This window comes from Panthera onca, chromosome C2 (assembly GCF_046562875.1).
Source record: "Panthera onca isolate mPanOnc1 chromosome C2, mPanOnc1 haplotype 2, whole genome shotgun sequence".
Taxonomy (NCBI): Eukaryota; Metazoa; Chordata; class Mammalia; order Carnivora; family Felidae; genus Panthera; species Panthera onca.
The window spans coordinates 103728307-103789254 of NC_138347.1; the positions used below are offsets into that span (position 1 = coordinate 103728307).

The 60948-nt window shown below is 39.9% G+C and overlaps 1 protein-coding gene across 1 annotated transcript; it reads left to right on the forward strand.

The window, feature by feature from the left end:
- Positions 1-29615: 29615 nt before the first annotated feature.
- On the forward strand, positions 29616-59301 carry SPTSSB (serine palmitoyltransferase small subunit B). Its single transcript, XM_060639129.3, has 3 exons — positions 29616-30550; positions 40751-40846; positions 57689-59301. Exon 3 carries the CDS (start codon positions 57722-57724, stop codon positions 57950-57952), a length of 231 nt encoding a protein of 76 aa, XP_060495112.1. The 5' UTR covers positions 29616-30550; positions 40751-40846; positions 57689-57721; the 3' UTR covers positions 57953-59301.
- Positions 59302-60948: the final 1647 nt, after the last annotated feature.

Here is a 60948-nt window from a genome sequence, read left to right on the forward strand (position 1 = left end):
TTCTGAAAGCTGACTCTCTTGCAAAGTGCAAAAGAAAGTTCTCAAGAAGCAGTGGAAGAAAGCAAAGTGGAAGAGGGAAAGTAAGAGAAGGCAAAGGGAAAGGTTCTACTTGTAGTCAAAGAAAATTCCATGACAGTGGTGTTGGGATAGAAAAGAGCTGTGTTTGGACACCAGAAATAAAGGCATGGAGTATGATAAATATGAATGCTATTTTGGGAAGAGTTAATACAACGTATGAAATCAGAGGTGTCCTAGACCTAGGTTCTGTTAACCCAAGAGTTTACAGACCTTTTCACAAGGCTCTTGGGTTTATGGTTACAGGAAGTCCTAGTGTCATGTACAGCCTCCTTTGCTTAGGCTACACACACACACACACACACACACACACACATACACACACACAAATGGCCAACTTCCCTCAAACACTGGGGCATCTGAATTTAATGCATACCAAACTTTTCAGGACAGTTTTTGCATGTAGATAGGGCTTAGCTGCCTACAATCCCTGCTAAGCCAGTCTTTCCCAAAAAAAGGCATACTTGTCCTCAATCTGGGAAAGCTGGTCATCGACTTGGTTCATGGCTCCCAGATCCCCATTTAGTGACCTGTGTGCTAGTTTCCATTGGGGTTTCCAACCACCTGAGCCCTCTCCCTGACATTAGTGTGAACCCTTTCTCGGTACGTTTTTTTCTCATCACAGGCTGAAAGTCGATTTCACCACACCAGAAAATGTCAGGATTGCCCACAGTGATCCAACCCTTCCAGGAAGTTTAAAAAGATAAAATGTGCCTTCAGCACCAGCTCCCCAATCTCACCCACCACTTTCAGTTCTTCACTCACTCTTTCATGTACCTTCACCTGTGCCCCAGCACCAGGGACAACCCCTCTGCACCCTAGTCCTGCTGTAGGACCCCACGGAGAAGCTGAAATTGGCATCTCTGATGGACATCATCACAAAGGGATTTGCTGTGTCAGAAAATGAACTCAAAGAGGTACAGGATATACCCCATCCTCAAACTGATTACCATCAAGTGTCAATGGTAACCTCACAATTCAACAAAATGTTTTCCAGCGTGAGGAAATATTATAAAACAACTAGATTGTCAAGAATGTAGGTTTTATGTCGGTAGCTTTGTAGATAAGCCCCCAAAGTTAGGTTAGGTGAGAGCAGGAAGGTTTTCAAAGCCAAGGAAAGAAGTTCAATTGGATGTGATGGGTCACAGGCCATCGATAAAGGTTTTGGAGCAGGGAGTAAACACAAATGATGTGTGAGTTCTAATACTACCAGAATATCTGGAGGGCAAGTGTCTAAAGGCAGAAAAAACAGCTGGAAGCCTAGTATAATCCTCTAGCAGGGAAAACACCAAGGCCTAAGCCAGAGAAGAGCAGAGGAGATTAAAAATAAAAAAGAACTTGCAAAGGAAGAAGCCCCTGGAACAGGACACAGAATGGTTAAATGCAGTAAAAACAAGACTTCAACCCCTGGTTCCAGGGAGAGGAGTGGTACCGGGAGCAGAAATCCTTTTTGAGTTACATAAATTTGTTCCCAAGAGACTGAGACCCTCTGGTTTTCCCAAACAGAAATCATAGTGGCCAGAGATGTGAACCCTATTTTCCCCAGCTGTTCATTCAACAATCATTGATTTAGTGCTTCTTATGTGCTAGGCATTAAAAAGTCAGAAATAGGGGCACCTGAGTGGCTCAGTCAGTTAAGTGTCCAACTTCGGTTCAGGTCATGATCTCACCTCCATGAGTATAAGCCCCATGTCAGGCTCTGTGCTGACAGTTCGAAGCCTGGAACCTGCTCCAGATTCTGTGTCTCCTTCTCACTCTGCCCCACCCCTGGTCCTGTTCTGTCTCTGTCTCTGTCTCTCTCTCTCTCTCTTTCTCTCTCTCAAAAAATAAACATTAAAAAAAATTTTTTTAATCAGACATAATTAAATGAGGTCCAGACCTCCTAGGAATTCATCAACCAGTTCCATGACTTACAAGTAATTATTTTGGTTTCCTCATCTCTCAAATATAGAACTGCCACTCAATTTTCATTCATGATTCCCCCCATAACCAATTATTATGCAGCTATTATGATTTAAATGCATGCTCTCTTGGAGGTATCACTAGCCACTAAGATGTGAATAATTTATTATGCTCCCCTTTCTATTTGCATTGTCAATGAGAACACAGAGCTTAAAGAACACCATTTCAAATGGAATTTCAAACATCACAGAGGACCAGAGGCAGTGGCCCTTCACAGCTTTTAGCAAAAAGTATCCTTCTCTGCTCTTTCTCAAATGGAATTTTGTGCTCCAGCAGGAGCATGAGCAGTACACTAGGCTGTACTTGGAGCCACGGGTAACAGGGCACGTTATTCTGGAACATCTATTTTACTTGAAGCTTTGGGGCAATTTTATTGACTGGAAGTAGCTTATATTGAAACACCAAAAGCACTATGCAATTCAATATAAATTTTGCACAAACTTTTCATTGTAAACAGGAGAGACTTAAAATAAATTTAATGCTGGGGCATCTGGTGGTTGGGGCGCCTAAGCATCCAACTCTTGGTTTCACCCCAGGTCATGATCTTAAGGCTCGTGACATCGAGTCCCCCATCAGGCTCTGCGCTGACAGTGCGAAGCTTGCTTGGGAGTCTCTCTCTCTCCCTCTCTCTGCCCCTTCCCACTCATGTTTCCTACCCCACCCCCTCAAAAGTAAATAAACATTTCTTTAAAAAATAAAAATAAATTTAATGCTGGGCTGTTGGGAGCATGTGAAAGAGACCTAGGGGAAGGGAGAGGAAGGTAAATAAATTGACTCTTGGATACAGTCCAGGGTAAACCTTGGGAATCCTGGCTTATGCGCCCTAGGATGAAAAAAAAACAATTCAGGACCACTCAATGAGACCCAAAACTCAGTCTTCCTAGGCATCAGTACATTACTAAAATTTCCTTCCTTTTCCCCTATTCTCACTTTCAGTAGAACTTGCATGTGCTTTATAATTCTGAGGCTATATAGGCTAGAAGTCACAAACTCAGTAACCGAAACGAAGGAGCAAGCTGTGAACCAATGACAGCGTCAGAGCTGATACTGGTGTGTGGGGGGTGAAAACAATTGTGAATATGGACACCATTGTCTGCAGACCATAGCCAACCCCCCTCCCCCAACCAGTGATGGTTCACTGGTGTGTACCAGTCAAAATGTCAAATTCAAGGTTTGTACATTCTGTCTGCTTTTGGTCTCCCCCCACCTTGCAAGGCCTTTAAAGAACTCAGGAGCCCAAATTCCTTGCCCTTCTAGGTTGTCTATGTAGATCTTGACACAAGGGAGCCATCTCCATAGTAACCCTAGATAAATCTAGACATCAGAGTGGCTTTGATCCCTTAGACAGAAATGAGAAAATTTGGTTCAAACTGCCTGACTTTTGATTCTAAAGATGATGAATTCAAAAGACAAAACAAAATTATTTAAGTCTGTCCTCTGTGGCATCTAAATAAAGTGGACAAGTGGACGTATGATTTTCCCAGAGTTTGTCAGCTCTTGTGACTGATGGCTGAGATTTTTTGTGGCTTGGATGCAGCACCCTGGGTGTCTTCAGCAGGCAACAGCTAAAACATCACACAGGTGAGAAAGGACCCCCCTAGTGAGGTTTAGAGCAGAGCAAGCCTTAATCCTCCATTTAGAAACATTTGCAGGGTAGAGAAGAGAGCAACAGCCTTCAGTGCCCACAATGAACAGGAAGAGAAACGAGCACGAGCACTGGCAAAAGTAAGGGTCTCAGAAGACTGGTTTTCCCAGACGTCTGCACTCCTTCCTATCCCTCTACTAGAAGGCCAAATTTTAGAAGGTGCTTTAACTCCCTGGAAATCTTGAGTTGGAAAAGTAAGGTGTGGGGCAATATAACCTGATCCCTTGGCTCCCTGGGGAGCTTGCTCTCGTAGGTCCCCACATGGGTGCAGGGAGATCCAATCTCAGAAGTTTCAGGTCTAGTCCCTGACTCCACCCTGTCCTGCCCTAGGGGATCCTGGCAGTCATTCCAGCAAGGCTGGTCTCTAGGAGTGCAAATCTCCTTCTGCTCCCGAAAAAGAAGGACCATGGGTGGGAATGGCAGGCTGACTGTGGACACGGCTTAGTTTATAACTTTAAAATATTGAGATATATGCTATGCAGCCTGCTTTCATGCTGCTGAATCTGATCAGTAATCAATTTCTAAGAAACACCAAGTCAGGGAAACATGTTAAACCAAAGCCCAGTGATGCAAGCAGCAAAAATCCAAAAAATGGAAACTCTACAGGACAAATAACAAACAAATTGCAAGAGGGAGGGGGAAAAAAGGCCACAGAAACTATAGATTAAAAGAGACTTGAGAAACTATTCAACCAGCTAGCCTGTGCAGCCCTTCAGAAACGGAGGGAGCTGACTGTTACAGTCATTCATGAGCGGCCCGAGGTGATTTTAATACTGACTCGATATTTGGCAAATCTAAGGTATTATTGTTAACTTTTAAAATATGTGGTAATAATATCAAGATGACATTTTAAAAATTATCTTTTAGAAATATATATTGAAATATGAATGGATGACATGATATGACATCTGGGATTTCAAATAAACTAGTGGCAGGGAGAGGAAGGGGGGATAGAGATGAACTCAGATTGGCCAGAAATTGACCCCTGTTGAGACTGGATCATGAGATATGACAGTTCCTGATACGACTGTCTCTAGTTGCACATAGGTTTCCCTTCTTCCTTCCCTCCTTCCTTCCTTTCCTCCAGCCATGTCTATACATGAGACTAAAAGTAAAATAGGAGCACTTTGTGCGAATAAATGCAACGTCTTTTGATATTTGAGGAACTTAATCTTTCGCGTCAAATGCTTTCCACATGTTAAATGGAGGCATTACCTATATCAAAACATTTGCTGTATCAAGACAGTGTATGAGAGAAAGCAACTCTGAATCCAGAATGAGCTTTAATTTAAATCTCACCTTACCAGCTGGGCGACCTTGAGCAAATCATTAAACCTTGCAGAACCTCCCTGGCAGTGTTCTCACTTATCAACCGGTAATAAAACCACTTTGTTTGCTTTGTTGTGAACATCAGCAAGAATGTTTGAAAAGTACCAGGAATGTGATAGGTTCTTAGCACACAGAGTTTACAATTGATTATAGACACTGTTGCTTTTATAATTTCTGCGAAGATTTAAATTCTTTGAAACAGAAGACAGAATTCTTGGTTTTAAAACTTCCACAGTTCACCATTTTATTAAGGTTTTTGTTGCATTTATATGTATGACTAACTCTTCCTTTTAGTCTGAGATAGCAGCTATAGAAAACAGCAAGCAGTTTAAAGTTCAATATTAAATGTTGATCTGATAATGAAATTGTCTTTGACCATCACATTTTGCCTTATTCTTACACCAGCTTCTGACTGAATATTTTCTGCGTATATACTTATCCATAAGAATAAACTTTGTCGGTTGGCATATGCAAAATTCATCAGCTCTTGGGAGCGTAAAGAATGAATGTAAAGGAGGAGTATTTATCATTAACCCCCCACAACCTGCCTCCCCTCCTGGAACATGGGAGAAGCGTCCATCCACTGCAGCTCGGCTTCCCTCTCCTCTTTGTCTCCTCAAGGACATGACTCCATGATTTTCCCTTCTCTCCTCAGCGTCTTCTGTTTCTCCCTCACTACTGGATAAAATACAAATGATAACATCTATTTAAAGAACCCAATGCTCCCTTGACCCTAGGACCCCATTCAGCCTCTGCCACATTCTTTGGCTTTCTTTAGAGCAAAATTCTAAAGTCCTCTCTCTCTCTCTCCACTCCCTGGCCAACCCCTCTAATCATCTTTCATCCCCACCACTCCCAAGAAACAAGTCTTGTCAAGGACTTTCAGTCACACTCAACCCAAAGACTGGGTCTTTGTCTTCATCCAAACTGACCTCTCACTGCATTTTGATGTCGTTGTCCACATTCCTCTTCCTGATAAGCTTTTTTCTCTTAGGACCTGAAGCTCTTCACTCTTTCCCTATTCCAACCTCCTTTTCCTTCTTCTATACCCAGCTGCTAATCGTAGATCCCAGGCCTAAGTCTTCAGCCTTCTTCTCTTCCAGCCTTTCTGCTCCCACCAGCCCCCCACCCCAACCCCCAACCCCAACCCCACCATGGATCTTTTCTAGGCCCATGATTTTAAATGTTATCTATTCACTAATGACAACCTTATTTTTATCTCCAGTCCTGACTTCTCCCCTCCTTAAGCTCTGATCCCATATATACATCTTTTTAAATTCAAGTATAATTAACATAGTGTTATATAAGTTTCAGGTGTACAATATAGTGATTCAACAATTCTATGCATTTCTCAGTGCTCATCACAAATAAGCGTGCTCTTAATCCTTTTTACCTATTTCACCCATTCCCTGACCATCCCCCCCCCCCCCCCCCACCATACAACCACTAGTTCTCTGTATTTAAGAGTCTGGGGTCTTTGTTTGTCTCTTTTTTTCTTTGTTCCTTTCCACAAATACAATTATTTAAATAACATCCACTCCACATTTGGGTGTCTAATTGGCATCTCAAAGCTAACATTTCCAAAAGAGACTCCAAATTTTACCTAAGCCCCACCTCTTGATTATGAGCATAGAGGGGAAAAAGATCTAAGGACACCAGTTGTTTTGCAAAAGTCACTATAAAAATAATCAGGTTTGGGGCACCTGGGTGGCTCAGCCAGTTAAACACCCAACTTCGGCTCAGGCCATGATCTCGAGGTTCGTGAGTTCAAGCCCTGCGTCAGGCTCTCTGCTGACAGCTCAGAGCCTGGAGCCTGCTTGGGATTCTGTCTCCCTCTCTCTCTACCCCTCCCCGACTCACACTCTGTCTCTCTCTGTCTCTCTCTCTCTCAAAAATAAATAAACATTACAAACATTTTTTAAATAAATAAATAAACAAAAATATTTAGGTTCTGTAAATCATTCAACAAATATTATATTTTAGACACGGAGCTGAGTGCTGAAGATCCAAGAGGGATGAGACAAGGATCTCCACCATCGAGAAACTCAATATAGTATATAGCCATTGCTACTTACCAGTTGTCTAAACTTGGCAACTTCTTGCCTTGGGTTTTCCTCATCTGTAGCATAATAATAATAAAAATAATAATTATACTTTTTTCATATGATCATTACGTGAACCAAATAAAATACTACAAATAAAAGTGATTTTTCCAGTGTCTGGCACATGAAAGGCACTCAATAAAGGATACCTTTTTAAAAAGTCACTAAAAGCATATATGTCCTGTTGTCTCCTGAGATTCAAAGTGTCCTTCTCTTTATGCCTCGAAGGGAGACAGACATATAAAGAAATGTGGAAATTATGTAATCCACTTGAGAGTAATACCTAACTGAGTATAAGTTCTGAAAGAAAATGTCCTCCAACAAAAAGCCTAAACCAAACAATTGCTACATAAACATCCACCGCATAGGACACCTTTTTCTCTATGCTTTTCCCTTTAACTTATTCATCTTTGTCTTCTGGCCATCTCTTCCCTCTCAAGTGTTTTTCATTTAAAAAGGCAGGCCAGGGGCACCTGGGTGGCTCAGTCGGTTAAGCGTCCGACTTCAGCTCAGGTCATGATCTCGCGGTCAGGGAGTTTGAGCCCCGCGTGGGGCTCTGTGCTGACAGCTCAGAGCCTGGAGCCTGTTTCAGATTCTGTCTCCCTCTCTCTGATCCTCCCCCGTTCATGCTCTGTCTCTCTCTGTCTCAAAAATAAATAAATAAACGTTATAAAAAAATAAAATAAAAAGGCAGCCCATATTGAGAGGCACGTTCTTTCTTTCTTCCTCCTACACGCGAGGGATCTGTTACGTTAAAAACCTGAGGCAACAGAGTGATGGTGTTCAAACAGCAATTATGGAGAACCATAAATGAACCATATCATTTCACTTCCTGCATAAGTACTTTGCAGGCACTCCAGTTTCCACATATTAGGATTGTTCTTGCTCCCCAACCACAGGCACTGAGTCTTTAGAAGTGTGTCCTTTGGGAACACTGAGGGAGACATTACAGGTAAATGCTGTGAAACAGGGTTGTTCTACAGAGCAGTGGTATGTGTTCAGTCACTTGAGATGAGCTATTTTCAATCCTGGTTGAAAAAAGCTCAGTAATGTCATGAGCTGTTTGAAAATTCCTTTAGACGCTCTTACCAACCAAGCTAATTATTCAACCGTAGTTTCTTCTATGCCTTGTTCCAAATTTTGCTAGAGTTTAATGTGTCCCATACTTAAGTCATCCACATCTCAGTCTTATAGGTTGTAAGGTTTTCTTGGAAGCACACTTAACCTTAAATTATATAGTACGCACATGAGTACTATTTTTTCTTTACCAAAATCTTTGCAGGCATGTAAATTATTGGCAAATTGAACTCCTCAAATTTCACATTAAATCCTGATGAGTGATAAAGAGTGCTATTTAAGGGTTACAGGAGAGAAACTGAAACCCAGAGACATTACTAAATCCATAACAGGGCAGGAATGGGATGATGGAAGCCAAAATAAAACGCTTTCTCCTTTTGTTTTTCCTACAGGCCTTCTTTAACCATATGCCTAGTCAGCACCCTAAACAAGGGGCAGCCTCCTGAAAATGTTCGCATTTTTCTTGAGAGGGGACGACAAAGTGTCTCCAAAGGCTACATTTAGCTTTATTCACTTTCCCAGCCCTCTTAAAGCAAATGAGTCCCTCTGTTCCCCTCCTTTGATTTATTTTGGTGAAGACCTTACTGACAAGTAAACTTTCTTGTCTCTGTTCAGAGTCTATAAATAATGAATTACTGTCTTCAGAGATAAAAGGAAGGATTAGTTCACAGCAAGGTCAACAGCACATTGTAATGCTCCCTTAAGCCCACCCTTGATAGAGCATAGAAAGGGCAGGTCATGTGTCAGAAACTTCTTCATCAGGACCTGGGAGAAAAGCACCAGACTACCTCCCTTATAGAAGGGAACAGACTCAGGGAGGTTGACTTGCCTGAGCGCTCACAGCCAGCACGTGGCAGAGCTGAAGTGTAACCGAGGCCGGTCCTATTCCACACCCATCCCCCTTCCCCTCTGCACCATAGAAGACAAGGCTGCTCTCCTGGAGCATCTTTGGGAGGGACATCTGGAGATCTATAATCTAAGCCACCCAGATCCCCTGTTCTGGTCCAACCCTTGGGCCAGCCTCGGAAATCCATTTGCTCCTTCTGAGACACTAAGGCTTTGCGAAGGGCTACCCCAGATTAGGCTGAATTCCCGAATTTTGATGTTTTGAGTCTTTCTCAATCAAATATGAGTCAGGGTCAAATCAAAGCAAACTGGTCTTCGAAAATGGAAGGCAGGGGCACCTGGGTGGCTCAGTCAGTTAAGTGTCTGACTTCAACTCAGGTCATGATCTCACATTCATGAGTTAGAGCCCCACATCGGGCTCTCTGCTGTCAGCACAGAGTCTGCTTTGGATCCTCTGTCTCCCTCTCTCTCTGGCCCTTCCCTGCTCAATCTCTCTCTCTCTCTCTCTCTCTCTCTCTCTCTCTCTCTCTCTCTCAAAAAAGATTAAATAAATAAACATTTTTTTTTTTAATGGGAGGGAAACAGAGGTCCTGGAAGCAGAAGGCCAAGTTTTCTGCCTGGAATCATCATTTGCTGGCAGTGAAAACATATTGCCCCACTGCTCTGAGTCCAAGTTTCCTAATCTGGAAAATGGAGACAGTAAAACCTCTGCCTATCCCACATTAGTACACTGAGAATCAAAAAAAGTAATGGAAATAGCCCAGGTGTCCCCCAATAAGAAAAAGGATAAAAGAAAAAAAAAAACTGTGGTGTATCCACACAATAGAATATTACTCATTAACAGAAAGGAACAAATTACTGATACCTGCAACAACACAGATGACTGTCAAAAGCATTACACTAAGCGGGGTTGGGGGGGTGGGGAGAGCCAGACACAAAAGCCTGAATGACCCAATTTATATGAAGTTTTCTAGCAAGAAAAGCTAACAAGTGATGACAAAAATCAGGACAGTGGTTGCATGGGGCTGGGTGGGGGGAATTGACTGAGAAGGGACATGAGGAAACTTTCTGGGGTGATGGAAATGTTCTGTCCCTTAACAGAGTATATGCGTTTGTTAAGACTGATAGAATGCACACTTAAGACCCATGCATTTCACCATATGTAAATTGTGGCTCAATAAAAAGGATAATAGCATTTAAAATTCTATAAATAGAAAAGCTGTGTACAAATATAAAATGCCACAGTCCTCTTTACATCACTTCTTGGTCAAACAACCACATCTGAGTGACTTGTGGTTGCTCCCAACAAAAACGCATTTAATTGAGGTTGCTTTCTTTTAATACCCAAAGTTCATGATTGGATCAGAACACAGGGATTTCTGAGAAAAGCAAATAGCATACAAATAAAGGAACACTAAGTTTAGAAATAATGAGTCACATTCTAATAGCAACGTGGTGGCATGTGGGCCATTCCACAGCATATACACATTTCCTCTAAATCAGACTCCTAGATTTCCATAGGAAAGGGAAGTCGCTGTTCAAAATTTAGTCAAGATAGCAAGCAGCAATGAAAAGAATAACAGCCATTTGTATTGAGTATACCACCAGCCTCCTTTAGAGTGTTACTGTTTCTGCTCACAACAGCCTTGCAAAGCAGATAGCATTGTCTCCATTTCACAACTAAGAAAATCAAGGCTCAAGAATGGCAGTTACTTACAGTAAGACACATACCAAGAAGTCAAACCTATGTGTGTCTAATTCCATAGCTTTTTCACTCTATCCTGACAGATTATCAGATTATATATATATATATGTGTGTGTGTGTGTGTGTGTGTGTGTAATTTTATATCATTATGTAACAGTCAGAATAGGAGTACCTAATATTTATTAGGTAAATATATTACCTCACTAAATGTTTGTGTAAATCTCACATTTAACATGTATTATCTCACTAAATGCTTGAAACAGAGTAAGAGGTAGACATTACTAGCTTGATTTTACAAATGAAGAAAACTGACCATGGGAACTAAAGGAACTTTCTGAAGATCACATATGTAGCCGGGATTTGTGCCCAGACAGCCTGGGAAAGGGCTCATGCATATTCCGGCCATTGCATTATCTTTTCTCAATGCCAGTTAAAGGGTGGCTTATCTCTGAGAAACCCAAAGTGCAAGGCATAATACAGTAGGATTAAAACTTTTATTTTGGAAAAGAGTAACAAATTTTTCAAGTTTGCTAGGAAAGATCTGCAACCAGGTGCTAGTCCTGGACTGTAAAACAATTGCACATCTCCTCCTACTCCTAACTCCTAAGAGTAGTGGGGGCTATCAGTATTTCTATAGCAGATGCAATGACAACAGAACTTTATAAATCTTTATGAACAAGTATTGTAAAAAGCTCACCAGGATTGACCATCTCTTGGAAAATTACATTTATCCAGTCTAATGGTTCACCCCAACACCTCCCAAAGTTGTGTTCAGATTCTCAGAGTAATGGCTCACTGTGCAGTAATGGAAGATAGAAGTAAGAGTATGAGAAAGGGAAGAGAGACTGAGCTTAAGAAGAAACCCAAGTGTTTCTGATACTCTCCTTCTTCTTTCTCCTCCTTGAGAATTACTGACCTAAGTCTTCTATTCCTATCACAGGGCTGCCAAATGTTAGCATGCATCAGAACCACCCGGAGCAAGGGAAAGTTCTAACAAGTCCCCAGGTGAGACTAATGCCACTGGGCCAAAGACCACACTCTGAGAACCACTGCCCTATAATATTCATCGCTAACCACTGCCCTATAATATTCATTGCTATGGATCCTGTGTTTAAATATCTCCAACCACAATGGACACTGAAGTGAAATTAACACTGCCCACTCAGCAAAGCTTCAGGAAGTTAGAATTTTATTTACTTTTCAAAATGTTAAATTGAAAAGCATTTTGTAGTAACAAATTCTAAACACATATACTTCCGAAGTAAAAACAACAGAAATTTCCATATTTCACCAAAAACTAAGAGGGCACACTTCTTCTTCTTTTTTTGTTTTACAAACACCAAAAAGCCCACCTCAAAACTGTTAACATATGAAACCTCTGCAGACACAGAAGCTAAGGTGCAGCTTCTGCATAAACATGGGCAGCCCGAGTCTCAGTTGAGCTCATTGAGCTTAACAGGTCTCTAGCTCCAGTTCACAGTCAGAAGCAGAGATCAATAAAGCTCCATAATGCTTGTCCGTTAGTCTCCAGACTTTCTTTGCACGAAATGATAAAAGATGAGCAAGGGTCAATAGTGCAATAGACATAACCCATCCCTGCAGACTCATTAGAGCTCACTACAGTTACATTGAGTCAAATAGCACTTTTTAAGGGGGTTTCTGTGTTTTTCTGGGGTCACTTTGGAGAGATCCCCTCCCCTTGGTTTATCAATTCACCAAATCCTAGGTAGGAAAGGGACCTTAGAAATCTTTTGGCTTAGGGGGCGCCCAGGTAGCTCAGTGGAGCCTGGAGCCTGCTTCAGATTCTGTGTGTCTCTCTCTTGCTCTTTGCACTTCCCCCATTCACGTGTGCACACGTGCTCGCTCTCTCTCTCTCTCTCAAAAATAAACACTAAAAAAAAATTTTAAATAAATAAATCTTTTGGCTTAACTTCCCATCAGCCTATATTGCAAGAAACTTTCCTACAAGATTCTTAGGAGATGCAAATATGACAGTCTCCAAAAAGATGAAGAAGACAGAGAGTGCCTGGGTGGCTCAGGCCATTGAGTGTCTGACTTCAGCTCAGGTCATAATCTCATGGTTTGTGGGTCTGAGCCCCACATTGGGCTCACTGCTATCAGTGCAGAGCCCTCTTTGGATCCTCTGCCCCCCTCTCTCTGCCCCTCCCCTCCTCTCAAAAACATTTTTTTTTTTTTAAAGAGGAAGACCGAGATCTACACGAGTAACTTTCAGAGTAACTTTACCTCATCCCTGACCTATTCACATGATATGATTGTTGTTTAAAATAAATCCTCCAAAACCAAAACCTCCAGACTGCTCAGCTAATTTACAATCACAACAATGAAAAGCTCCATGAAAGGAGGAAGTCACCCTGTGTTTGTCACCACTGTAGGCTAGAATGGGCACAGCTGGACCTGGGTGCTCAATCAGTGTTCATTGGATAAAGTAATGAATGAATGAAACCATCACAGGCACCCATAGCTGTAACAATACTTTGTAACTTTCCAGAATAACCCTAAATGACTTGTTCTATTGCTAAGGTTCCTACAAGACTGCAAAGACACAAGTTTTAGCTTCATAGAAGAAGGAACTGTGTTTTATATCTAAAATCCTAGTTAGTGATACCAAAGAGACATGTTAAAATAGAGGAAATTTAGTGTGTTAAGCCATAAATGCAGATATGAAACATTAAATTAAATATTAGTGTTGTGAAATTTAAAAAAATTTTAATTTTAGTTCGATCCTAGCAAGGCTTTCTGTATATATGAACATGAAACCTACTCAAAAAAGGAAACTAAAGCTTTTATTAACCCATTTAATCCTAAATCATAATTTTGCTACTTAAAAAAAAAAATCTTTCATAAACTTCACTATTAAGGAAGTAAGAAAACTAATAACCAAGGAGTACCTGCTATGTGCAAGGCAATGGGAAACTCTTTTTTTTTTAATATGAAATTTATTGTCAAATTGGTTTCCATACAACACCCAGTGCTCATCCCAACAGGTGCCCTACTCAATACCCATCACCCACCCTCCCCTCCCTCCCACCCCCCATCAACGCTCAGTTTGTTTTCAGTTTTCACAAATATCGTCTTATTGGGGCACCTGGGTGGCTCAGCCTACTAAGCGTCCAACTTTGGTTCAGGTCATGATCTCACGGTTCATGAGTTCAAGCCCTGTGTCAGGCTCTGTGCTGATGGCTTGGAGCCTGGAGTGTGCTTCAGATTCTGTGTCTCCCTCTCTCTCTGCCCCTCCTCCCCTCCTCAAAAATGAATAAATTAAAAAAAAAATTTTTTTTAATATCATTTTATTCACCACATCAGTAGGTACTAACCTTCACATAGCCAGGTAATGTAGATATCTAGATATCCACTGAAACCAACAGTAAGCCAATCTGGCAACTTTTGTGTCAAATTTAAATTAAATGATCCAACAGCTAAGTTGAAAAGTAAATTTCTAACGCCTTACCCATGCATTAAATGACTAACTAGACTTGGAGAGAAGAAACATTAGCTTTAGTAAACAAGAGTAGGGAAGGTATATTTCCCGATTAAGTCAGGAATACTATTTGATATCACTGGAAAGGACAGGCATTTCAAGGGACATTGATTATTTCCTCGTGAACAAAGAAATAAAGTCAGCCAAAAGGGCTCCAAATGATATTTTTAAAAGGATACAGGGAGGGCAAAGATTATCATCCCGTCCTTCGTAAGAGGTATAGGAGGTCAAAAACCTCCCCTAAGCAAAGGAGGGCTCAAAAGTGGATTATTTACTAAGATGGTGAGAAAGCAGAGTGTCTTCTCAGAGCATCTGCAGTAAATATCCCCTTCTGTCTCTCATTCTCTATCTGTCAATCTCTCTAGCTGAGCCACTTTTCATTCTCTTGTCATTTGGGGGAAGAACCGTCTGTGTGTGTCTCTCCCCATCTTGGTGACACCCTATCCTCATCGTCTTCCCTCCGTCTCTCCCCTAGTGGCCGTGGTATAGAATTGAAGTCTTCAATTTTATAGCCCTTGATTGGAAATTTTTATAGTTCTCCCTTAAGAATGGCTCAGCTTTTTTTAAATGAGCTCCAGTCTTATTTAAAACTTCAAGGTTTATAATTACTAAAATTGTCTTGAAATCTGCTAAATCCAGAAAACCTTGTTCTACGCCTCCATGAAAGATAATTTTAAGATGAATTCAGGAAAAGCAGCATTTCTGCAGATCCGGAGAAGGAATACATACACACTGCAGGAGGGTATGTATCTACGAGTGCTCGACCTCTTATAAAGCCAACCATTGACTTAAAAACAAAAATAAAAGTCATCATAAAAAAAATTCTAGTATAAAAGGCTTGAGGCAAATAAAATGTACCATCTCTGAGGTATATTGACTCAAACTATTACACTGTTTCCGTGTAAAGAATGAAAACCTGAAACAGAAAAAAAAAATGATTTTAAAAGAAAAAACCAGTTTATCTTAATATAAGACAATTTTCTCAAATAGAGGGAAATTCCTAGCACTCATTTTGTTTCAGCTATTGATCTACCACTTAATTGCTCCTTCCTTTGCTATTATTGATTTCAAAATCAGAAGGAAGGCTTAGCCTATATATTCATTTGTTTATCCCTCAAATGCCTGTGGGGAGAAAAGCTGCTGACAGAAGGGATAGTATCTCCCTGCCCAGCAGCTTCTGAACTTAAGAGACCCCGCCTCGGAGCCCAATGTCTCAAAAAGGAGGACACAAAGGTTAATGTATTGTTGACTGAAACTTGTCCAGCTTATAAAAAACAAAGAACAAAAATCTGTGCTCCAAGACTCCTTGCAGCTTCAGAGTTACTGTCAGGTCCTACCATGGGTCCAAATTCACAGCTCTGTTATTTCTTCCTCAAAAGCAGGTCTTTTGTTGCTAAGTCCAATGAACCCAAGTCTGGCTCCCTTCTCCTGGGACTTGAAAGATCCTTAGTCCTTAGAAGGGCTTAAGTTTGAGTTCGTATTTTCCAAAGACCTGTCAAAGAGACTTCTGAGTAAGCCCTCCACAAAACTGTGTTGCATCTAAACAACGACCGCAGTAAAAATAACTTTACCCTTATAACCTGGAATTGATGGTGTATTATTCACACAACAGTTTGAGGAGAATGCCTAGGTAACCTCTTACTCAAAACTGTATCTCAACTTTCCTTAGCAATAACGGCAATATGAATCTTTTCTTTTTAAAAAACTATAAGCCTCCTTGAAATTAAGGTGAAAAAATAAACTCTTGCAGTTTTTATTTAATATTCTCCTCACTTAAATTTGGATACTTACCATAGAAATGTAGCTTCATGATGAAAGCTTCATCTTCCTACTATTTGCCATGTCTGAGATTTTCTTTTTTTTAATTTTTTTGATGTTTATTTATTTTTGAGAGAGAGAGAGAGAGAGAGAGAGCAGGAAAGGAGAGAGAGAGAGAGAGGGAGACACAGAATCCAAAGCAGGCTCCAGGCTCCCAGCTGTCATCACAGAGCCCGATGGGGGGCTTGAAGTCATGAACCTTGAGATCATTACGTGAGCTGAAGTTGGACGCTTAACTGAGTCACCTAGGAGCCCCAGAAATTTTTTAATAGAAATGCGGGACTGCCCTATCTCCTCTAAATAAACTCTATTATCTATGCTAATAGAAGATAGGGATATTTCAAAATAAGACTCCAGTAATTCAAATATTTTACCGTAAATATTCATGTTACCTCCCACCTGGTTTTTTTTTATTTTTTTTTTAATGTTTATTTTTGAGACAGAGAGAGACATAGCATGAACGGGGGAGGGCCAGAGAGAGGGAGACACAGAATCTGAAACAGGCTGCAGGCTCCAAGCTGTCAGCACAGAGCCCGACATGGGGCTTGAACTCACGGACTGCGAGATCATGACCTGAGCCGAAGCTGGCCGCTCAACCGACTGAGCCACCCAGGTGCCCCTACCTCCCACCTGTTTTTACCAGAGCTGATTGCAAATTAAAAACAAAAACACAATAAAACAAAACAACTTTTTAAAGACTACCTCTTACTCACTAGCTAGGTCACTTCCCAACTAAGGAACTTGCTCTCCCAACCTCAAATTCAGAATTCAAGCTTGTGGCTCAGCAAAAGCACAAGTTTTAAAGACCTCTAAAATGATTTAAATATAGTGAAATTAAAAAAATGTTGCACCCACATGTTATGCCCAGGGTCTATTCTGTAGCCTTCATTAAAACGTTTACTTCTTTATTTCATTGGTTAGACTCTCAAACAATCAATAAGATAATAAATATGTGGCCAACAGCAGTTCAACTTACTTCTTTATCTGCAAATTCTTTTTTGGGGAAAAATCTGAAAATCTACTTACATTTTTCTACAAAGAAGAAATATCACAGGTTTTAATGTGGCTTCCTTGGGGAATACTTCCTGAGGTATTACTTCCTTGGGGAAGTATTCCTTTGGGAATACTTCCTGAGGTCATTTCTTTTTGAACCACTTACAATTGAAAATTTCTCCATCTTGGGTCCAGGCAGCCATCATCGTTCATCAAGTTTAGACCTGAAAGGCATCAGTCAATGATGGCAGTTCCTCCCTATGCCACAATGTCTGATATCCTTGATGACAGGCATTTCTCTTAATTCACCTCCTGTTTCCAGCGTCGGAAACTCTAAGTGTAATGATCAGTAATATCTAGCCAGGTCTAACACTTTACTTTTTGTCCATTTGGTTGCCTTGCCTTGACAATGTCTTCCTGGTCTATAAATGCTAGATACCCTGCTCTCCTTTCAGTCACTGTAATTTATTTTTATCCTTTTGTTATTATTTTACTTTTGTTTCAAGTTTTTATTTAAAGTCTATTTGGTTAACATACAGTGTAAAGTTAGTTTCTGAAGTAGAATTCAGTGATTCATCACTTACATAACACTCAGCACTCATCACAAGTGCCCTCCTTAATATACCCATCACTCATTTAGTCATAATAATTTAATACCTGTTTTATCTCATGCACTTCTCTATTGGATGCTCAACCAAATGCTTAACTGGATGCACAAGTCTAATGAAGAGACACAACATTCTAGGAGATGTCAACTGGTAATAGAGATCCCTCCACTCTGAAACACAAGTAGAAAAGAGCGTCTAGAAGGTTTGCTGTATGTTTAACTCCATCTCTGGTAGTCAGACTTTAATTAAGTCAAGAGACTTATATCTTCACATCAATGAGTCACTGAAATGTGACGTGGTGATATCTGTAAGCCTTTTCTCCACTTTGCTAATTGAAAAGCTCAAAAAAGAAATACATCTTCTGAATGCAACCCTTCTTTTAGCCCTAAAGGATCTGGATGATATGACAATATACATTTTTTATGCAATTCAGTAAAAGTCACATACTGCCATCCTCTTTTTCCTCCTGATCTTTTCCATGTGCTTCCTGGTTTAAAAGCTTTCAGGGGTACCTGGGCGGCTCATTTGGTTAAGTATCGGGCTTCGGCTCAGGTCACGATCTCATGGTTCGTGAGTTTGAGCCTCGCGTCAGGCTCTGTGCTGACAGCTCAGAGCCTGGAGCCTGCTTTGGATTCTGTGTCTTTCTCTCTGCCCCTCCCCTGCTTGTGCTCTGACTCTATCGCTCTCAAAAATAAGTAAACATTAAAAAAAATTGTTTTAATAAAAAAATAAAAGCTTTCAGTATTAATACAATAGTGGGGGGAAATGTTGAATGTTGCTCTAATTTTATATTTGACATGGTCCAAGTATGTTTGGCCATGCCAATTAATCTTCTTGGCCTTCATATATTATCTATTAGTTAACTTTCTTATTAAATAGGGTTAATACTTATTCTTTTTTTAAAATGAGATGCTATAATAAAAAAGAACCAATATTCATAAAGTTTCTAAAAATATAAAATATATTTTCTCAATTCACTTCAATAAGCACAGGGATTGCCAACCACAATTCAAGACACTAAGCCAGGAAGGAGGGATACAGAGCAGCGTTGACCAAGACATAGTTCCCAAACATTGCTAAACATCATTCATACTTGGGGTTTAATATCAAGAGTTTAACAACAACAACAAAAGTACAATACTCCTACACTGAAAACTACAAAACACTGTTGAAAAAAATTAACAAAGATCTAAATAAATGGAAAGACGTCCCATGTTAATGGATCGGAAGACTTAATATTGTTGGGACGGCATAATCTCCAAACTGATCTACAGATTCAATCTGTAGAAAGGGATAGAAATCCCTGTCAAAATTGCAGTTGCTGTTTTCAAGATGTTGGCAAGCTGATTCTAAAATTCATCTGAAAGGGGAACCTGGGTGGCTCAGTCAGTTGAGCATCCAACTCTTGATTTCAGCTCAGGTCATGATCCCAGAGTTATGGGATTGAGCTCCATGGTCAATCCACTACACTCTGGGCATGGAGGCTGCTTGGGGTTTTCTCTCTCTCTCTCTCTCTCTATCCCATCTCTCTTTCTCTCTCTCTCCTCTGCCCCATCTCTCTTTCTCTCTCTCTCCTCTGCCCCTCTTCCACTCACACGCTCTCTCTCTCTAAAAAAATAAAAATTAAAAAATTAAATTACATGAATATAAAAATGCGAGGGATCCAGAATAGTCAAAACAGTCTTAAAAGAGAAGAACAAAATTGGAAAAACATTTCAAATTTTCAAAACTTAGTATAGTAAAGCTATAGTAATCAAAGAGTATGTTATGGCATAAGGCTCAATATATTGATTAATGAAATAGAATTGAGTGTCTAGAAATAATCCCTTACATTTATGGTTGTCAACTTGGGCTGCTATAACAAAATATCATAAACTAGATGGCATATAATTGACAGCAATTTATTTCTCACAATTGCAATGGCTGTAAGTCCAAGATCAGGGTGCCAGTATGGTGGAGTTTTAGTAAGAGTCCTCTTTCAGGTTATAGACTGATGACTTTTTGTGTTCTCAAAGGGTGGAAAGAGAGATACCTAGCTCTCTGGCCTCTGCTTATAAAAGAACTAATCCTATCCATGGGGGCTCCACCCTCTTGACCCAATTACTTTCCAAAGACCTCAACTCCAAATACCACTATTTTGGGGATTAGATTTCAACATATGAATTTGGTGGGGATGGGGGGGACACAAATATTAAGTCCATAACAATGGTCAATTGATTTTGACAAGAGTGCTCTGAAAATTCAATGGGCAAAAAATACTCTGTTCAACAAATGGTGCTGGACCAGCTTGATATCCACATGCAAATGAAAGATGTGGATACCTATGTCACACCACACACAAAAATTAACATAAAACAGATCATACACCTAAATGTAAAATCTAAAACTCCTAGAAGAAAATATGAATAAATCTGCATGACCTTGGATTAGCAATGGTTTCTTACTTACACACCGAAAGTACAAGAGATCAAAGAAAAAAGATAAATGAGACTTCATAAAAATTTGTTTAAAAATGTTATGCTTCAGGGGCACCTGGGTGGTTCAGTCAGTTAAGTGTCCAACTCTTGATTTTGGCTCAGGCTCTGTGCTGACACCACAGAGCCTGCTTAAGATTCTCTCTCTCCCTGTCTCTCTGCACCTCCTCCCCTCATGCTCTCTGTCTGTCTCTCTCAAAATAAATAAATAAATATTTAAAAAACACAAACTTTTGTGCTTCAAAGAACACCATCAAGAAAGTGAAAAGACAACCCCACAGGATGGGAGAAAATGTTTGCAAATCATGTATCTGATAAGGGACTTGTGTACAGAATACATAAAGAGCTCTTACAACAATACAAATACCTAATTAAAAAAAAACAATTAAAAATGGGCAAAGAAATTGAATAGACATTTCTCCAAAGACGTACCAATAACCAGTAAATACATGAAAAGAGGTGCAACATCATGATCTATTAAAGAAATGCAAATCAAAACCAAAATGAGATACCACTTGACACCTCCCAGAATGGCTAAAATCACAAAGACAAGCAATAACAAGTATTGGCCAGGATGTGAAGAAATCGGAACCCTCATATATTCCTGGTCAGAATGCAAAATGGTGCAACTACCTCAGAAATCACTTTGTGATTCTGGCAGTACCGTGATTGAGGCAGTACCTCAAAAGTTAAACACAGAATTGGTATATGACCCAGCCATTCCACTCTAGGTATGTACCCAAGAGAAATGAAAACACGTGTTGATACAAAGAATGTACACAAATGTTTATAACACAAATGTTTATAGCAGCATTATACATAAAAATTCAAAAGGGGAAGCAACTGAAATGCCCATCAAATGATGAACGAATAAAATGTGGTATGGCCACACAACAGAATATTATTCAACAATAAAAATGAATGGATAACTGACACATACTACAACATGAATGAACATTGAAAAAGCTATGCTAAATAAAAGAAACCAATCATAAAAGACCTCATATTGTATGATTTCATTTATATGAAATTTCCAGAATAGGCAAATCCATAGAGATAGAGTGCTGGTTAGTGGTTGGCTAGGGAGGAGGTGGGTGTAAGAGAATAGAAAGTGACTGCTAGGGGCGCCTGGATGGCTCAGTCAGTTAAGCCACCGACATTGGCTCAGGTCATGATCTCACAGTTGATGGGTTCAAGTCCTACGTCAGGCTCTGTGCTGACCGCTTGGAGCTTGGAGCCTGCTTTGGATTCTGTGTCTCCCTCTCTCTCTGCCCCTCCCCTGCTCATTCTCTCTCTCTCTCTCTCTCAAAAAATAAAATGAACTTTAAAAAAAGTGCTAATGAATATGAGATTTATTTTGGGGGTCATGAAAATATTCCAGAATTAGATCGCGTTGATGGTTGCACAACTCTGTGAACATACTAAAAACCACTGACGTGTACCTTATAAATGAGTGAGTTGTACGGTATGTGAATTATATCTCAATAATGCTGTTTTTTAAAAACAAAAGATAGAAGGGTAGGACAGCCATTTAAAAAATTAAATGATGGACATCAATATAAACTTTTGGTTCCTATTTATGGTAAGATTCTGTTTTAATTTACACAGCCAATAGCATGTTGTGACCTGCCTGATTTTAAAAAGTCTAGTCTTGCTGGGAAGAATTTCTTAGGTGATTATTACATGGTTTGTGAGATGCTTCACCAAATTCCCCCAATGCCTCCCATAAAGCTGTCATATAAATTTAAAATACAGGTCACTAGGTCACTAGACCAAATACTGAAGAGTGGGACAAACTGCCCACAAAAGGACCTTGGCTTCATTTTCAGTTGCCATTATGTTTGCATGAGCTTCTTTGCCTATTGTTGTTTACTCTTGACACCTGAATTTTCTTATTGCCTTAGTTTCTTTTTTCTTATTTTCACTCTGGGTTTGTTCTTTTTATACCTAACAGCAACCCTGACCCCAAAATTAAATTTGATGGTAACTAAAATAATATCTTTACAATGAATGCCAAATTCGCCACAGAAAAATCTCACAACCCTAGAGCAGCTATGAATTTTCATAGTACATAAAAGTCAGAGAAAGATGTTTTGTTGAAGAAGGGTGACAATTCACTCAGTGGGGAATGGGGCAGTCATGGGGTTGGAGTTCTCCTTTTCTCATTACACAGCTATTAATTACAGCTGAAGAGTCTTACTCCAACTAATTAAGGATAAGTCTGAGAAGATTGATGCTAAATCAAAAGCCTTAAAAAAAAAAAAAGAAGAAGAAGAAGAAGGCAATGAATCTCTTAGCAAAAGACAGGCAAAGTAAGTTTGTTCTGGGCAGAGTTGCAGTTACACGTCAAAACCCAAAGTAAAATAGTTGGATCGTTCAAACATTTTGGCCACTGTGCTGATTAATGGTCAACTTGACTGGGCCATGGGGTGCCCAGAAGTTCATGCAAACATTATTATGAATGTGTCTGTGAGAGTGTTTCCATAGGAAATTATCATTAGAATCTGTAGACTGAACAAACATGATTGCCCTCCCCAATGTGAGTGGGCCTCATGAAATCAGTTGAATACCTACATAGAACAAAAAGGTGAGGTAACTCCTCCTGTCTGACTGCTTGAGCAGGATGTTGGTCTTTTCCTGCCTTAGATTCAAATCAAGAGGTCAACTCTTCTTGAGTCTGGAGACTGTCAGCTTTTGGACTGGAATTTACATCATTTGCTCTCCTGGGTCTCCAGGTTTCCAACTGCAGAGCTTGAGACTTGTCAACCTCCATATGAAAGTGAGCCAAATCCTTATAAACTTTCTCCCTCTCTCCTCCTCTCCCACCCCACTCTCTCTCTCTTCTGTTCTCACTCTCTCTATAATTGGTTGTGTTTCCCTAGAGAACCCTAATACAGTCACTTTAGACCAACATGTATTTCAGACATTGAGAGTTCCATCATTACTATCCTTAACTGATGAATCAATCTCTCTCATAAAACAGGAAATTGTTCTCTTTAAGTTAATTTCTACTTTTGAAATCTGAATTATTTAATTTTTTTTAAATTAACTGCTGTTTTACTAAAAGTCTGTTGAACAGATGAGGAAGTGAAGTGCTCTGTGTTTGGATATGTGATACTGAATTAAAATATGTCTTATGTTGGTCTGTTACATTAAGGTAAGCAAGGAGTTTCCCTGAAAAAGTGGTTCATAGAAAACACAGTTGAGTAAGTCATAGTTGGCACAAAAGGAGAGGAAGGGAAGAAGATAGGGAGGTAGGAGAGAAAAGGAGGGATGGAGGGAAGGAGAGGAGAAGGAGAAACCAATCATATTCCTAAAAGACTAGGTTCAAGCTGTATGTGTTATAAAAGAAAAGATTCTAATAAGTAAAATAGATGTATTAAGCATTTTCTAAGGTCCAGATACTTAGCTAACTGCTTTATATATGTATTATAATCTCATTAAGCTCTCAAAATAATGGTAGGGAACACTTATGAGACATTTACTCGGGGCCAGGCACAATTTTGAGTGCTTTCTGAGTATTAACTTAAGTAATTTAATATGTTTATTATCCTTTTGGCAGATGAGGAAATTGAGGCTTTGAGGGTTAAGTAAGCTGTTTTCATTCACAAGTTACGTGGTCATGTTGGGATTTAAATATGGAGGTCTGGCTCCAATATCTGTTCTCCTAACCAGCACAACATGGCCACCTTCTCTGAGAAAAGTGATATATACAAAGTCATGGGAAGATTGTTTACACTGAGCCAACAGAGTATAGGGCAAAAGACAGGTTTTGAAATCCAACTCTTAAAGTTCTGTCACTTTAGAAGAGGCACAACCTCTCTGATTCTTGCTTTACCATCTATGAAAAGGAAACAAAACCTCCTATCCTGCAGACTTGTGGCAAGACAAAGATGATTTATGGAAACATTGGTGATCATAGTTCAATAAATTATAGTCATTATCATCATTATTATTATCTTTATCATTATTATTATTATTTTGAAGCTTGACAGAGAGCTCAAAAACCCAAGCCATACAACTTTCCTGGTTGGTTGGTTGTTGGTTGGTTGGTTTTCAACCTGAAAGTTCTAATTAATGAAGAAAATAAAATTCTATGTAGATAGAGGGAAACACAAGAATTGATAGTAATGGAGGATAGCAGGTACATCTTTATAATCACATAGCCAGGACGGGAAAAAATGTCTTCATTTAACAGAAAAACAGAATTACCCACTTGTTCTGAGAACACAAGGATAACTATACAATCACTAATGACGTTCCTTATACTAAGCAGACGGAAACTGAGATTGTTCCTTTAATTGATTAATATATTCCAGTAATTTATCCAAGCACCTGGGTTTAACCATGATATGGTTCTGGAAACAGTAGCTGGCTTAGCCAAAAGTGCAGAGTCGGTACAAAGCTGGTTGGTGACTCTATGCAAGCTTCACAAACCTTTAGAATTCTACTAAGTGTTACAAAGAGTTCTACTCTGGGACAGTAAGAGCATTTTATGTCATCATAAAAATAAGTGATGCTAATCTAACACTGTTTTTAAAAAATAAGGGTTAACCTGCACACTGTGAAAGCAAACCAGAAAGAAGTCAATAAAATTTGTCTCAAATTTCTGTTTTTGCATTTATTTATTTATTTATTCTTATTTATTTTTGAGACACAGAAAGAAAGAGTGCATGCAGGGGAGGGACAGAGAGACAGGAGACAGAATCCCAGTGCAGAGCCCTATGTGGGGCTCAATCTCACAACCATGAGATCATGACCTGAACCAAAATCAAGAGTCAGACACTTAAGTGACTGAGCCACCCATGTGCACCCATTTTTTGCTTTTAAATACCCACATCTGTTACTGGGTTTCCTACTTATTCTCCTCCTGATAATAAGATGAATATAAGAGAATAGGGGTTAATAGTTAAAGGGAGATGTTGCTGATGTAGTTAGCTGGAACTTTATTTTTTTTTTTTTGTCTTAATTTCATTGGCTTTCCGTTGTCCTCTTTGTCTTGTCCACATGGTTGTAGATACACATTGGATAGTGTTATGTAAAGACAGTGTTTGAAACTGCTTTAGAATAGATCCTGTAGGAAATCTTTTGTTAAGCTGGTCTTACAGCAGCTCTGGGGGTTTATGTATTGTTCTTCTGGGGTCTCTTTATTGCTAAGAAGTATCCTTTTAAGAAGAAGACTATTATGATACATTTCATATGTTTGTGACAATTAATGGGACAGCCACATTCATTCCTTAATGAAATACTCCTTTTCCAGTTTTTAGAACAAACTACTGACTCTCATTACTAATATGACTTTTATTCTAATATTACAATTGAGAATGTTTAAGGATTAGGATCTTCTGACAATGAAAGACTTCAGCTTAAGCATATACATATCTGTAAACTTGCAATCAGTAAGCTGGAGCAGCGTCGCTCATGCTGCTAGAACATAGCTCCATAGGTACTCAGAAAATGCATTAAATTAAGAAGAAAGTAAAGGAAGGAAGGAGGGGAGGGAGGAAAGCAGGCATGGAGGCAATCCTGCTTTTGACATGCACCTTATAAGAGAGCGGCTGGTTTAGTTTTTAATTCGGGGGGCTCTTTCTAAAGTATTCCAAAGGTTCTCAGTCATGATGCTTGGATTTCTGAATGCAAAAGAGTCATGAAGGAGGTGGCTGAGTCACTGAAAGGAAGGGAAGGAACATACAGTCCCACTAACAAAATAGGAGAAATGTCATAGCACATAAGAGAAGTTCTGAAAGATGAGTATTTAGAGAAAGCAGAATGGAGGAAGGAAGCCAAGAGGAGAAGGGGGGGAGGGAGAGATGGAGAACTATATGAGTACTTTGTAAATGGTGGTTCATTTTATTCTTCAGAAGAACCCTATGAAGCTGGTACTATTCCCACGTCACAGATGAGAAAACTAAAGTACAGAGATACTAGATCATTTGTCTCAGAATATAGTCTGTTGGTAGAAAAGCTGGGATTTGAACCCAGGAGTATTTGGTCCCAAAGTCCATAACCCTTTCCACCATGCCACGGTGGTTAAGTTTGGAAGCATGAGAAAACTCACATTTCAAACTGTTAATTTTGCTCCCCCAGAAGTAAGACCATCCTCAGCAGATGCACACCAGATCTCGCACCTGACAGCTGGCTGTTTTAAGTAAAATCTCACATCAGGTCTTCTCTCCTCCCTGGTATGCTGAACTCCAGATATATTCCAAACAACCTTTCTGGATCAATCAGTACAGCTTTTACCAAGTGATCCCATTCCCTTCCCTGTAATATTTGTCCCCAAACCTCCCAGGTTACCAAAGGGAATATACTCTTTTATTACTTTTAACTTTTATTGCCTCTAAAAGATTTCTACCTCAGCAAACATGGGCTCTTCAGTTATGCAACAGTTGCTTTATGATAATGATGACAAAAGGCCTGGTTCAAAATGTTCAATTGATACAATTATCATTACTTCAGATTCTTCTACTATTATATTCTAACAATTCTTTCTGGTTCTTTAAATTTTATTCCCCTTTCCGTAAGCCGTGGGGTGTCTTAACCATTTCTTATCTCACAATTTGTATTATCAGCATAAAGGGAGAATCCTCTTCGTGGGGAAAGAACATCATTTGAGGATTTTTTTTTAATATCCTCCTTATCTGTGGCTATATTTCATCTTCCCTTCCTAATGTTACTTGTGTCTTTGTTTCTTGATTTTCTCAGTGAATAAGTTTTTCTTTTATTGATCAATTCTCCTGGATTTTTAGTTTTCTATTTCATTAATTTCTGCTCTAATCTTTACTAGTTAACATAATTCTTTTGTAATTTTTTCCTAAGTTTCTTGGTTTGTACATTGTTTTGCAAAAAATACACTTAAGGTTCATGATTTCTGCTTATCTATACTCTCATGACTTTGTTACGTATGATTTTTTTCTTCTTCTGTTTTTAAAGATTTTGTGGGAGCCTGGGTGGCTTAGTCGGTTAAGCGTCCTACTCTTGATTTCAGCTCAGGACATAATCTCACAATTCGTGGGATTGAGCCCCAGGTGAGCTGTGCACCGACAGCACGGAGCCTGCTTGTAATTCTCTCTCTCTTTCTCTGCCCCTCCCCTGCTTGGGCATGTGCAGCTCGCTCTCTCTCTCTCTCTCTCAAAATAAATAAACTTTAAAAAAAGATTTTGTAATCTCATCTGTTCTTCTCTTTAATCTATATTTAAAGTATTTTTAAATGTCTAGTTGTATATCAACGAGGGGGAATTTTTCTTGTTAATTTTATCCTCATTGTGCTTTGATAGATGATGTGATCTGTATGATTTCTGCCTTTTAAAATGTGTTGATTTTGAGGGCACCTGGGTGGCTCAGACGGTGAAGCCTGTGACTTTGACTTGGGTCATGAGCTCACAGTTTGTGGGTTTGAACCCTGCATCTGGCTCTGTGCTGACAGCTCAGAGCCTGGAACCTGCTTTGATTCTGTGACTCCCTCTCTCTCTGCCCCTTCCCTGCTCTTGCTGTCTCTCTCTCTCTCTCTCTCTCTCTCAAAAATAAATAAATATTAAATAATATAAAATGTATTGATTTTTCTTTTTTTTTAATTTTTTTTAATGTTTATTTATTTTTGAGACAAAGACAGAGCATGAGCAGGGAAGGGGCAGAGAGAGAGGGCGACACAGGATGTGAAGCAGGCTCCAGGCTCTGAGCTGTCAGCACAGAGCCCGAAGCGGGGCTTGAACTCACGGACTGTGAGATCATGACCTGAGCCGAAGTCCGACGCTTACCTGACTGAGCCACCCAGGCGCCCCTAAAATGTATTGATTTTTATCTTACAACCTAGTTAAGTTTTGAGAATGTTCTATGTTTAGATAGAAAAAAATATCTTTTTTCCACTTGAAAGTGAAAAGATACACATAAAGGTTTATCTGGGTGTGGTTATATTACACACATGTCATTTAAGATTATTTTTAAATTTTTTTTAACGTTTATTTATTTTTGAGACAGAGAGAGACAGAGCATGAACGGGGGAGGGTCAGAGAGAGAGGGAGACACAGAATCCAAAGCAGGCTCCAGGCTCTGAACCATCAGCCCAGAGCCCCACGCGGGGCTCGAACTCACGGACCGCGAGATCGTGACCTGAGCCGAAGTGGGCCGCTTAACTGACTGAGCCACCCAGGCGCCCCAAGATTATTTTTAATGGTCTGGACGCTTCTGCCAACTGTACCAGTTTCTCCCCAACTGCAGTTGAAGTAATCACAAGGTCTCGTATCCATTTCACAAACCTTTGGCAGGGAGAAGTGAGACCTGTTTCTATGCTTCCACAAAGGTATAATCACATGGGGGGCGGGGGGGGGGGGGGGGATGAGTCAAGATCTAGTAAGAAAACTAGATAATGAATAATGAGACCTAAAAACTAGTGTAAATAGTATTGGCTGTACTGTACAACAGGCTTGGTGACCCTGGACAAGTCACTTTTCAGGTTTTCTCTTTCCTCATTACGCCAATGGTGGAGTCTTACTTGCTCTGCCCAAATTACGAGGTTTGTCAGGAGAAGCAGGGAGGTGAGGAATGCGAACACCACACAGTGATGATGAAATAAAAAATACTAGCAACGGGTGCAAATATTTAGATGCCGTACAGGAGAAGGACAAGGTAACATGTAAAAACGGCCAATACAGGCTCCAAAGAGCTCAGTTCCTCCTAGTGGTTTCCTTCCCCAGGTCCCAGCCACCTCCAGCTTCCTTTGGGGACACACTCCCTCCTGCGTGGAGAAAATCCCGCCCGATAACGTTAAGTCTCCCTCTTCGCGGCACCCGCAGCTTGGAACCTGCTGGAAGTGTGTTGTGAGCTGAGCAGAAACCTGCCAGCAGCTGAAATTCGCGCTCCAGCACAACCAGCCCGGGCCGAGCATGTGCAGTGCCTCCTCAAGCCCTGGGGGCTGACTGGCAGATGTTGCCCAAATGCTCATCAGTCAAAGGAGGCTCTGGGCCCCGGACGCCCCTGGGTCTTGGGCAGATCGTCTCAGGTGCGGAGTTATCAGGGCTGGGAGCCTCTAGGGCCTCGGCGCTCTCGGCAAAGCAGCCGCCACGTTAAATCTAAGCACCTTGCTCTCGGTAGAGAAGGGATCGATGGTGTTCTGGATGCTGGCTCCCAGGGAAGATGCATTTCGCCGGTCCCGCGCCTCCTCGGGAAGATAATTGAGAGCGGAGCGCGAGCGCTGGGCACGCGGGCCCCGGATCCGCGGGAGCCCGCGCCGCGCGTGTCTGCACCGGCGAGCCGCCTCCCAAGCCCTCTTTCCCCAGTTTGCTTTCCTGCCGCAGTCCGGGCCCACATTAATTCTCTTCACTTGTGAGTGAGCACACACAAGTTCCCCGGGCACGATCCTTCCATCTGTTTGCCCGGGGGAGTCCAGTTTTTCAACGATTAACCTCCCAGCCAAGGGGCGGAGGGAAGGTGGCGGGATGGAGGGAGTGGGGCGGGGAGAGGCGTTTTGCACGTTCAAAGGCACCAAAATTAGCTGCCGACGCTAAACGGGTTTACTTTCCTCGGTTTTTGACAAACAAATGCAGTGGGATGCCTGCTCGGCCGACTGCCGCCCCGGCCCCGAGCCCTGGGCTCACTCCTCAGCCTGCTGCCGAGTTTCGCTCCGCAGTCCTGCGCGGCATCCGCCGAGCTTCGCCCCCTTGCCCAGGTCTGCAGATGGATGGATGCTGGGCAGGCTTCCTTCCCCTGGTCGGGTTAACGCCGGCTTAGGCTAAAGCCCCAAAGCTCCCACGTTGGGCCTCCGGTTTATCAGCCCGCCCCCACCACCACTACCAAAGGACGTGCCCCTTTGGTAGTGTCGGGGCTCCCAGCCCAAGCGAGGGGGAGGACACCTCCCTATCCCCTCCTCCCCATCCGCGCGGCGGCTCGGGGTTTTACTGCAGCAGCCGGAGGTGACAGCGACGCCTTAGCCTCCTCCGTTGCTCTCAGAGCCCCGGCTTCCCCTGCATCCGGAAAGCGCCCCCTCCAGAGAGGCTGGTCCCCGGAGAAGTGCTAACGAGCTGCAGAAAACCAAATTTAAAAATGTAGAAGTCGCTGGGCTGCATTCCTCCGAGGACGAGCCTGATCGCCCAGGACTGAGAGTGGCAGCGTGTGGGAAGTTGGGACCGTAGAGCAAGGGGGGAGGGGAGTGGTGCAGCCGGCATTCTCTTCTGGAAGGAATCGCTGGGAGCAGTGCTGTTGGACACAAGTTTGCGTGGGAGTGTTTTCCTTTTGTCAATAATTAATCACCGGAATCAGTCTGGCAGAATTGGAGTTTTAGCAATAGTGCAGAGGGCGGGGCCGAACACCTAACTCCAGGACGCTCCGAGCCACCCGGCGCAGTGGGAAGCTGGCAGCAGCTGGGGAGGAGCCAAAGCCTGGGTGCTCACCTAAGCCGCAGGGAGATACACCCAACCGGGAGGTAAGCATCTTCCAAAATATATGCTTGAACGCTAAAGCAGATTTAGTAAGATAGAATTCCTGCCTTTGCAGGGGAAAAATTAATCCTAGCTTTAATGCAATTTATCAGTTTATTATTTAACTGCATTAAAAAATTAAGGATTGAATGGGTTTTTCCATTTGCCTTGAACTGTGTTAGAAACTAAGGTTTCAACTCAACAGAAGCCAAACTTTATTACTGAAACTTTCCCAGCCAAAAGAAGAGAAAATTACTTCGTTAATTACTTTCAGGATTTATCTTTGTGTAGTTCAGTAACTGTTCAGGGAAATATCATTGGGAGATGCTTGGTTTCATTCTTAAATATTCTAGTTTTATGTTCTTATACAATACTTTTTTTGCCCATAAAGCTACTTTAGGCAGTAATACACACAAGCCAACTGGCCAAAAAGTGATGAATTTCCAATAAGGAATACATTTTAACGTTTTCTCACGATTATTAAGCAATACGTATTCTCTCAAAGATGATGATGTGATTATTTATAACTAACCAGACTTCTAAACCCCAAGAGAAAGGAATAGTCAACTTCACCATGGAGGTGGGGTGTGAGGAATAGGAAGAAAAGGGTTTTAGATATGAGAAGAGTCTCAACTAAAGTGATATTCAACTGGTTGGCGATTAATATATAGGAGTTCAGCCCTTGATTCAATAAAGAATTTGAAGAATTGTTAAATGTAAATCTTAGACCTAAAACTACAAATAAATTCATCAGGGAAATGGGGAAAGTTGTTTTTCGAAAAGACATATAGTGGTGTGGTAGTTCTTTTGAATTAATGAAGAAATGTATGGTCATTTTTGCCTATGAACTTTTCAGATTAATGCATAGAACTAATGAGGTTTTCATAACTTGATTTGCACATTGTAACTATTCCTATGCTTTTAAAAACAGGCATCATTTTGATAAATTTCAATGGCGGTGATGGCCTTCTACACAGATTACTAGAGCAGCAATAAGCTCTCATCTGAAATGCACTATCACCCTCATTGTTCAAATATTTCCATTCAACTATTTAATAGCAATAAATTAAAAATGGTTTGTCAGACCAAATACATTTGGATACAAAGTTAAAAGTCAACCAGTCCTCAACTTCAGTCAGTTTTCTTAATCCACTGTTTATAAACTTGCAAATACTTTTATAAAAACTGCCCTTCATAATTCTGTATCTACTATGTCAGCATAAACTATTTTACCACCAAGTATACAAGGTGAAACATTTTCTCTAAAAAATTATCCAAATGGAACTCAACTTCCAGAATGGTGTGTAAGGAGCTCCATGAACCCACTCCTTAGCAAAACATCAATTGGTAAAGAGTATACATCAGCAACTAGTTAGTCTCTAGAAATTGTCCTGAGGAAATATAACGGATGAAGAAAACTTTATTCAAGACAGTCTACTAAAATTCAGTAAGAGCAGCAAGAGTGTGAGGCATTTGAGCCGCAACCCAGTCCCGGCCCACCTCCAGCTATGGGACCATGTTCCACTCTGGATGGGTGCCGCTGAGAACACAGGACTCCCTCTCAACTTGGATCCTAGTCTAGGGCTATGGTATATCCCTGAGAAAAGCAGGCTGCCGGCATCTTACCACCCCAGCTTTGTGTCGCAAAAGTCCTTTTCTAGACTGGAGCAGGCAAGAGGTCTGAGGCTCTTCCTCCAACTATCCCCGATTCTTAAGGCCTGTGAGGAAAAACTCAACATCTAAAAGACAAATAAGCCATTTGAAAACGGGCAAGGGAATTGAATAGACATTTCTCCAAAGAAGATGTACAAACAGCCAATCAACACACGAAAAAGTGCTTACTATCAGTAGTCATTAGGGAAATGAAGATCAAAAGCATAAGACACCATTTCACACCAACCAAAGTGCCATAATAAGAAACAAACAAAAAAAACCCAGATAACAGTTATTGGAGAGGAGGTAGAGAAATTGGAATCATCATACACTGCTGGTGGGAATGTAAAATGGTGAGCTGCTATGGCAGCTAGTTTGGTAGCTCCTCAAAAAGTTCAATATAGAGTAACCGTATAATCCAGCCCCATTCCACTTTTAGCTGTATATCCAAGAGAATTAGAATGTGTGTCCACATAAGAACGTATACACAAATGTTTGCAGCACCATGACTCAACATAGCCAAAAATGAAAACTATCTAAGTGTTCATTGACTGAAAAATGGATAAAGTATGATACAGAATGGAACAACGGAATATTATCCAGCAATAAAAAGGAATGAAGTACTGATACTTGTTACAGCATGGGTGAACATCGAAAAGATTACGCTAAGTGGAAGAAGACCATATATTGTATGATTCCATCTGTGTTCCATATCCACAATAGGCAATCCTGTAGCCAGAAAGAAAGGGTGGAATTGTAGAAGAATAGAGGACAACTGGGGCGCCTGGGTGGCTCAATTGGTTAAGTGTCCGACTTCGGCTCAGGTCATGATCTCGTGGTTTGTGAGTTCAAGCCCCGCATCAGGCTCTGTGCTGACAGCTTTCTCAGAGCCTGGATGCTGCTCTGGATTCTGTCTCCCTTTCTCTCTGCCCCTCCTCCGCTTACACTCTGTCTCTCTCAAAAATAAATAAACATTAAAAAAATTTTTTTTAAAGAATAGGGGACAACTGCTAAAGGATACAGGTATCTTGTTGGGGTGATGAAAATGGTCTAAAATTGACTGGTGATGTTTATATAACTGTGAGCATACTAAAAACCATTGAATTATATACTTTAAATGGGTGAATTACATGTTAATAAGACTTTTTTAAAAAATAAATTAGCCAAGATATTAAAAGAACAGATGGATTTAGAATTTGGACTTCATGAATCCCCACGTACCAGTAGATGTATAGTTTATATGAGGCTTTCTCCCAAGGACCACACTGAAATATATGACATAATTAAGAGTGGCACAGGTGTTACAGGGCTATGTGATTTGCGTATGTTTGCAAACCCACCAAGCTTTCCTCTGTTTAGAAATAAGTCAAGTGTCATTAAGGCAGGCCTAGAGAAAATTGGCTTGCAAATCCCCTACCTTTTTGGACTCACCAACCTACTCTATTAATTTAAGCCCAATGAAGCCAGTTGTTCCTCCCACTTCTAGATAAATCTAATCCTTTATCAGTTCTTCAGGCCACTTATTGAAAGAGGCCACACTAAGTGAGAGGAGGTTACTAAATCTCAGCCAAAAGTGAACTTTGTTACTTAGATTAGCCCAGTCTCGCTTACACTGGATTGGGCCCGGAAGTAGGAGTCTTGGGAGGAAAGGACGAGCTGGGGCAGCCACTAGGGTCCTCAAAGCACACTGACATGTCACTGCTGGGAAGCATCTCCTGTGATTGGGACAGTCTCAAATACAGGAGAAGCTCTCAAATAATTAATGGACTGCCTGATCTGGTCCTAAGAACCATGGAATTGGATGACAGCGTTTTGTCCAGAAATAAGAATATAAAATTGGTGAGTCTGAGTTTCGTCTGGCTGGTAAGCAGCACCTCAACTTGCTGCTAGAAACAGTTATAAGTACACTCAGACAAACCATGCCCTTACCCTTAGCTGTAGGGACTCAAGTAAGTCTGCTTGCTTCAGGAAAACTCAAGATTTTCCATTCTCATCAGCACAGACTGATCCTTCCATGTATGTTTATTTTTTTTAACTTTCTTAAGTGTTTATTTATTTGAGAGAGAGAGAGTGCGCATGCACATGCACAGAAGACTGGCAGAGAGAGAAGGAAACAGAGAATCCCAAGTAGGCTTCGCCCTGTCAGTGCACAGCCTGACACAGGGCTCGATCTCATGAAACATGAGATCATGACCTGAGCTGAAATCAAAAGTCAGACGCTTAACCACATGAGCCATCCAGGCGCCCCATGCCATGTATGTTTAGAAAAGCATATCATGCTGATAAAAATGGGTTCTATGTGACTTTTGACCATCAAAGTTTTGTAGAGGTCCTTTTGTCATATTTTAGCCAATTAGAATTTTTAAAAAAAATTTTTTTAATGTTTATTTGCTTCTGAGAAACAGAGAGAGACAGAGCATGCGCAGGGGAGGAGGAGAGAGAGAGAGGGAGACACAGAATCCAAAGCAGGCTCCAGGCTCTGAGCTGTCAGCACAGAGCCCAACACAGGGCTCAAACTCACGAACCATGAGATCATGACCTGAGCCGAAGTCAGATGCTTAACTGACTGAGCCACCCAGGCACCCTGCCAATTAGAAGATTTATATAAAATAATTGTAACTGTAAATGTCCAACCAGTTGTCTATAAATTAAATATATGTAAAAAAAACCCTTGATCACAGTTATTATTTATTAATATTACTTTGATCAGGATTAATAATTCATTTATCCAACAGATATTTATCGTGCACCTATCCTGTGCCAGAACAACTCTAGGCCCTGAATGAGTAATAAACTAAGCTCCCTTGAGGAGCTTAAATTCTAGAGGGGACATCAGCCATTTAAAGAATTATTTTAAAATAATAATTATTATAATAAGTGAATTTTATAGCATATGAGCAGAGAAAAGGGCTCTGGAGAAAAATTAACCAGGGAAGGGAATGAGGTGCAGTTTTAAACTGTGGCATCAAGCTAGGAAGTAAAATTATATAGTTAGATAACGTACAGATTGTGTACAAACTTGGCCACATGTCTCTGAGATAGACCATGAAGATTCCCCCTGGGAGTCTTGGTTTCCCCTTCCCATCAGCATTATTTTGCTACCTTAGATTTGCTGCTGTTTCAGTAAGGAAAATATTAGCCTCAACAAATTCCAAGCAGGTACAAGGAAGACATAGCTAATACCTGCTCTAAAGAACTATAACCTAAATAAAACACTGCCTTATGATAACAAAAATTCTCGTTGAAGGAAATCATTAGCCTGGGCTTTCGGTTTTCTTTTGCCTTTCTCTTTTGCTTTGCCCTGGATTCTTGTAGTCTGCCAGAGGACTGTGTGGTAAATAATTAAGAACTGCTCTCCCAAAGTTAACATCTTTTTGAAGAGTGAGAGGGTAGGGGAGAGGTTGAGGGGAAGAAAATTTTCAGGCCAACTTGGAGAGGTGAAAGGAGAACAGATCTTTCAAAATTAGAGAACAGAGCATGGAATCCCACAGATCACTTGATAAAAGGTGGGGGAAAGCAACCAGAGTGTCCACTTAGCTGGACTGTCCCAGAATCTCTACTCAAGTCACCTGTTTTAAAAGATACCTGAGGACACATTGTTCAGTAAAATACAATGGGTGTGGCAGCTTTCCTGGAATAGAGCTTTTAGAAAATGGCTTAAAAGAGAGCAGGGACTTGATTTTTTTAAGTCAAAAAAAGAGCATTTATTTCAGGCTTAGAGGAGAAGAATTTAAGCATGTTCAGAGTCAAGTTAGAAATAAGTCAAAAGAATCCCTCCCTGTTGGGGCGCATGGGTGGTTCAGTTGGTTGAATGGCCAACTCTTGATTTCAGCTCAGGTCATGATCCCCGGGTCTCAAGCCCCGAGTCGGGCTCCTTGCTGACTATGGAGCCTGCTTAATTCCCTCTCCCTCTGCCCCTCTTCCTCACTTGCACGCTCTCTCTCTGTAGAAAGTGGCCAGAGGAGAGTGACCGTGTCAGTCTTATTCATAGTTTATATCTCCAGCATACTCTTGATGAATAGTTGATTGGATGGATGGATATGTAGATTAATGATCTGCCAGGTTAAGATCAAAGGTGTTTGCACAAAGAGACAGTATAGCAAGAGTGGTTAAGAGTTGTGTACTCTACATTAGTTGTGAGACGTTGCACCAGCTTTTAAATTTCCCAGTGTCTCAGTTTCCTCATTTGTGAAACAGTTATAGAAATAGTGCCTCCATTATAGTGTTATTAGGCGAACTACATAAGGCAATACATATAAAGTGGTTAGCAAAGTTCTGGGACATAAGTTGTTCAATAAATACTCCCTGCGATTGTTACCAAAATAGAATGGTAGTTTCCTGGGTGACAGTTTGCTATTTAAACATTGCATCCCTACCTTTTCAGCTCCATTAGAAGATCAAAGGTTGTCAAGTAGGAATTCCAAGCTAATGTGATCATTTTGAGTTCAAGATCTCTGAAAAGATTCAAAAGTGAATTTGGGAATTAATAGAAGTAGAATATTGAACAAATAAATTAAAAGGACTAGCAAAAGAAAGAAGGAAACAAGCTCAAAATGTTACTTCCATGGCAATTTTTCTGGAGCAATAATAACTCTACTGTCCTCACACCCAGACCTCTTCTTTAGGTGACCAAAGTGCCAGCTCATCCCTGTTCTGCAACATGCTTGTGCCTCATAGAATGTCATGCCCCACAGGCATCAATAAATGTTTGCTCATGCAGAAGAAAGAAAAGTGAAAACAAAATTTGAAGTTGAGTCTTATCTAAACCTAGAGAGTGTGGGGTACCTGGGTGGCTCAATTGGTTAAGCATCTGTCTTCGGCTTAGATCATGATCTCACAGTTCGTGGGTTCAAGCCCCGCATCAGGTTCTGTGCTGATAGCTCAGAGCGTGGAGCCTGCTTCTGATTCTGCATCTCCCTCTCACTCCGCCCCTCCCCAGCTTGTGCTCACTCATGCTCTCTATCAGAAATAATAAATGAATAACTTTTAAAAAATAAATAAATAAACCTAAAGAGTGTTATAGTATCTTTTTCATTTCTTTTGAAAATCGAATAATCCGTTTTTTGTGTGAGATCTTTAGTCAGAATTATCATAGTATCTCCTCATAGACAGTTCCCTCTTACCTTCTAACTGAGGCCAAAGGCCGGCCTATGACCAACCTATGGAAACCCAGCGTCTTTACTGCCTCCTTCTACTTCTGTCAGAGAGAATTCACACTGTCTCTTTCCTAACCATGGAGGAATGTCATGTTTTTCATCTTCTGTTAAGAATAGTAAACTGCTTGCCCCTTACTAACCCATCAACTGGGGAGTCGTTTTTAAGTAAAATAAGCTTAGAATTGCTTTATTGATGGGAAAAAATAGGCATAGAAAGAATACATAACTGACCCAAATACTTCAGTTACCAACTCTTTATTCCTCGAGGTTGCAGATACTTTACTCCACAAGGGAGATCTTGGTCCTTAAATTTTTAATAAGATATTTTATTGACTAAAATTTTAAACAAAGAAAATAAATCAATCAGGTTGCCCTAGTTCTGGTTTCGAAGGGCAGGAAAATCAGGTTATAATTTAGGACAAAGGAGTTGTTCCACAGGTTTCCTCCATTTAGGAGAAAACAAACATTGATGCAAACACAAAAGAGGTGATATGGTACCCCTGTGAACTTCCAGAGTGAAGTCTTTCTCCTAGACTCATGGGAGTCACCATTTGACCCACTTAGCTCGTATGTCTCTGAAGGGTCCAGTAGAGTCACTTGAAAGGAATCTCTTCGGATTGGAAATAAGATGCATGTAGAAAATAAGAGGAACAGGTAATAAATGTGATTAAAGTTATTCTCTCTGAGCCCTTACTCTCTGAGCTCCCCGAAGCATCCTTTACCAATGTTGTGTTTGCTGTATCACCTTCACAGCAACGCAGAGATAATCATTTTTGTGCTACTGACAACCTAACCAATGTTCCCAGAGGTTAAACAACATTCTGAATATCGCACAGTAGCAAACTCCAGTTTGCCAATTTCAAAACCCACACTTTTGTTATGGCAAAAAAACAATTTAATGAAGCAAATCATTCTCTAGTGGGATATTGAATTGTGTTGTAGAAATAAGATCTTAGATTTGATGAAATCTTAGTAATTTCTTCTTAAAACCTTCCTGCTGATTGGTAACAACCCTCAGAAGGTGTGGTTCAGTCTCTGCTTGAACAGTTTCCCTAATGGAAATCTCACTCCTTCAACCAGGCAATCGTTTCCCCTTTAGATAGCTCTTATTGTTTAAAGTTTTTCCTGAGATTCACCTCTGAAAACAATAAAACAATTCCAAACCTTCACCTCCATGATAGCCTGTAACACATTTAAAACACAAGTTTCTCTCTCTTCAAATCTTCTCTCAATGTTGCCCTTGAAAACCTTCCAGACGTTCTCTATCTAACTTTCTTTGGCTGTGCTCAACCTGCCGCAGTAACCACTCATACCAGCTGGAAAAAAGATGCTAATCAAAGCAAAGAGTTGCAGCCCCCTCTTGTCACCCACGGCACAGTACTTCTGTAGATACAGAAGAATATTGGCACTGCAGTCTGAATGTATCCCCCCAAAATCCATGTTGAATCGGAACCCCCAAAGTGATTAGGAGGTAGGGGCCCTTCAGAGGTGCTTAGGTCATAAGAATGGAGCCCCCTCATGAATGGGATTAGTGATCATATAAAAGAGGCTCCAGAGAGATCTCTTGCCCCTTCCACCATGTAAGGACATGTTAGAAAGTGCCAGCTATGAGCCGGGAAGAGGGCCTTCACCAGAAAGACAGTGATGCTGGCACCTTGATCTTGGACTTAGTCTCCAGAACTATAAGAAATAAATCACTATTGTTTATAAGCTACCCAGATTGTGGCATTCTATAAAAGCCCAAATGGACTGAGACAATTAGATCACTTTTATTTGCCAACCTTTCCACAACACTAATGGCTCATAATGAACTTGAAGTCAATTTAAATTCTTTAGTGTTTTTTACTTGAACTGATCATAGGCCACATTTCCCTCCATCTTACCCTTGGACAATTAACTATTTTTTCAGCGTTTTTTTTTTTTAAGTTTATTTATTTATTTTGAGAGCAAGAACTCCTGTACATGAGTAGGGGGAGGCGGCAGAGAGAGAAGAGAGAGAGAATCCCCAGCAGGCTCTGAACTGTCAGCATGGAGACTGACATGGGGCTTGATCCCACGAACTGTGAGATCATGATCTGAGCTGAAAGCAAGAATCAGACGCTTAACTGACTGAGCCACCCAGGTACCCCCAACTGACTTTTCGAACTGAAGAACACGACTTTATATTTCCCCCAAAGTTTGACCATACTTGGAACTCTGTAATCTGCTGTATTCTACAACTCCGCCCCATAACTTGGACTTATCTGCAAATTGTCTTTTTCTTCCTTTCTTTCTCTCTCTCTCTTTCTTTTGCTTTCTTGCTTTCATGTCTATTTATTTTGGGGAGACAGACAGAGCATGAGTGGGGGAGGGGGAGAGAGAGAGAGAGAGAGAGAGAGACAGAATCCCAAGCAGGCTCCAGGCTCTAAGCTGTCAGCATAGAGCCCAACACAGGGCTTGAATCCCAAATTTATGTTACTTTACCAATTATGAAGCTCTTTCACAAACATTTCATATGATTCTTACAACTACCCTGTAAATGAGATACTTTTGTCATCCTATATGTGAGGACAAAGATTCAGAAAGACTGACTTGCCAAATGTGACACAGCTAATAAATAAGAAATTAAGAAACAAGCCTTCGGCCTTCTGACTCTGTTTCCAGTGACTTTTCAAAACCTGATTTTAAATACAATAATTAACTTCACCTCTTTCCTTTTTCTACAACCTCCCTGCCCCCCACATGGATATCAACAGAGACTAATTAAAATCAAAAAACATTCTCTACAAACAAAATCTCGCTCAGAAACCCACTACGTAAAGCAGATTACAAGCTGGTTGCTCTGCTAGAAGAGAGGTATAAGCCTCTTAGCCTCTAACTCTGTCCCAGTTGGGACCTCCCCTAAACCCTGCTATGGATGGTAATGTGGCACCTTATAGTCCTCCAAGTACATTCAGATGTCACTAGCCAATGGCATGTTCTCAAACTGTAACCTTCTCTAAGAATAATTTTTAAAGTAAGGCTAACTTTTCATGCCTTATTTTTATAATACAATCTAGAATTTTGTGGGAAATCGTTTAGCAGGATGGAACAGAATTGTTTTGACATGGAACAGAATTGTCTTATTTATTTATTTTTAGATTTTTTTCATTTTTTTAAATTTATTTTAAAGAGAGAGAGAGCATGCGCATGTGGAGGAGAGGGGCAGAGGGAGGCAGAGAGAAAATCTCAAGCAGGCTCCATGCTCAGCGCAGAGCCTTTCGCAGGGCTTGACCCCGTGACTCTGGGATCATGAACTGAGCCAAAATTAAGAGTTGGACACACAACTAACTGAGCCACCCAGGCACACCAACATGGAACAGAATTGTTTTAAAGTTTGAAGGCAACTTTGGGTTAATTCCCATCTTTATTTCACAGATGAAGAAACAGCAACCCAGAGAAGAGAAGTAACCCACACAGGATCATTCCATAGAGGCACAAGGGCAAGAACCCAATCTGGACCCTCCCTGGCAGGTAAATTCTTCCAATTAGAGCATGGAATCGCCCTTTTAGAAATCTGACCCTTTTGAAACAATATGACATCTTTAATAACATGGAGCTTCTGGTTCTCACATAAGCAACCAACAAACATTTATTATACACTTGATATTACAATGGCATTTAAGATAATATAAAGGAATAAAATGTGGCAATTAGCTTTAGTAATGAGGCCTTGAAGCAGCCGTTCTCAGTTTACAGACATCAAGGCCCCTTTGAAGTGTAGGTAGAAAATGTTTATGCAAAATTTGCAAACATTTTAAGGGGTTTATAGATGCACCCCACCACCGAGTGCTTAACCTCCAGGTGAGGAACCTCTCGCCAGCTCAGTACAAGTGCCAGGGTCAGGACTGTATAGCTCCAACTACTTTCTTATTTATGGGTCTGCTGGTTAAAGGCTGCTTCTGTTTCAGTATCCTTCATCTTTTATTTAAATGGAGCCGCATCCTATCCTGAAGACCTTTGATACAAGAGAGGAGTAAATGTCTTAGTATCTAATTAACTAGATGGGACAAATTGAGAAATATAAAATGAAAACATTTTCTTTCCAAAATGTTAACTGTGAAAGTGAGGATGATCCATGCTTATAATGGGACATTCATTTCCCTTCTGTTTCTTTAATTTTTAAGAAAGTAAGAAAAGAAAAGAAAAATAAACCTAGATTTCGACTAGTTGCCTGGCCACTTTTATGAAATCTATGGTAAACGGGAAAAAGAGTAGGGGTGGGGACAAAAAGAAATAGATTTATCTTCTAAATTGATTGTTTCTTAATCCTTCCCTTTGCCATAATGTTTTCAGAGATTGATGATCCTGAAATGGTTGGCCACAATTTCTTCATTTCAAAATAATTTGGGAAGTTCCAATATTACCTTAAAGTTATTGATAATGAGGCCTGATTTTAAAATTCAAAAAACACTCCTTGGACATTAGCATGTGCAGAGCATTGTCACAGGAAGCAAGTGCAGTGTGACAGAAAGACCACTTTTGAGTGAGAGAATCCTAGGACTGAATCCCACTGTCATTTCCTCCTTGGCTTTAGACAATGAGCAAGGTACAAAAAGATAACGAACTTCAGTTTTCTTTTTTTTTTCTTTTTTTTTTTTTAACGTTTATTTATTTTTGAGAGACAGAGAGAGACAGAGAACAAGCACGGGAGGAACAGAGAGAGAGGGAGACACAGAATCTGAAGCAGGCTCCAGGCTCTGAGCTGTCAGTACAGAGCCTGACGCGGGGCTCAAACCCATGAACCGTGACATCATGACCTGACCCGAAGTCAGTTGCTTAACCTGAGCCACCCAGGCACCCCTCAATTTTTGTATCTTTAAAATGAGGTGATATATTTTTTAATCTCCTTTTGACAGCCACACCAGAACTGAATAAATGTACTAGAGAAGAATCTCTCTAAAAGTGGCCTCTAATGTGATAACTGATAAAGTTCAGATGATTTGTCTTACAGATGAGCTCATTCTCTTTTAATCTATGCCTGGTGTCCATAGCTAAGGCTATGATTAGTAGGATTAGTATAGTGTATAGTGTGTAGAATATAGTGTGTAGTCTAGTGTGTAGTAATCATAACAGTTAATGTTCATTTAGCCCTTCTTATGTATTATTCTAATACCTTACACGTTTTCATCTTGCCAGAAATTTTATGATGTTCTATTATGATTTCTAATTTCCAGTTGAGGAAACTGAGTTGGAGTGGGTAACTTAGCCAGGATCAAAGCCAGACATGATCCAGAGCCAGAGCTCCATTCTCACCACACTGCCTCTCAGTGAGATTCTCACCCAGCTCCCCGTGTGGTCACTGTGAGACTTTTGCCCTCAGTTTCTTCATCCTTCATCACTTAAGTTAAGCAGCTAGCCAGTGCCTGCTGCAGTGGTGCCTAATAAATGTTTCTGTTCCCTGAAGAGAGTTCCACATTATAAAATTCCAGGGTTTTTAAAGAGCTCTTAATTTGTTTCCCAGGGCTGTGGTAACAAAGTACTACAACGTTGGTGGCTTAAAATAAGAGAAATGTATTCTCTGATAGCTCTGGAGGCTAGGAGTCTGAAATCAATGTGTCAGCAGAGCCACACTCCCTCCAACGGCTTTAGGGAACATTTTTCCTCTGTACCTCCCTTGCTGGAATTTTAGCTACAAAGACCCTTTTCCCAAATAAGGTCACATTCACAAGTTCCAAGATGTGGACGTATGTTTTTGGGGATCCACCACTCTTAGGGGATTCCCTCTGGTATTCTTGACCAACAAGCCCTCATTTATCCAAAGAGGGAAAAGAACATTTCATCTCACCCAGTTTAGGTGTATAGTTAAATTGGTTATAAAATCTGCCAGTTGAAAATATTTTTCTTAATGTACCCACTTGCCGCTAACCTTCTCACATTTACTTGAACATCAGCAAAGTTCTTAGGAAACGAATAAGCGTTACCCATTTAAAAGAACAAGCGTGGAGCTCAGCGCTTCTCCGCTTTTCACTAGAATCACACAAGGCATCCGTGCACCTGGAGAATAAAGCCAGCAATAATATGTCCACATACTAGGAGAATGAGAAATCCGCTTGGCTCAATTGTCAACGAGAATTTTTTCTTTTAGTATGTCATTTAAATAACTCAATTCTAAGTACAAGATCATAAGATCTAATTAGTGTAATTTAATTTACTAAAAGCAACAACATTTTCTGACATAACTCTATAAACACCTGCCTTTCCTTTCTCCCCTTCTCATTTTACCCCTCCAATTCCTATCCCAGAAACTAGCTGACCTAGAATCCCAACCAACTCAGTAGGGAAATGCCCCTGGATCTGGGGGTTGGCAGAGAAGATACCTCAACAATGCTATGTCAATCTCCATGACGCTTGGAGTCAGCCTGGCTTTCCACTCATTTGCCTAAAAGCAGTGATAACTGAGACACGGAAGTAGCTCAGTTGAGGGCAGTGAAAAGGCAGCAGACCATATTACTACTGTCACAAAAATTACACCTTTGGAAATTCAGTGTTAGTGGTCACCAAAATAAGAAAAATACCGAACTCATCACCAGGAGCATTCCAGACAGTATGATAAGAAGTAAAAAATAAGCCAGAAGAATGAGAAGGAGGAGGGAGCAGAGGAGGAAGAACAGAAAAATAAACAAAAACAAAGTTTTATGAGCAAATATTCAGTATTATCAAAAAAAATAAATAAATTTGCAAAGAAAACTACAGTTAGGAAACACTGTCGAAGTATCTTGGTTGCCCAGCTGCCTATGCAAACAGATTTCCTTTGACAGAACTCTGGGAACAAGTGCTCAGCAGGTATGATTTTGACACATCAGTGTTGCAGTAACTCACCTTCTTCGGCCTCAAATTGTTCCTTGGAAATAAGCTTTCTGTTTCTGATGACATATCAATTATAATGAGGATAGGTGGGGATGGATAAAGGCTTCATGGTCAGACTTCTAGCTCCTAAGAAAACAGGGTCCTTTGAAACAAACAGTAAGCAAGTAGTTCCTTTACCAAATTGTGGGTTTTATGGCTAAGAGCTGGGGAAGAAAAGAGAAAGGCAGAACTGTTATGATGTGCATGGAACACAGTTGCCTAGAAAGGGGTTTATAATGATAGTAGAAAAGTTTCAATCAAACAATTTAACCACTTTTCCACTCTTACTCCTTTGTAAGTGCTCATTGTCAAAAACGAATCAGCATATCATAATTACAGTTCCTACAAGTACTATATTCTGTATATTGTATGCCAAATTTCACTGATACCAAGAATACACCTAAATATGTCAATCCTCCTCTCAGAAGCTTCTTTGTAGTTTGGCAGTTCCCAATTTTCCTCTTATACCCTGCAAGTCAAGAAAAAGGGAACCCCGTTGGGACCTTGCAATTATTATTTGAAGACATCTGGGGTTATTCATTTACTCAGCTTTGGATAGTACATCTGTGTGATTTTGCTCAACTAGTCATGCCCCACTATGAATTGAGAACCTCAATGACTTTTAATGACAAAAACCATATATTGTTCAGACTGTTTCCAAGTGTATTTTTAAATTTCAGTTCTCCATAATGTTTAGAGTTATTCATTGACATTTAAAATTTTTTTAAGTTTATTTTTGGTGGGGGAGAGGCAGAGAGAGAGAGGGAGAGAAAGAATCCTAAGCATGCTCCACACTGTCAGTACAGACCCTGACACAGGGCTCAAGCTCATGAACCATGAGATCATGACCTGAGCCAAAACCAAGAGTCAGAAACTCAACAGAATGAGCCATCCAGGTGCCCCTGACATTTAAAATTAATTGCAATAAGATACACTACATGTAACATAAAATTTTACTATCTTAACTATTTTTAAATGTACAGCTCAGTAGTGTTAGGTATATTTGCATTGCCGTGCAACCAGTTTCTGAAATGTTTTCATCTTGCAAAACTGAACATAACCATGCCCATTGAACAACTCTCAGTTTCCCCCTTCCTCTAGCCCCTGGTAAGACCACCATTCTACTTTGTTTCTAGGAGTTTGACTACTTTAGATATCTCCTACAAGAGAAATTATACATTTGTCTTGCTGTGACTGGCTTATTTCACTTGGCATAATGTCCTCAAGTTTCATCCATGTGGTAGCATGTGCCAGAATTTCCTATTTTTTAGGGATGAATAATATTCCATTATATGTATATACTGCATTTTATTCATCCATTAATCTGCCAGTGGACATTTGAGTTGCTTCTACCTTTTGGCTCTTACGAATAATATGGGTGTACATTTAATGACTTAATTATTTTTAATGACTTTAAGGCCACTGTTTGTGTGGCAACTCTGTTTACTTTTTACCTCTGAAAACAACTTGGCAGACCTTGGGAATAGTATCTTCAGAAGGAAAGGGCCACCCAGAAGCTATAGTCTTTCCTCTTTCCTTCTTTATAGGATAACAGGGTTTCTTCTTTCTTTAATAAAATAGTAATACAGAGGTTCATCTTAAGAAATGACATTATAGTTAAAAGCTTGGCTTAGAAGCCCTACTCTCCACTCCAGTATTGGCAGAAATAAATAGGCATACTTGCTCTTTTTCTTTTTGTTATTATTTATTTTTTAATGTTTATTTATTTTTGAGAGGGGAGGGGAGGGAGAGAGAGAGGGAGAGAAAGAGAATCCCAGGCAGACTCCATGCTGTCAGTGCAGAGCCCAACATGGGGCTCGATCCCATGAACCATGAGATCATGACCTGAGCCAAAACCAAGAGTCAGACATTTAACCGATTAACCCACCCGGGTGCCCCACTTGCTCTTTTTCTATATGAGTAAATGAAAGGACAACAGGAATAAGACAAGATATATCATCTCCCCTAGTGCAAATTTCTCTTCTTATTGATCTACTCAACATTAATGTACTTCCTGCTCTTTTTTAGTTTTGAAATATTTATCTTCTTTTTGGTAGCTACCCAACATAGAGACTGGTTTAGTATGAATAGTTTATTTCTTAAATTATTTTGAAATTTTCTGTTAAAGTCAAATTCCAAATTTTCTTTCCCAGGCAGATGTCCTTAATTCACAAATCCCTCTGGAATCTGTCAGCAAATGCCAAACAACAAGGATTACTTTGAAATTACAGTTACTCAATACATGCCATGCTGCCCAGTGGTCTCAGGTCTCAGTTGAGAGTTGGACTGGAAACACATGTTTTCTATTGTTCTGCTTTTATTTAGTGTCAGTTAAATTTGGAGGTAATAAAGTTGGTCCAGATAGCCACAAAAACACTCTGCTTTCCTGTATGATTCAAACCAACACTGTACCAACAACAACTTGGCTAAACTGCTAGTGAGACTTTTTCCTTCTAGTACTATTTCAGTAACTCACTTCTAAGAACGAGAGTAGAAGGCTTAGAGTAACTTTTGCCCAAAGCGGTAACATCCTTTGACTTATAATTGTTTGTTCCTTCCTCTCTGAGGAATCTAGAGAATTGTTCAAATCCATCACTTCTGGTCTGACTTCCAATATTAACCCTGGTATCAGCGTGAAGAATTGGTTGCCAAAGGACGGCTGGAGCATATTCTAAGATGGAAGGGAAATTCACATGAAAATGTTAAGCAAGGATGGAACTTTCTATGAGGTGCAGAAAACATTGGCATCATCCACAGAAAACTTAGAGCAAGATATCTGGAAAAGTGAGAAGCCAATAAACTGCTATTATGCCTGATTCTTACATAGACATGATAGGAGGTTTTGCCATTAATCATAGGAACTTTGTGTCTTTGTGAATCAAATCATGTTCATATAAAGAAGCAGCTGTTGATTAGGTCCCCAAGACAAAAACTATTACTTAAGGTTGGGCAGGGCACAGCCCACACAGTGGTATGTGGTAACCCTGCCCAAGATATTTGAAAATGTGCTTGGAGATTGCGGTGCCTTTCAAGCAGTGGTTTGTGGTCATCGCTATATATGTGTGTTGTTTTATTTTTTATTTTTTCAAAAACATTACTAGGCAATCCAACTAGCAAACACAAATAAGGGTTGAGGTTTTCTTTTCCCTATAAAATATACAAAGCACTCCGTTATAGACAACCGTTATTTCACAAAGACTCTTTGACTTTATAACAAGAAAATCTTGCAAATAGTTTAAAGCAGTACCAATTCATAAGACACAACAACAAATACTACTATGACTATGACTTCTAAAGAGCTCACAACCTATCCCTACATTCTTTACATCAGTGAGACAGACTTAGAGACAATTATGAATTATCTTTATTTTACACAGAGAAGCTGTGACCCAGAAGATTTTGGAACTTGTTCAAGGACACAAAGTAAAATGAATGAATTAATGAATGAATGATGACAAAACAGTAAAGCTGAAACAGAATTCAGGTCTTCAGATGTTCTCTCATCCTGTGATTTTTTTCTATTAGAACAATTTTTCTACCTACCAATCTTAAATTATTACTCACCTAGAGTAAGCACTTGTAAAAGCCATTTTAATGGGCTTTAAAACCACTTCACAAGTAGTTTTTTGTTCCCCACAGAGTCTGTGAACTTTTAACAGTATGAGAAGGAAAGAAAAAAAAGCATTTGTTACACTGAAAAAAATTTAGTACCAGCTTCTTCTTTCCTTCCTACAAAAAGACAGATTGTACTGAATTTATAAAAAACAATCTGCCTAAACCTCCTTGCCTGAAAGCAGACAATGAGAATTCATCACTACCTTTTATGTACCCCACATTGTGCTGTGGAAATATTAAATAAGTACAGGTGTGATCCCTGCCCTCACCCCACTTACAATCCAGTCAGCCATCCATCCAGCCATCCAGCTCATCAGCCAGCATACAAGTATCCCACATTGCAGACAGTGGAGATAAAGAGCTGACTGGGGCATATTCACAGTTCTCAAAGACCTCATAGTCTAGGGGAGAAACAGACTGTACATGGCTAATTATAATATGGTGTAAGTGCTAAAACACTGCTCTAGTAGTAACACATAAAAGAAAGCAATATATTTCCCTTGGGAAGGGTAGTCTCTTGGGAATGTTTCATAGAAGGGAGAATATAGGAGCTAGGATTATGAAAGTAATCAGGATTATGTCTAGAAGAGAAAGGGCACAAGGGCATTTCCAGAAAAAAAAAAAAAAAAGATGAACAAAAGCATAGAAGCTTAAGAGTAAATGGAATTTAGCAGGAGAGTTCAGAGATGCTACTGGAGAGGTAGAGAAATCAAACTCTGAAGGGCCTCAGAGAAATGTTTCATATCATAGGAAATGGAGAGCCACTGAAGGGTTTCAAGCAGAGAAATTAATCTGTGATTTTAGAAAGTTAATTCCAGCAGCAGGATGGAAGATTTTAAGGTGAAAAGGAGATAAGTTGGTAGGCTATTTCATTAGTTCAAGCAAGAGATGGAGAGAATCCATAGCACTGCCCAATAAAATTTGCTGCAATGATGAAAATGTTCTACATCCATGCTGTCCCATATGGTAGCCATGAGCCACATGTGGCTACTGAGCACTAAACATTTAAATTGCCACATGTGACTAGTAGCTGCCATATTGGACAGTGCAGAGGCATCTCAGAGAAGCTGGCACTTGAGTTAAGCCTTAAAGGAGGGTTTTTCCAATTGGTGTAGCTCACAATTGGGATATTTTTCAATCACCAAAGAGAATAACATGGAATACAGTAGAGCTAATCAAAGAGAATAGAATAAAAAAAAAAAAAAGCATGCACTGCAGAATAATATTGTTGAGAGATGTTTGTTTCCGTTATGTAGCTGGGTTTGTGTGTGTGTGTGTGTGTGTGTGTGTGTGTGTGTGTACACCCTGGATCACAATGTAAATGTACTTTCCCTCTCCATTCTGCGTAAAAATGTTTGAAAGCCATGCCTTTATGAAAGGGTATGATTTAACTATGTTCAGAGTTATTAGGAAAACGTTTCCAGAAGCGCAGAGTTTAAGTTCATTGGAGTTTAGAATAGGGAATAGGGATAACTCTGGACCTTTCAAGACTTTCTTAATTACTCTTTTGCCTTCCAAAAATTAATAGACTTTATTATTTAGAACAGTTTTAGACTTACAGAAAAGTTGAGAAGATAGTACAGAGTCTCCACATGCCCTGTACCCAGTTTCCCCTACTAATATCTTAACATTAGTATGACACATGTGTTACAATTAATGAGCCAATGTTGATATGCTATTCAGTAAAGCCAGTATGTTACTCGTATTTCCTTGGCTTTTACCTAGTATCCTTTTTTCCTTTCCAGGATTCCACCCGGAATAACACATTGCATCTAGTTGTTGTGTTTCCATAGGCTCCTTTGAGCTATGACAGTTTTTCACACTTAGCTTGTTTCTGATGACCTTGAGAGTTTAAGGGGTACATATTCTACAGCATGCTACTCTGTTGGAATTTTGTCTGGTGTTTTTTCTCATGATTAGACTGAGTTTGTCAGTTATTTGGGATAAAAACACAGAGGTAAAGTGCCATTTTCATGCCATGATATCATAGATACCTACCATTAACATCATTTATCACTATTGATGTTGGCCTTGATCCACTGGCTGAGGTAGTGCTAATCAGTCTTCTCCACTGTAAATTTACTTTTTTATCTCCCTTTTCAAATAGTACTCTTTGGAAGGAAATCACTCTGCTCCTTTTAAAAATGAATTACTTAATTAAAGGGAGGCTTGAACTTGGAGTAAATCATATTGAGTTCCTTCCAAAAGGAAACCTACTTCTGAGGACAGACACAGTCTCTTTTTAGATTCAGTGTCTCTCTCTGTAGCAGGCAGAATAATTTTTTCACATCTCAGATTTTCAGGTTCCTAATATGAAGCACACACACAAAAGCTGAGTGACTGACATAGAGTTCCAAAGTAAGTCAGGAAGGAATTAACCCAAAATCAATTGCAAATCCTTCTGACTTTTCTCCTCAGCCCCGGATTCTGATGTTTTAGAAGTAAATTTAACCCAAAATGTGTTGGAAGGTGTTTTTTTTAATCCCCCAAGAGAGAAGATTCATTTTTAGCTAATGTTTAGAAAGGGAGATCTCATACTGAGAAAATCCAGGAATTTGGAGTACCTCCTTTAGGTGCAGGATCACGTGTTCTGTGATATTAGCAAGGTAAATTCCACCCTGCCAAACCACCTGCTACTTACCTCTCACTGCAGTTGCCTAACTTTCTGCCACTCCTATTCCCATGGACAGAAAACAACACGGAACTTCTGAGCAAGCCCCACCTCCACATTTGTTACATCCCTGCACGTTCCCTTTACAGTATTCTCATTTCATGACTCAAACATGGGTTCATGGGAACACATGTTGTTGTTTGTTTTTCATTGTTGATGTTGCTCTATTTATCCTTTCTTGTCCATTCAGGCCGGAACAAAGTCCTGCTCCTGAGTAATGTGTGTCATAAGTCCCAGGTCCTCCCTGTTCATTCTGGGAAAAGAGGTGAAACTTTATCTCCTTCCTCACTGGACACAAATCTAGTGAGAGAAAAAAATCATCATCTGTTGATAAAAAAAGGGCAGTGACATTCAGAAATAAAATATAGTCACTTACTCTCCAATCAATTGTAGGATAACTTCTTAGGGGACTTCCAAGCCCTTACTGTTTTCCACTGCCCCAGGGTCCCTGTTCATTTGCTGGATTCTCTGTAGGATTCAGTCTCTTCCTGTGGTTCCCAGGACTCTAATAATCCTTCTCCCTCTTCCTCCCCTGAACTTGGTAAAACTCTGCTTTGGGTCTTTTAACCATACTAAGATGTACATCACTAACAAGAACCTTAATTTTTGCCAGTTCCAGGTAACATTTGCATTAAATAGGCATCAGGATCCTCATTTGGTTAGAGGAGCATATGAACTGTGGGATTCAGGAAAGAGTCCTGAGTAGGGCAAGAAGAGTAGAGACAGGGGAAACAGGGTAGGGCTGAAGTCTTCCAGATATCCTACATACCTGGCTCCATTGTCCTTGCTCAAGTCTGAGTCGTCTAAGACCACAGAAAACCTTCACTGGGCTTTTCACTTCTTTCATCCAATGTTAATTCCCAAAACACAGGGTGTTCCCTGCCTGGTCCAGTCACTTCCATTCAGTTTGACAAACCAATTTAAATGTCAACAAATTTAATATCAGTTTGGTGTTAGCCCCATAGACTTGGCCCTTTTCTTTAAACTGAGTGATTTGGTCTAGGGGATCTCAGTTCCATTAACATTCTAGATTTCATTTTAACATTCTAGATTTCACTTTAGCTGCCTAACACATGTGGCAAATATTGTCCATAATGTATATGGGTGGAATATACTCAACTGAATTAGAATCCTCAAGGGCGCCTGGGTGGCTCAGTTGGTTGAGCGTCCGACTTCGGCTCAGGTCACGACCTCACAGTTTGTGGGTTTGAGCCCCACATCAGGCTCTGTGCTGACCGCTTGCTCAGAGCCTGGAGCCTGCTTCAGATTCTGTGTCTCCTTCTCTCTCTGCCCCTCCCCCATTCACGCTTTGTCTCACTCTGTTTCTCAAAAATAAATAAATGTAAAAAAAAATTAAAAAAAAAAAAAGAATCCTCAAAGATGATGGTGACTATCTCTGTCACCATGGAATCTCCAGTTCCTAGTGCAATTTCCGGCATGTCAATAATTATTTTCAGTAAATAAAAGGGAGGGAGGGAGGGAGGGAAAGAGGAAAGGCTTTTTCCAGTTAGATTCTAACTTCCTATCTATATGCTTCTCCATGTACAAATCCTTTGAATTGATGCTACAGTTTCATTTTTACTAATCCTTACAGCAAACTTAAACACTAGGGATTATTATCTCCAGTTTACAACTGAGGACATTGAAGCCCAAAACAGTTAAGTACTGGGCCAAGGTCGCACAGCCAGTATGTGCAGGAGTCAGGACTTGAACCAACATCTATCTTTATTCCCAAATCCATACTCTGCATTATGCAAATGTAATAAAAGCATTTCCCAAACTATAAATAATCCAAATTGTTTTGTTATTATTATTAGAGAAACTCTGATAAATCAAATCCGTGAGGCACCTTAGAATGTAGTACCACACTGGTCCCCATGTTTTTAAAACAATGGCCCAGAGAAAGCCTTTCCTTACGCTTCACAATCCATTCCTCCAAGTAACACTGCTGCCCTTTGCTTCACCTCCCACCTCTTACGGGAAGCCTCAATTGCTTTGTGTTCCATAGGGGCTTCCAGCCCTCCCAATTCACCCAAGGGTATCATCACTCAGCTTCAGCTGTCAGTCACACCCATCTAGGCCCCTGCAGCCACATCACTATCTGCTTAAGCAATGCTACCCCTAAAAGTACAGCCTCCTTAAAGATCTAGGAAGGTTTTTAAAATCATCAAGTTTAGAGGAACAAAAGTTTTTTAATGTATGTTTATTTTTGAAAGAGAGAGAGAGAGAGGGAGAGAGAGAGAGAGAGAGAGAGAGAGAGAGAGAGAGAATGCAAACGGGGGAGAGGTAGAGAGTGAGGGGGAGCGGCAGACAGAGAGAGGGGGACAGCAAATCCAAAGTGGGTTCTGTGCTGACAGCAGCCAGCCAGATGCAGGGCTCAAACTCACAAATTAACGGAGTCATGACCCGAGCCAAGCCGAAGTCAGATGCTTAACCAACTGAGCCACCCAGGAGCCCCGAGGGAAAAATTATTTTAAAGGTAACAAACTACTGCCTCCCTCTTTTCCATATATGGAAATCATCTTTCAAAAGCGCTTAACCAAAAACAAGGAGATTCACTGTGTGCTTGAGCAGAGTTACCATTTTAAGTTCTTTGTTTAGCTTTACTGGGATAGGGCATTAGGTCGTTAAGGAAGTGAGCAAACTAATTCCACCCTTCATTGTGAGAAATTAAGACTTCAAGATGTTTCCTCTCATCTAGTTCTATGTTACCTATGGGTAATTCATTTCATTGCATTTCTGCCATCTTATTTCCCCAAATTCAGCCTATTCTCCTAGCTTCCTTCTTAGCATCTTTCCATGTCCTTTCCCCCATGTGGTACTCATTCCTGGCCCCTCTGCCATTGTGTGTTTGTTGCATGGTCCAGCGTGCTGCCTGTAAGAGCATCTCCTGTCTGCAGGTCCATTTTGGGGAAAGATTCCTTCTGAAGCCATTACTATTCAGAAGAAATCACACAGTAGTACTCAAAATGCATTTGTTGATGAATGAGTGAATTCTTCTACCCACATTACTCATCTTAAAAAGTGGGTTTTTTAAATCTTGGATGCAGTCCCATAGGAAATTTAAAAATGGAATCAAAAGGAAGTAGACATATATTACTTAAGCAAATCTAGAACCTAAATATAGTGATATTCCAACAATAGATTGTAGCAGATGGTTTACCAATAATAACCCACTCTCTCTTCTCACCTTTTCTTTTTTTAAATGTTTTACACAATTTTATCCCATTTTATTCTGTAAAAATGCACACAGATTCTAGAATATACTATAATGCCATTTTTTTTCAACTGCATTAGTAATTTTTTAAAATTACAGTTGACATACTGAAGTACCTGGGTTGCTCAGTTGGTTCAGTATCCAACTCTCGATTTAAGCTCAGGTCATGATCTCACAGTCGTGGGATCGAGCCCCGTGTCAGGCTCTGTGCTGACAGCACACAAGCTTGGGGTTCTCTTTCTCCTCTCCCCCTACCCTTCCCTTGCACACACTCAAACTCCCTCTCTCTCAAAATAAATAAACATTTTAAAAAATAACATATAGGTGACATACAATGTTGTATTAATTTCAGATGTACAACATGGTGATTCAGCACACTAACAGCACTTCACTACATAAGTGTAGTCACCATACAGTTATTGCAATTATTATTGACCATATTTCCTATGCTGTACTTTTCATCCCCGTGACTAATTTATATAGTTATCTTTCTACCTAAGAAACAATAAACAATCTTTAAAATTGCTTTTCATCAATAAGGGGAAAAAATAATCCAAGTGGGGGGAGAAATCAATGCCTTTTAGAACTTTTAGAACTTCAGGAGACCGAAGTGACATATGACAATAAAGGCATTTTTTACATGTCAGAGATGGCTACCGAGAGGGTTAGAAAATTATACGGAGGACTGGAAAAACTAGCAAGACAAGAAAAACTTCTAAAATCTTAATTCTCTAAATTGTTAGCAATGTGTAATCAATGTCCTACCAGGTATCCACCTTTGGTGTAATGCATGTTGGTATGCTTTAGATCTATTGTTTGATTGACTGGTTGATTGATTTTTTACAGCTTAAAATAATAAACATTGACTGTCTCACAGTTTCTGTGGCTCTGGAATCTGAGCACATCTTAGCTGAGCAACTCTGGCTCAGGGTCTCTCACAAGACTGCAATCAAGGTGTCCGTCGGGGCTGCTCAAGCAAGAAATTTAATTTTAGAAAACAAAGCTATGGCTTGTGTGTATTTTTAAAAGCTAAAATGTAGAGAGAAAAAGTCAATGATATTTCTATAAATAATTTGTAAATGAGTAATTTATCTCATTTATAAAAGTGAAAAGAGTATTAAGAATATTTTAACCAGATTTTTAGTACAAGGTTGATCCTGAATGAGTAACGCCCATGGGAGAACAGAGACAGGTTTTCTGAAATCACTGGGCTTAAAATTCACTTCAACTTGGCTTTAGAATGCAGGGAAGGCCATGTGTCCATATGAAATTAACTCCTCATTCTCTCAAACCTACCACAGCATTCCCCTGTTAACCCTTAGAGACCCCTTCACTCATAGGATAAAGACAAAATATTTAGCTTATCCACCTAGGCCCTGCAGTGGTTGCCTAACTCTGGCCATTCCCTTCTCTTCAGTTTTCTCCTACTCCCACCCTCCATCCCCAGATCTCTATGGCTCCATTCCCTGCCTCCCACAAACATCCATCAACCCTCTTCCCACCTTTAACTTTGGCACAAACACAACTTGATCCCTATCTTGGCCATTCTCCCACCTGACTACCCATTTTATCTGTATGACTTATAGTCATCCCTTGAATCTCATCTCAAATATCTCTTCCTCCAAGACATGCTGAGACTGGATCAGGTTTCCCACAGCCCCTTATACACTGCTCTTTTCCTTTAGGGCATAATGTAGTTGGAAATTACATATTTGTATATATTATTTGATTGCTACCTGTCTCCTCAACCGGACCAAGTTTCCTAAGGGATCTATGCCATAGGTCTATGCCTATGTCTGAGTCATTGTTCTCCCACCTTCTCCCAGTACAACCTGGAACATGATACCTGATGAAGGTATTCTCACACTCCCCAACAGTTACCTGGTGCCACCCTGAATCCTATCTAGGTAATGAAGAGGAAGCAAGTATGGGTAGTCATGAATAGAGTTTTAAATATAATATATACAGTTGTCTAGTGGGACAGCCTAACAGCTCAAATGGTGATACCTCCTCATTTTCTCCATTTCAGCCTATCAGTGAAAAATGTTGGTTGTTTGGATAATATCACTCACTGAAATTACCACTTCTTCGGTCATTCATTTCCTCCAAGACCTAATTCTATTGGCCTTTCCTCTTTCTCTGCAACCAAAGCTAGGAATGAAAAATAATGCTGGAAGTCAGCTCTTACCAAGGTCCACCTACCAGGACAAGGCATTTAAATCCAATTACTTAGTTCCTACTTTGGCTTTTAGGAAAGATGGGAGGCTGACTTTTCATAAGAAAGTGCAATGACTTCAGTTTGTATCATCCATTTATTTGGATTACCCTGGCCATTATTACAGATAATCGCAACCTGGTAACACAAAGACTTTTCATTTTCAGGGTTTTTTTTGTTTTTTTTTTTTGTAGAAATCACACTTATCAGAAAGAGTTACTTATTATCAAAGCCAAACTGTTGAAAGTCAATAATAGCTAACTATATCCTACTTAGGTTGGGACTCTGAGTGATCTATAACTATTATTTTTCTTTAAGTTGGTTGCTTGTCATTCATTTACTCACTCATTCAGCACATATTTACTTATGACCATAGCCTGAGGAGTCCACAGTCCTATGGAGCAAATACATCATACTTTCACGAAAAAGAATCAAAGAAAAGAGACATTTTCAGGTCAGAAAATAGAAATGATCTTTAAAAAATTTAACTGTGATTTGAATAGGAAGCGTTCTCAAAGTGGAATTAGATGATGTGGCACCGTTATATTCTTAGGAGTAAGCAGAAGAGGCACAAAGGTCAGCTTGTATTACCATAGACACCTATCATGTCTATGAAACCTTATAGAATCTTCCCAAGAATCTTTTTTAGAAATGATAGATGCCCTTCTTTCTAGGAGGTTTTAGATGCATATAGTTGTAAGTGTGATCCATCTAATCACAGTGAGACCAAGAAAACATTTTTATGTGGTTTCATAAGTTCTCTACCCAAAAGTCAAATGACCATCCAACTTTGGGCTTCCCGTTTGTTTTAGAGATCCCCAAGACCACCCACCTGTTCAATGACCTACCAGAAAGACTCACAGAAGTCAATATATATTTATACTCACAGATAAGGATTATTACAGTGAACAGATGTATAACAGTATCAGCAAGGAATAAAGATACAGGTAGTATCCCAAAAAAATTCATTTAGAGGCTTCTGATGCTCTCTCTCTCCCATGAGTGGACAGACCAAGTGCTCTTCTTTCTCCACTAGCAAAAAGTGCAGTGATACAAATGCAATATTTCTGCCCAGAGGAGCCCATCAGAGACACAGCACTGAAGTCTTCACTGGGGCTTGTTCCATGGACATCTTTGCCTGACAATTACCAAAACTCCAGACTTCCAGAATAAAGTAGGTGTTCACCATGAATTATGTCATTTGCACAGTTTAGGCGTAGTGAATCATCCTTATCCATTAGGGAATGGAGAGAACATTCCAAAAGCCAAGTTCCCAGATGCCAGCCCAGGGCCAAACTTGCAAGCAGATCCTTCTAAAGATAGCAGCCTCAGGCTTGCTATATTAACTCTTTTCTGCGCACCATTCTTTAAATATTCTTCCAGAATACATATTGTAGGAAATAGAAAGTTCACACTTCTCACTCTTTGTACACATGGCTAAAGAAAATGTGGTTAGCCTCAATTTTTAGATATTTTCACTAGACTATTACTAGCAATTATCATTTTTAGATAAATATTATCATTGCTAATATTGTTGCCATTAATCCTAGTACTAATTATTATTCATAATGGCAATATTATGAATTCCTATGATTAACATATTGGGTATTATTTCTATATAATACTCACATTAATCCATTCAGTGATCATTAACATGTTTTTAAAGGTGCTAACGTGCGGAGACCATGAAAACCTAAGGAGCTTCTGTGTTTGGTTCCTTATTTTATTTCTCTTCTCATCTGTTAACAGGACAGACTTTCTGCAGCTTGAAAGGAGCCGACCATGGATTTCAGACGTGTGAAGGACTATTTCTCCTGGCTCTACTATCAGTACCAAATCATTAGCTGCTGTGCTGTCTTGGAACCCTGGGAGCGATCCATGTTCAATACGATCTTACTAACCATTTTTGCTATGGTGGTATACACCGCCTATGTTTTTATCCCAATCCACATTCGTCTGGCTTGGGAATTTTTCTCCAAAATGTGTGGCTATCACAGTACAATTTCTAATTGATCTTAGTTGCATTCTGTGAATCGGCATTGCCTCTGTAAATGTTGCTTACAACTTACCAACTTACATGAATACTGTGTCTTCTTCCACTCTCTGATCTGAAAAGCTCCCTTCTCTATGCACTCTTGTATCTTGCCTGAAATGTGAGATAGGTGTCTCTTTAGGTTCTTTTGTACATTCTGCATTGTGCATCGGACCATGGATAACACAAAGACCTTACCTCACATACCAGCCGTAGTCTCTCAACTTAAATCTACAACTTCAGATTTTTTTTTTTAATCAGAAATTTCATATAAAATTTTTCTGGGAAGTTGGCTCCTAAGAGACCTACCAGAATCATATTTAAAATGCTCCCTTGATACTTGTTCTGTACTAAAGGGTCTATTTTTAAAAATCTGTTCATAAGCTCCTGTCAAAAGTATCCTATCCTTGTTTACAACATATGAAAAGATATGAATAAATTATATGGGCCCCCTAAAGTCTTATTTTCTAGTAAACTGCTGATACCTAAAATTCTTTTACTTCAAGTGCAAAAGAATAGGCTGGAGGCAATTATCTCTTTTCAGACACGGTTCATGAATTATTTCAAATGCCTTCTAAAAGTCTGGATTTATAACAGGTTAAAATCAACAATGTTGATTTTAGATAACCCAGTAAGTATTATGATACAAAAATGTTAAGTGTAAGGAACAAAACATAGTCAAAGTAAATTTAGATATTGTGACTTGCGATGCTGCCTGGCCTTGCGTGATGCTGGGGAGCCAGGGGGAGAAGGGGGAGGGAAAAGAAACTGCTTTCTTTCTGTGATTTCACTCAGTGGAGGGTTGGGGGGAAGCACGTATTGGGCTACAGGAAGAAACGCTAATAAATAGACTGGAAGTAATATTCTACCAGCAGGAACTCGACAGCTCCAGTTAAATGCTTTGATATAGTGACTCCTTTGCAGAGCAAAAACAAGATTTATTCAATTTCCTTCAAAGTGTTTATCTCAAAAACAAATACAAGTTTTTAAGTATACTGCTGAATCAGATGTGAATGCCAAAGACCAAACCTTATAGTTTGTCTTTCCTTCCAATAACTAGTAAGGTTAGTAATTCTGGAGGGTAAAAATGGAAATAGTTTTTGGACAATATTTGCACCTATGTTTGTATTATGGGGGGAAAAAAAAGCAAACATTCCCAGGAAGCCCAGAGAGAAAGATGTTTGGCATGCCAAATTAACATGCATGTTTGTTAAAAAACAAAAACGTGTTTTGAAGATAAACCAGATCTGAACATGTACTGTTGATTTTTGCAAAATAAAATTAGGTTTAATTTTGTAAATAAAATATTCACCTCCAGATTTGCTTTTTCCTCATATTACACTAAATATCCAGGTGCTTCTGTCCTCATTTGTCCCCAGACTTCCTGTTTCTTACTAATCCATTGTGGCAACTGATCTTAAAACAGTAGGATAAAACTAACATCTATCAAGGGCCTTCTCCATAGTGAACACATTTTACATGTTGAAGTAGGTATTAAGGTCTCCCAGTTACAGGTAAGGAAAGTAGAACTTGGCAAAGATGAGATTCATGTTTAAGATCCTTTATCTACTAGTGGCAAAGCAAGAAAGCAAATCCAGGACCACACAGGGCCCTGAAATATTTGCCACATGCAAGCCCATGGGAGGATAATGTGAGCAAATGAAAGTTGATGGGATAGGGTCACCAACATGTCAGAAAGCAAAACCACATCAATTTAAAGGGGCAAGGGTATGAGGAGACAGCTGAGGTCAGAGGAACAACAGGCCCAAGTCCCAGCTTCCACCTTTGCTGTTACCCAAGTGCTGTGTTCACCCATCTCTATGCTGTCCAGGCCCATCTGCCTATTTTGAAAGATTGCTTTCACTTTTAAATATTTAACAGAGGATTCTCAGTTAAGCATGAACTTGGACACATTCCCAGTTCACAATGATTTAACACCCTTATATACATGGACCCCTACTAAGTACTCTTGGAATTCAATTACAAAGATACTGCATTGACCTTCTTAAAATCCTCCTTCTAAAAATAAGAGTTAAAATAAATGTGAATAGACACAGCAAAGCTTAATAAAAGATATTGCAAAGCACTGCCCCAGGATGTCACTTTGAAGGTAAGCATTTCCTCTGAGCAATCAAAATGATAAACACAGAGTCCAACAAATACAATCAAACAGTTTGGATAAAAACCTATCTGCATGCAGAAGGCAAGAAAGCCCTACCTGCCGTGTCTGCTTTGTCAATTTTCTAGACTAGGCAGAGATGCTCTTTACCATGACTACAGTTCACCTAGTTTACAAACACTGTTTATATGCTTTTTCTTTATTTCTTTTATATGTATATTTCAATGGTGGTCACAGAACTGTAAAAAAAAAAAAAAAAAAAAAAAAAATAGCCAAAAGCTTTATGGTTAAAATGGGCTTATGTTTGTCACTCACTAAACTTGGAATCATAAAATGTTCCTGCACTGATATTGGCCAAGTTGACAATTGCTTTTACCTACTTGAGCAACAAAAAAAAATATGAAATGCTAAGAAATCAGGCAGTTTTAACAGCAAGATAATACTGGTCAGTCTTTGTTAATAAGTTGTGTGTACAAAAAAAAAAAATCTCTAGTTCACATTTTCTACTTTTTTCTTCTTCCATCATTACCATATTTAGATTATCTCACTAGTAGAGCATGTGTCCCCTGGAAGGCAGGAAATTTATTCTTTCTGAATGCCCAGTATCTAGCCCAGTGTGTAATACAGAGCTTAGCAGATACACCTCCTAGAGAACATTACATAGTTTCCCATATCCTGTATCCGCATAGAAACAAGGAAACTCAGTATTTGTATTGGGCCAACCTCAGAATGGAAAATTTCCATCTATCAACCAAAAGAGTAACACTCATTCGTTTATTTCTTCATTCAACAAGTGTATTAAAAGCCAACCATGTACTGATAGAGGAATGGCAAGATGGATAGATATTCTATGAAGAA

What these genes read in the sequence shown, in the direction of transcription:
- SPTSSB (XM_060639129.3), top strand. Translation starts at nt 57,722, where the DNA reads ATGGATTTCAGACGTGTGAAGGACTATTTCTCCTGGCTCTACTATCAG.